Source organism: Erinaceus europaeus, chromosome 3, assembly GCF_950295315.1.
Source record: "Erinaceus europaeus chromosome 3, mEriEur2.1, whole genome shotgun sequence".
NCBI lineage: Eukaryota > Metazoa > Chordata > Mammalia > Eulipotyphla > Erinaceidae > Erinaceus > Erinaceus europaeus.
The window spans coordinates 173,007,838-173,079,926 of record NC_080164.1 but is presented as its reverse complement, the minus strand read 5'-3'; the positions used below and the strand labels follow the sequence as shown (position 1 = coordinate 173,079,926).

Here is a 72,089-nt window from a genome sequence, read left to right as displayed (position 1 = left end):
AGCCAGCAGAGGACCCGGAGGGAGCACTGTAGCTCGGGGGCTTTCTCTTGGGAGTCTCCAGGGACCACCGCGACCCTGAGGGCGGATCCAAAGACTTCTTAAGTATAGCTCTCATTGGATCAAAGGACTTGGAGCTAGTTTTCATTTTTGAGAAATCCTTTAAAAAAGTCTGGAGGGGGGGGTTTCCCAGAAGATGGCAGACTGAGAAGCTGCTAGCCGCTGAGCTCCGAACACATCTCCTGGAAACAGTAGGATTTTCTGCCTTTAGCAGGCCAGCCAATAAGGGGTCATAGCGGTGACACCAAGGAGGTGAATATAACTTAATTTGGGTTAAGAATTAGAGTAGGGGAAAAAATTCTTTTTTCTTCCTTTTAATTTTCAAGCATACCTCCTTCCCCCTCCCATAAGCAGTCCCTGGGGACCAGCTCCTAGCAGGATACCCCACACCACCAAACAGGGTGCTTTTTTGAATTCACTGATACACATTTGGGAAGTTCCTTGCACTGCTCTTTAATTACAACTCTTTTTCTTATCTTCTCCCTTTTCTCTCTCTTGTCTCTCTCTCTCTTTTTTTTTTTAATCTTGTCATACACTTCTTCCTTCTTCTTTGCCTTTCTGAATTTGTGAATTACTTTGGGGAAGAAATCTGACGCAGAGCGGACTCTCTATGTGTGTATATCTGCTCTAGTTCCCTTTCCCCTCTTGTTACCCCTAGAATATACGGTGGATAGTAGATTTGCATAACTGTCTATACTTGCTATCCTCTCTTTCTTTTCTCTTTCTTCACTGGGATTTGGTTACTATTTTTTCACGGACTGGAGAAATTGTTTGGCTAACTGGTAATGATTAAACTACTTCAATACTTACTTCAGTTGCTACTGTAATTCCGGAGGTTGGTGAGTGCAATTGTCATAAAGGTATTTAGTGCAGTGTTACTTGTACTCAAGACACAACAACTGAGGAACAACAGAGCATAAAAAAAAAGAAACACATAAATAAAAAAATGGGTAGATAAATAACAAATAAAACTGCTACTCCAATGAATGAAGACAGGAGCCCAGAAGAAACTACTAATCAGCCAGAAGTAACCATAGATAAGAAAAGTATGCAAGCAATAATAAACTTATTAATCATTGAAATGAAAACAACATTGGAGGAAAGGAATGGAAGTATTAGGGAAACAACAGTTGAGACCCCCAAGGAAAATACTGATTATCTTGAGGCAATTAGAGAACTGAAAGCTGAAATAGCTGTAATGAAGAAAGAAGCTGAGGCAAGGGAAAGCAGACTAACATAAGCAGAAAACAGAATTAGTCAGACAGAGGATGAGTTAGAGAAAACAAAGAAAGAGGTGAAAGAGCTTAAAAAGAGATTGAGAGACACTGAAAACAACAACAGAGAAATATGGGATGATCTCAAAAGAAGTAACATTCGCATAATTGGCCTGCCAGAGGAAGAAAGAGAGGAAGGGGAAGCAAATATTCTAGAGGAAATAATAGAAGAAAACTTCCCAGACCTGAATAACAGAAAGGATATCAAGGTTCAAGAGGCCCAGAGAGTACCAAACAGAATCAACCCAGACCTGAAGACACCAAGACACATCATAGTCACAATGAGAAGAAGTAAGGATAAAGAAAGGATCCTAAAGGCTGCAAGAGAGAAACAAAAAGTCACATATAAGGGAAAACCCATAAGATTATCTGCAGACTTCTCCACTCAAACTCTAAAAGCCAGAAGGGAGTGGCCCTATCGAGCCCTGAATGAAAGAGGGTTTCAACCAAGGATAATATATCCTGCGAGACTTTCATTCAAACTAGATGGAGGGATCAAAACCTTCTTAGATAAACAACAGTTAAAGGAGGCAACCATCACCAAGCCGGCCCTGAAAGAGGTTCTAAAAGACCTCTTATAAACAAGAACATCACTATAATACTTGCAATATATCAGAGTAAACAAATTGTTTTTTAGAACAATAGCACTACAATACATTAAATCCATAATATCAATAAATGTCAATGGCTTAAACTCACCCATCAAAAGGCACAGGGTGGGGGGATGGATCAGAAAACATAACCCAACCATATGCTGCTTGCAAGAATCCCATCTGTCACAACAAGATAAACACAGACTTAAAGTGAAAGGATGGAAAACTATCATACAGGCTAACGGACCACAAAAAAGGGCAGGAACAGCCATTCTCATCTCAGACACGATAGATTTTAAATTAAATAAAGTAATAAAAGATAGGCAAGGCGGCGTAAGGAACCCGGTTCGAGCCCCCGGCTCCCCACCTGCAGGGGAGTCGCTTCACGGGCGGTGAAGCAGGTCTGCAGGTGTCTATCTTTCTCTCCCCTCTCTCTCTGTCTTCCCCTCCTCTCTCCATTTCTCTCTGTCCTATCCAACAACAAAGCAACATCAACAATGGCAATAATAACCGCAACGAGGCTGCGACAACTAGGGCAAAAAAAGGGGAAAAAATGGCCTCCAGGAGTGGTGGATTCATGGTGCAGGCACCGAGTCCAGCAATAACCCTGGAGGGAAAAAAAAAAGATAGGCAAGGACATTACATAATGATTAGAGGATCAATCAGCCAAGAAGACTTAACAATTATTAACATCTATGCACCCAACGAGGGACCATCTAAATACATTAAGCATCTACTGAAAGAATTTCAAAAATACATCAATAGTAATACAATAATAATGGGAGATTTCAATATCCCACTCTCACACTTAGACAGATCAACAAAGCAGAGAACCAATAAAGATACAAGAGAATTGAATGAAGAGATCGACAGACTAGACCTCTTGGACATTTTCAGACTCCGCCACCCCAAAAAACTGGAATACACCTTCTTTTCAAATCCACGTAACACATACTCAAGGATAGAACACATGTTAGGCCACAAAGACAGCATCAATAAATTCAAGAGCATTGAAATAATCCCAAGTATCTTCTCAGACCACAGTGGAGTAAAACTAACATTTAACAACAAACGGAAAATTATTAAAAGAACACAGAATTCGGAAACTAAACAACATGCTCCTTAAGAACCACTGGGTCAGAGACTCATTCAAACAGGAAATTCAAATGTTCCTGGAAACTAATGAAAATGAAGACACAACATATCAAAATATTTGGGACACAGCTAAAGCAGTACTGAGAGGGAAACTTATAGCCATACAATCACATATTAAACACCAAGAAGAAGCTCAAATGAATGACCTTACTGCACACCTCAAGGACTTAGAGGAAGAGGAACAAAGGAACCCTAAAGCACCAGAAGGACAGAAATCACTAAAGTTCGAGCAGAAATAAACAACATCGAAAATAAAAGAACCATACAAAAGATCAATGAAGCCAAATGTTGGTTCTTTGAAAGATTAAACAAAATTGACAAACCCCAAGCCAGACTCACCAAACAAAAAAGAGAGAAGACTCAAATTGATAGAATTGTAAACGATGCAGGAGATATCACAACTGACACCACAGAAATCCAGAGAATCCTGCGAAACTTCTATAAAGAGCTATATGCCACCAAGCTAGAGAATCTGGAAGAAATGGAACAATTCCTAGAAACCTATGCACTTCCAAAACTGAACCAAGAAGAACTACAAAATCTAAATGCACCAATCACAGACAAAGAAATTGAAACCGTTATTAAGAATCTCCCCAACAACAAAAGTCCTGGACCAGATGGCTTCACAAACGAATTCTACAAAACTTTCAGGAAACAGTTAATACCCATACTTCTTAAGCTATTCCATAAGATTGAAGAAACAGGAATACTCCCTTCCACCTTTTATGAAGCCAACATCACCCTGATACCAAAAGCTGATAGGGACAGAACAAAAAAGGAAAACTACAGACCAATATCTCTGATGAACATAGATGCCAAAATATTAAACAAGATCTTGGCCAACCGGATACAGCAACACATCAAAAAGATTGTTCATCATGACCAAGTAGGATTCATCCCAGGAATGCAAGGCTGGTTCAACATCCATAAGTCAATCAATGTCATTCACCACATCAATAAAAGCAAAGCCAAAAACCACATGATTATCTCAATAGATGCAGAGAAAGCCTTTGACAAAATCCAACACCCGTTCATGCTCAAAACTCTACAAAAAATGGGAATAGATGGGAAATTCCTCAAGATAGTGGAGTCTATATATAGCAAACCTACAGACAACATCATACTCAATGGACAGAAGCTGAAAGCATTCCCCCTCAGATCGGGGACTAGACAGGGCTGTCCACTGTCACCGTTACTCTTCAACATAGTATTGGAAGTTCTTGCCATAGCAATCAGGCAAGAGAAAGAAATCAAAGGAATAAAGATTGGAAGGGAAGAAGTCAAGCTCTCACTATTTGCAGATGATATGATAGTATACATAGAAAGACCTAAAGAATCCAGTAGAAAATTACTGGAAGTTATTAGGCAATATAGGAAGGTATCAGGCTACAAAATCAATGTACAAAAATCAGTGGCATTTCTTTATGCAAACACTAAATCTGAAGAAGAAGACATCCAGAAATCACTCCCATTTACTGTTTCAGCAAAATCAATCAAATACCTAGGAATAAAGTTGACCAAAGGAGTTAAAGACATGTATGCTGAAAACTATGAGTCGCTACTCAAGGAAATAGAAACTGATACCAAGAAATGGAAAGATATCCCATGCTCATGGATTGGAAGAATAAATATCATCAAAATGAATATTCTCCCCAGAGCCATATACAAATTTAATGCAATACCCATCAAAGTTCCACCAAGCTTCTTTAAGAGAATAGAACAAACACTACAATCATTTATCTGGAACCTGAAAACACCTAGAATTGCCAAAACCATCTTGAGGAAAAGAAACAGAAATGGAGGCATCACACTCCCAGACCTTAAACTATATTATAAAGCCATCATCATCAAAACAGCATGGTACTGGAACAAAAATAGGCACAAAGACCAGTGGAACAGAATTGAAAGCCCAGAAGTAAATCCCAACACCTATGGGCATCTAATCTTTGATAAGGGGGACCAAAGGATTAAATGGAAACAGGAGGCTCTCTTCAATAAATGGTGCTGGGAAAACTGGGTCAAAACATGCAGAAGAATGAAATTGAACCACTTTATCTCACCAGAAACAAAAATCAACTCCAAATGGATCAAAGACCTAGATGTCAGACCAGAAACAATCAAATACTTAGAGGAAAACATTGGTAAAACACTTTCCCACATACACCTCAAGGACATCTTTGATGAATCAAACCCAATTGCAAGGAAGACCAAAGCAGAAACAAACCAATGGGACTACATCAAATTGAAAAGCTTCTGGACATCCAAAGAAACTATCAAACAAACGGAGAGACCGCTCACAGAATGGGAGAAGATCTTCACATGCCATACATCACACAAGAAACTAATCACCAAAATATATAAAGAGCTCAGCAAACTTAGCACCAAAAAAGCAAATGACCCCATCCAAAAATGGACAGAGGATATGAACAAAACATTCACCTTAGAGGAGATCCAAAAGGCTAAGAAACATATGAAAAACAGCTCTAGGTCACTGATTGTCAGAGAAATGCAAATTAAGACAACACTAAGATACCACCTCACTCCTGTAAGAATGGCATACATCAAAAAGGACAGCAGCAACAATTGCTGGAGAGGATGTGGGGACAGAGGAACCCTTTTACATTGCTGGTGGGAATGTAAATTGGTACAGCCTCTGTGGAGAGCAGTCTGGAAAACTCTCAGAAGGCTAGACATGGACCTTCCATATGATCCAGTAATTCCTCTCCTGGGGTTATACCCCAAGGACTCCATAACACCCAACCAAAAAGAGGTGTGTACTCCTATGTTCATAGCAGCACAATTCATAATAGCTAAAACCTGGAAGCTACCCAGGTGCCCAACAACAGATGAGTGGCTGAGAAAGCTGTGGTATATATACACAATGGAATACTATGCAGCTCTCAAGAACAATGAACCCACCTTCTCTGACCCATCTTGGACAGAGCTAGAAGGAATTATGTTAAGTGAACTAAGTCAGAAAGATAAAGATGAGTATGGGATGATCCCACTCATCAACAGAAGTTGAGTAAGAAGATCTGAAAGGGAAACTAAAAGCAGGACCTGATCAAATTGTAAGTAGGGCACCAAAGTAAAAACCCAGTGGTGAGGGGTAGACATGCAGCTTCCTGGGCCAGTGGGGGGTGGGAGTGGGCGGGAGGGATGGGTCACAGTCCTTTGGTGGTGGGAATGGTGTTTATGTACACTCCTAGCAAAATGTAGACATATAAATCAGTAGTTAATTAATATGATGGGGAAAATCAATTGTATGTCTCAAAGTTTCTCAAAACACAAACTGAATCTTTTTAATATAGGCTGTGTATTTGATATGCGGACTCTCTCAAAAGCCTAGACCAAGCAGATTAGAAGCATCCAATAGCACAGCTATATACAAGATACTGGATACTGTACAACAAACCATAACAAAGGGACTTTTCAAAGTTAACCCAATTACCAAATAATGTGATGATAACATTAACTATCGATTGTCTTTTTGAACCCTAAGACAGCAGGAACCTCACATCTCCACTATAGAGTCCCTACTTCCCCCAGTCCTGGAACCCTTGGATAGGGCCCACTTTCCCGTATGCATCTCCCAATCCAAACCAAATAATATTGCATCCGCTGAGCACAACCTAACCAATGCAATGATTGCCACCTCAACATGCTTCACCTCAGACTGTGTCCAGAGACTTCACATGTGGAATGACAACCCTTCAGCTTCATTACTCGGGTGAGACTTTTCCTTTTATAGTACACTCTAATTTCATCTCAGGTAGTTCACTTTCTAACAAAGTCCCATAACCTAGATATACACCAGTTTCTGTGAGAGAGAGAGCTTATGTGCACACGTATCCATAAACTACTGCAAAATATATACCTGAAAGCAGAAGTGCACTAGAGTTTGCAGTGAGTACCTCCCTAACACTTCCTCTCCACTATTCCAAGCTTGGGATCCATGATTGCTCAACAAATTGTTTGGCTTCGTATGTTAACTCTCTTTTCAATCACCAGGTTCCAAATGCCACCAGGATGCTGGCCAGGCTTCCCTGGATTGAAGACCCCACCAATGTGTCCTGGAGCTCAGCTTCCCCAGAGACACATCTTACTAGGGAAAGAGAGAGGCAGACTGGGACCGACCAGTCAATGCCCATGTTCAGCGGGGAAGCAATTACAGAAGCCAGACCTTCTACCTTCTGCAACCCTCAATGACCTTGGGTCCATGCTCCCAGAGGGCTAGAAAATGGGAAAGCTATCATGGGAGGGGGCGGATTATGGAGATTGGGTGGTGGGAATTGTGTGGAATTGTACCCCTCCTACCTTATGTTTTTGTTCATTAATCCTTTCTTAAATAAAAAATTTAAAAAAAAATGGAAGAGAAGGCAGGACCATAAAAAAAATGGGGAAAGATACAGAGGTAGATAAATAGACAGATAGTTAAATAATAGTCAACGTTTATGGATGTGTGACCTTGGGAGAATCACTGCAGTTCCCAGTGGAGGGACTGGAGACACAGAACTCTGGTTGTGGGAACAGTGTGGAATTATACCCCTGTTATTTTGTAAGTCACTAATAAAAAAAAACTTACCTTTCAAAAGCATTCACTAAAACAACAAGTTAGTATATTTAAGTAATAACGAAAATTACTATTATTGTTATGTATAATAACTTAAAATAGAGACTGAGAAACTATCCTGAAAAGCAAAAATTCTTTAAAAACACCCCCCAAAAAACAGCTATTAAAGCTTGTGCTTAGAGCTTTATTCATAACCACACATTGTTTTCTATGAAATGAGACCAACCACACAGAGACACACATGAAATGGTTTAACTTGAGCCCTGGGAACAGTATCAAAACTGCTCCCCACCTACATCTTGAAGCATTAGACTGTACAGCTTTGGCTTTGGCTTTGCCTTTTTTTTTTTAACGTTGACGTATATAGTAACTATGACAATGCAAACTTCTTTTTTTTTAATGGAAGTCATTTTTTTAAATACTTATTTATTTAATATTTTTTTATTTTCCCTTTGGCCCTGGTTGGTTTTTTTATTGTTGCTGTAGTTATTACTGTTGTTGTTATTGATGATGTCATTGTTAGATAGGACAGAGAAAGAAATGGAGAAAGTAGGGGAAGAAAGAGAGAAGGAGAGAAAGATAGACACCTGCAGACCTGCTTCACCGCCTGTGAAGTGACTCCCCTGCAGGTGGGGAGCCGGGAGCTGGAACCAGAATCCTTATGCCCTTCCTTGTGCTTGGTGCCACTTGCGCTTAACTCACTGCGCTACCGCCAGACTCCCATATTTATTTATTTTATTCCCTTTTGTTGCCCTTGTTGTTTTATTGTTGTACTTATTATTGTTGTTGTTATTTATGTCGTCGCTGTTGGATAAGATAGAGAGAAATGGAGAGAGGAGGGGAAGACAGAGGGGAGAGAAAGATAGACACCTGCAGACCTGCTTCACCGCTTGTAAAAGGACTCCCCTACAGGTGGGGAGCCAGGCTCGATGAGCTTCAATAACCCACTGTGTGTGTGTGTGTGTCTGTGTGTGTGTGTCTGTGTGTGTGTGTGTCTGTGTGTTGTCTGCAGTGTGTGTGTCTGTGTGTTGTCTGCAGGGTTTTCCCTGGGGCTGGGTGCCTTGCACTACGAATCTACTATTCCTGGTGGCCATTTTCCCGATGTTGTTGCTGCTGCTATTCTTATTGTTGTTGTTGTTGCTACTGTTGTTGTTGGATAGGACAGAGAGAAACTGAGAAGGGAGGGAAGTCAGAGGAGGAGAGAAAGATAGACACTTGCAGACCTGCTTCGCCCCTTGTGAAATGACCCCCCCCACAGGTGGGGAGCCAGGGACTCGAACCAGGATCTTTGAGTCAGTCTTGTGCGCTACTACTATGTGCCTTTAACCTGGTGAGTAACCAGGAGCACTACAACCCAGCCCCAGTTCACTCTATTTTTTTTTTCTTTGCCTCCAGGGTTATCGCTGGGGCTTGGCACCTGCACGATGAATCCACTGCTCCTGGAGGCCATTTGTTTTCCCTTTTGTTGCCCTTGTTGTTATATTGTTGTTATGGTTGTTATTATTATTGCTGTTATTGTTGTTGGATAGGACAAAGAGAAATCAAGGGAGGATGGGAAAACAGAGAGGAGGAAAGAAAGATAGACATCTGTAGATCTGATTCACTTGTGAAGCAACTCCCCTACAGGGGCGGAGCTGGGTGCTGGAACCTGGATCCTTATGCCTGTCCTTGGCGCTTTGTGCCATGTGTGCTTAACCCCCTCTGCTACTGTTGGACACCCCAGTTCACGCTGTTCACACTACTCCTTGAGGAGAAACGAGCACTGGGAAATGGCAAGGCAAGGAGATACATATCTGCTTGTAACTACCTGGTTTGGTTCTTTTTACTGTTTGATTTGAGTAGGAAGCAATAAAAGAGAGTGTTCTGTACTACTGCCCATGCAAATTAACAATGAATTTCACTTGAAAATTGGAAGATTGCTGTACCACCTTGAAGAAATCATTTGACTCCATTGTGCCTGTGACTCTCCCAATGTAAAATGGTATAAGAGTAAAGGAGCCTTTGCATGGGTTGGATGGAACGTAAAGTGGGAAGGCTTCCAAACATAGAACATGACATAGTCATGTTAGTTCATCATTAAAGACTCCTTTCAACACACCAGTCACTTGTTCAGTCTTCCATGACTTCCCAGAATCTTTAAGTCAATCTAAATCTTTTTGTCTGTCTGTCAAGGAAATCCATAATCAGTTCTTATCCTTCCTGGCTAATCCTTTACATTACACAGATATGAGCCACCCACTCTGAATGATTGTCTCTTATTTGACCTATAAGTGCCTTATACTCATTACACATGGTGGATCTCTAGATATTTCCTTACGCACTAATTAATTAGCACTCTCTGGTTCCTAATCCTCTGTTGGATACAAGATTTCTGGTTATTTCATTTTATTAATGGGCATGCTTATAGATAAATGAATATTTCAATTTCAACTACATTATTTCATAATTTTCCAGAAAACAGTAATAATCTGAAGCGTATCTTTAAGTTTAAACCATAGAGAATTATGATGAGTAGTTTGATGAAAAGGAAGTGGTGTTTATCTCCCAGACATTAAAGTGTCTTCAAATGTAATAACGATCCAAAAAGTATAGCACTGCTGAAGAACTGAATTTGAATCAGTGAAGGAAAGCAAACACAGAGATTCTTATCAAAATCTAGACCAAAGGCTAACTGCAATGTGGAAGTCGCATTGGACTCAAGAAGGATACCAAAAAGGTAAATGTTCTAATGAGTAAAGCATCCTACCTACAAGGTTGATAAGGAAAAAATTTCAAACACTAACTGGAAACCTAAAAATAAAACATTTGAACATTTCAAATTGGCAAGTTTGCCATGAAAAGTATTTCTATACATGGCCAGTGGGAATTAATTTACATTTGCAAACACTGTCTCCCCCAAAAATCACTCTGAAAGGAACTTTTACATTAAATATATCTATAAGCATGGGTGTCACATTACTAACAAAAATAAAAGACCTAATTCTTGTACCCATAAATAGCAGGTAAATTAAGCAGAATAGAGGTTTTTTCTTTCCAAATAATAGCTAGTGACAGGAGAAAATGCTTGCAAAATAACATTACAGGACAAAACCAAGTAACTTACCAAATATGACAACCTAAATGCCAGCTTAAAATGCTGTGCTGCCCTCTCCATAAGCCAAACAAAAGGACCAAAGACAGGAAAGGTGTGGGACATTTTAATCAGCAATGAAATGGAGAAACAGCATCAGACACAAATGTCAAGGAATTTTGACTAGTATATTACAGATGGAGACAGATTGAAAGACAGACTCAGATGACTCTGTCCAAGAAAATGATGCAGAATGGCAGGAAGTATTTAAAAAAAAAAAAAAAATCTGGCATAACATCACAGCCATCCCCACTGCAGAGAGACAAGGTTTACAGTCAAGAGTTTTCTGCATGAGTAATGAGGGCCTCTACTTGGGATTCTTTTATTTGCAGTGGATTAGATATAATCAGATGCAGCATCTGTGGCCTTTTTGAGATTCTTGTCTCTTGACTCATCTCTCAATAGAAGCCTGGCCTGGATGTAGTATGTGAAAATGAACAAGCTCTTTGGTGAGCTTTTCTTTCTCTTTGGTGAGCTTTGGCTTCTCGTTGGTGAAATGGGAAGGGTCAGAGTGCCTACGCTTGGTGTCGTGAAGAAAGAGTAATGTCAAGGAGACTCAAATACACAAAAATGCCTCAGCGGAATTCTAAGATGAGGATGAGGACAGCGAAAATTATTCTGAGAGGGTGACTTTTGATTTTTTAATTCTATTTTTGTAAAAATTAATTTTTATGGATTCTGTATGAGATAGAATGAGTTTTAGATAAGGGTGAGAATACCATTCCAGTATGAGATCTGACCAGCAGCCTTTTGCATGTAAGCCCTGTGCTTTCCACTGACAGATATTTTCCTGGCAGCTTAAGTGCTACTTTTGGTTTTGATTTTAAATTATACTTTAAAGAAATTTATTACTAGGCTGGGGAGATAGCATAATAGTTCTGCAAAAGACTTTCATGCCAGGTTCAACCCTCAGCACCACTATAAGCCAGAGCTGAGCAGTACTCTGGTTGGTGTGTGTGTGTGTGTCTCTCTCTCTCTCTCTCGATCTCTCTCTCACTCTTTTTCTCCCACTTTATATTTGTCTCATTAAATAAATAAAATATTAAAAATTAAATTCATTTTAAAACAAATTTTTTAGACTTTATAAAAATATTTATTTATTTTCCCTTTGTGTTGCCCTTGTTTTTAATTGTTGTTGTAGTTATTATTGTTGTTATTGATGTTGTCATTGTTAGAAAGGACAGAGAGAAATGGAGAAATGAGGGGAAGATAGAGTGGGGAGAGAAAGATAGAGTGGGGAGATAAAGATAGACACCTGGAGACCTGATTCACTGTCTGTGAAGGGACTCCCCTGCAGGTGGGGAGCTGGGGCTTGAACCGGGATTCTTAGGCCGGTCCTTGCGCTTTGTGCCACATGCGCTTAACCCACTCCGCTACTGCCAGACTCCCTTTAAAACAAATTTTAAGGAGAGAAATACAGAAGTTATATATTATACATACATACGTGTCTAATATATCAGAGATAGATAGATAGATAGATAGATAGATAGATAGATAGATAGATAGATAGATAGACATGTAGAGAGATTGAGGGCCTTACTCTGGCATATGACCATACTGAAGCTTCTAAACTTCACACTTGATGTCTTGTTTTCTCTAATTGTATCACCACTGGGGAAAGAAGTGTGAATTTTGAAAATGTAACGAACAGTCGATTGGAGAGATGGTGATAGGGTGATTGGCAGCAGAGATCCTACTCTGGTGTGAAGCAAGGACAGCTGGTCTGGGCTGGAGGAGATGAAATTCAGTGAGTTAACTTTCTCAACAATTTTTCAAAAACATTACTCCTTTAATATTTTAATAGTTCCAGAGACTTACAGTTCCAAGGAAGTTTGCCAGTTCTTTTAGAAAAGCCTCTCAAGCATCAAAGCTAATCTGCAAAATATAAAACAAAGATAAAAAGTTTTCATTGATTAGTGTAAATGCAATTTCATATTAAGCCTAGCAAACCCTATAAAGCAGTACATGAAAAGAATAATACACGCTTAATAACATGCTTTATGTCAGGACTGCAAAGATTATATATGCATATATAGAAATCATGGGCAGAGAAAATTATATTAATAGGACAAAGGAAAAACATGTGTAACCTTAAATGGCAATCATTACTAGTACTTGGGAAATAAAAGTACTGTTTAAATATAATAGAACTTCTTATCTGTGAAAACAGTAACACATTTGATGATAAAATGTTTTAACTTTTCTATGTGAAAGCAAAAAAAAAAAAGCCCAATATCCTGTGAGATAGGGCATATGTTCACACATATCCATAAACTAGGGCAATATATATACCTGAAATCAAAAGTACACAATAGTCTGCAGTGAGTACCCCCCCCCCAACACTTCATCTGCACTATTCCAGCCTTTAGATCCATGATTGTTCAACAATTTGTTTGGCTTTGTATGTTAACTCTCTTTTCAGCCACCAGGTTCCAGATGCCAGCATGATGCCGACCAGTCTTCCCTGGACAGACAATCCCAACAATGTGTCCTGGAGCTCTGATTCCCCAGAACCCCACCCTACTAGGGAAAGAGAGAGGCAGGCTGGGAGTATGGACCGACCTGTCAACGCCCATGTTCAGCGGGGAAGCAATTACAGTATCCAGACCTTCCATCTTCTGCAACCCACAATGACCTTGGGTCCATACTCCCAGAGGGATAAAGAATAGGAAAGCTATCAGGGGAGGGGATGGGTTATGGATATCAGGTGGTGGGAATTGTGTGGAGTTGTACCCCTCTTATCCTATGTTTTTGTTAATGTCTCCTTTTTAAAATAAATTTAAAAAATTTTTTTAAAAAAGCTCAGTATGCCAATTCTCCCAACATAAAATTTCTATCAAGAAAGCCAGATCAATCACTGTCAGTTTATCTTCTTGTGGTTACTGATTTACCACTGGCTTACCATATTGTAGAATTGCAGGGTATAGTTTTAAACCTGGCTGTGTGTATAGCCACACCCACAGCCGAAGCTCCAATGCCCTTGTACAACAAAAAAGATCACTCTGGCTATTCTGCCCAGCTCCCCTTCTCATTTTCTATAAACATCATAATTGTCTCAGAGTCGGTATCACTTTTGTTATTTCTTGCCAGTTCATTTGATATATATAGTCCACACATGAGTAAAACCAGTTGACAATTGTATTTTGTTTCCTTAGTGTGCAGAATCACATAGAGTTCCATCCATTTTGTCCCCAAAAGCATGAAAAAATTCTTTTAATATTGTGACAAATCTTAATGTATGAAATATTTTTAAGCTCCAACAGAAAAATGATACCAAAAATTAAGAGTACATTTAAGGCCACATTCACTGTTACCAGTACAAAGAAGGCTTACAAATCAGTACAAAGACCAATGCCCATGTCCAGCAAAGAAGCCATTACAAAAGCCAAAACTCCTTTCTTCTGCACTCCCCAAAACGGGAGAGAAGTGATAGGAGGAAGAAGGTAAGAGGGCTCTGAACTTCAGCTCCATCAAGACTGAGAGAGAGAGAAAGAGAGAGAAGAAGAAGAAGAAGAAGAAGAAGAAGAAGAAGAAGAAGAAGAAGAAGAGGAAGAGGAAGAGGAAGAGGAAGAGGAAGAAGAAGAAGAAGAAGAAGAGGAAGAAGAGGAAGAGGAAGAAGAAGAAGAAGAAGAAGAAGAAGAAGAAGGAAGGATAAGAAAGAAGAAGAGAGGAGGAGGAGGAGAAGGAGGAGGAGGAAAAAGGGAGGGACATTTGGATGTAGGTTATGTGTAGGTTATTTGTGGCTTGGAGGGGAAGAGAGGACAGGACCTGGAAGGAAAAGGGGACAATTATGTACAAACGTAGACAGATTCTGATGGCGATGATGGTTGTCTCATGTCTGCAAATTTGGAGAACTCCTGAAAGGATTGCAATGAAGGGACTGGAGATTCAGAACACTGGTGATGGGAATGGTACAGATTTGTACCCCTCTTGACAAGTAGTTTTGTAAATCAATATTAAATCACTAATAAAAAAATTCAATACAAAATGAAAAGGAAATGTTCACCTCAAGTATTTGTCTTCAAGTATTTAGTTGATCGAAATAACATGAGATTCATTCATATTTATGCTAGAATAGGTAACATAGCTTGTAGCACGCCTTTTTGAAATTACAGATAATGGGACTGAGTCTCTTCTACATGTTTCCTGGCTGATACACAGGAATTCTGTAAATTCTATCTTCAAGGATGTCATAATTCTTGAACCATATATCATACAACCATTTTCTGTGCACTACACACTAGTACCAGTTTTGATTCCAGTGTGTTTGTAACAGTATATGCACCCACAGGGTGTATGCAAAGACTCACTACCTCCCCCTAAACACTTGTGCTATCAGACTTTTTAAAGGTTATTAATCAGTTGGGTTTTTTTTAAAGCATCTCGTGGTCTGGGAGGTGGATAAAATGTTGATATCTCAAGCATGAGGTCCTCAGTTCAATTCCTGGCAGCACATGTACCAGAGTGATGTTTGTTTCTTTCTCTCTCTCCCATCCCTCTCATTAATAAATAAATAAAATACTTAAAAATATCTCATTTGGGGACTTCACTTGTATTAGATAATTCCAATAATGTTATAAATTTTATTTAATTTATTTATTATTTTGTTGTTGTTGTTTTTGAGAATTCTTGTTATTTTATTTTTACTTATTTGTTCATTTGGCCACTAGAGTTATTGCTGGGGATCAGTTTCTTACTTGTATTTGATAAGACAGAGAGAAATTGAGAGGGAAAAAAGAAACAGAGCAAGACAGCAAGAGACAGAGACTCAGACACCTGCATATCTGCTTCACTGCTTGTGATGCTTTCCCACTAAACTGGGGACCAGGGACCTGATCTTGGATCCTTAAGCATGGTAATGTATGCACTCTATTGGGTATGCCACCCTCCAACCCTCCTATTTTTTTTTTACTAAATTCCATTTTTATCTCTGTTTTTTAACATTAGTTTAAATATTTTTATATTTATCTATTCCCTTTTGTTGCCCTTATTATTTTACTGTTGTAGTTATTATAGTTGTTATTGATGTTGTGGCAAACGCTAGAAGAAGAAGAATTGATGTTGTCATTGTTGGATAGGACAGAGAGAAATGGAGAGAGGAGAGGAAGACAGAGAGGGGGAGAGAAAGACAGACACCTGCAGACCTGCTTCACCACCTGTGAAGCGACTCCCCTGCAGGTGGGGAGCCGGGGGCTTGAACAGGGATCCTTACACTGGTCTTTGTGCTTCATGCCACATGCGCTTAACCCACTGCACTACTTCCCGATTCCCTTTTATCTGTTTTAACAGTGGTTTTTAATTTCCAAATGGACAACAGTTTTGTGTTTTATTTTAGCTAGTGTTTGGTTTTTTTTTTTTTTAATTATGAAGACTAGGAATAGAGAATTTGGTCTAAATGATACTGGTTCTTTGAAATTTTTCAAGACCTACTTATGACTTGTGGCTTAATGACACTGCTGAAATTCAAAAAGACTCAAGTGAGCTTGGAAAAAATAAGTTTTTTTTTTCAGTAGTTCTGTGCTAAATCAAACTTCACACTGCATCCTATGCACATCCATTAGATCAAGTGCATGTACTGCACTGCCTGTTGGGTATATGCACAAGATCTGATACTAATGTGCAAGTATACAATTCTGTGTGTGTGTGTCATCTGTTCCTTCTTGTAGCTATTGGCAACATTTGTTTTGATACATATGAAGCCATAACAATGTGTATAAATTTAGAATTGTGTATTTCCAGTGACTTGATTATCTAGCCACAATAGTTTTATCTGATTTTTGTTGTATCATTTTTTTTTTTTTGCCTCCAGGGTTATTGCCTGCTCTTGGAGGCCATTTTTCCCATTTTGTTGCCCTTGTTGGAGTTGTTATTGTTGCCATAGCTGTTGCTGTTGTTGGATAGGACAGAGAAAGATCAAGAGAGGAGGGGAAGACAAACAGAGGAGAGAAAGATAAACACCTACAGACCTGTTTCACGCCCTGCAGGTGGGGAACTGGGGCCTCGAACCAGAATCCTTAACACGGGTCCCTGTGCTTTGCGCCATGTGCGCTTAACCTGTTACACTACTGCCCAGCCCCTGCTGTATCTTTTTTTTTTTTCCTCCAGGGTTATTGCTGGGCTCGGTGCCTGCACCATGAATCCACCGCTCCTGGAGGCCATTTTCCCCCCTTTTTGTTGCCCTAGTTGTTGCAGCCTGGTTTTGGTTATTATTGCCATTGTTGACGTTACTTTGTTGTTGGATAGGACAGAGAGAAATGGAGAGAGGAGGGGAAGACAGAGAGAGAGGGGAGAGAAAGATAGACACCTGCAGACCTGCTTCACTGCCCGGAAGCGACTCCCCTGCAGGTGGGGAGCCGGGGGCTCGAACCGGGATCCTTATGCCGGTCCTTGCGCTTTTCTCCATGTGCGCTTAACCCACTGCGCCACCGCCCGACCGCCGCTGTATCTTTTTTTTATCCTTATTCTTAGACCTCTACACAGAAAATAGTAGATTGCTGTGCATGATACACTGAGAAGTCCACAATAGTAGTGGATATGTGGAAATGTAATGAAATTATTCTTTCTTTAGCAGGATTGATTCTTTTAGTTTTTCTTTTGGCGACTACTGGTATGTGTGGACTTATTTTTAACATTTTTGTGCCTGTCTGGTCTCTCATTTGTGTGCTCTCTTCTGCATTTGTCTTTTCTTCTTTAGCACTTAATGATTTTTCTCTTTCTATCTTTGTGCAGTTTGGAAGTTAGAACTTCATTTTCCTCTGTAAATGATATTTTTTTAATCTTTCCTATTTCTCTTACAAGGATTAAAGCAAATCAATATATTCACCCTTTTCTTAAATAATAACAAAGACTGGAGAAAATCGATATATTTGTCACTTTTCATAGCAATTCAAAGAACTTAAAACACTCAAACTCAAATCATACAAACACATAAACCCATCCCCATCTTGTTTTCCTCAATATAGATATTATTATAAAACATTTATTATTGCCTTTGCTTACCAACTTAAAATGTATATAACTTTATTTTGGAGTCCTTTCCTTAATTCCAAAACATTTCTATTCTTCTAGTAATTTCATTTTATTTGCCTGATGTGAAACATGAGTTTAGAAGATATACAGTTCTGAATAAATGGTTATTTTCCCTCAATATTTAAAATACATGATTTCTTCACAGTCTTCTGTATAATTTCCTTTATTATTTCTATACATTACTTTATTAAAGAAATGAGAACTTACAAGATTACGGCTGCCTCACAGGGATATAGTTCTACCTCTCCCCAAGATAGGTGTTAGCATAGATTATCCTCCACCATCAGACCTCAGTCCACCCCCTTAACCTTCCATGCTGTCTGCCTCATCGAATCCCCAGATCTGATACACAGGCTTCAGGCAACTAGAGTTTTATGCCTCCATACATGCCCCTGCTTGGCTCCCTAGGCCCCACCTATGAGCGAGATCCTCAGGGACTCATCCTCTCCTTTTCCTTGGTAGATAGTAGTTTCACTTCGGTGCCTTTCATTTTAGAGACTTTTCTCTGTTATCTTTTTTTTTTTTTTCCAAAACTGAAGATACTTGACTTTTGCCTTTTGTCAGTTTTTAGAAAAATCATAGTCCAAGTTTTTTTTTTTTTTTTTTTAAGATAGACTTATTTTTATAAGAGAGACCAGAGCACCACTCAATTCTGCCATACGGGAGTACAGGGAGCTGATCCTGGCATTTCTGGGGTGTCTGGAATGCTAGTCCTATGCTCTGACACTAAACTATCCTCCTGGTGTTTGCTGCTTTTCATTTAAATGCTAATTGCTAAACGCATACTTTTTACTATTAGACTAACTCATATGCAACCAGTAGCATTAGAATATTTTCTGGACTTTACTACATGCAAATTTAAAATGCTATTTTTAGTATTTGTTATTATTACAGTAATGATGATGCTTATTTTTACCATCTGAAAATCTTACCAAACACTTGACAGAATCTGTAATTCCATATATTATCTTACTTATTCTTCTTTAAATAGTTTTTCTTATGACTACAGACCGACAGGGATGCAGAGGTCACACAGACTCCTGTGGTGAATATGAATAGACAGGGGTCTCATGTCAGATCAGTGGACTTTACAGTTAATGGGACTTATATACTTTTCTCATATTTGGGAGCTATTCTCTACCCTGATCCCGCTTTCTAGATTTTCATGCCTAAGGCTCCAAAGTCCTAGGTTCAATAGATTGTACCACTTTCAGATACAACTGAGCAGTCCTTTCTCTATATCTTTCTCTCTGTATCTCTCTCTCATTAAAATAAAACAAGTAAAAAAAAATATTTTTAAAAGAGAGAGAAGGAATGAAACCATAGCACTCAAACTTTCTCCAGTGTGGTGGAGGCCTGGCTTGAAACTTGGTCACATCAATGGCAAAAGATGCACCCTATCTAGTTGAGTTATTTTACTGGCACCAGAAAACCTTTTAAACTTTTTCACTGAATTCTGGATAGGATAATTCTAGCAATCTACATATTTCTGAACCTGATTGTGCTTTTTCTCCCTTTCCTTTTATTTAATTAATTAATTTTATTTTTATTATTGCATAGAGACAGAGAAATTGAGAGGGAAGAGGGAGACAAAGAGGGAGAGAGACAGAGAGACAACTGCAGCCCTGCTTCATCACTTGTAAAGCTTTCCCCCTGCAGGTGGGGATCTGGGGCTTGAACCCGGGTCCTCGTGCACTGTGATCTGTGCGCTTAACCAGGTGATCCAGCACCTGGCCCCTCTCTTATTCTGCTTTTACTAACTTCTCTGTTTATACTAATTTTATGTATTACATATGTAGAAAGTTTCACATGAGGCAGAGAGAGGAGGGATCCAAGAGTACGTCTTTCATACATGCAACATCAAGGATTGAACTAGCAACCTCAAGTACTCAAGTCTTCAAACTCTACTGTTTGAGTTATTTCCTCAACCTGCACTCATTTTTGATGCCTTTTTCCTTTTGTGTACAGTGTGTGTCTCCTAACTTTCTGTTTCTAAATACCATCATTCTTGAGTACAGAGTTGTAGGAACAATGTCCCCTCAGTGAAATCACTAACCATCTCTATATTTATTTATTTATTTATTTATTTTGCCACCAAAGTTATTGCTAGGCTCAGTGCCAGCACTACAAATCCACCACTCCAAGTGGCCATGTTTTCCTTATTTTCTTTCTTCACTTATTTCTATTTTATGTGACAGGACAGAAAAAAAGTTAAGAGAAGAGGGGGAGATAGAGAGGGAGAGAGAGTGACAACTGCAGACCTACTTCACTTCTTAAAAAGCTTCTCCTCTGGAGCTGGGTGGCTGGGGCTCAAACCTGAGTCTTTTTACATGGTAATGTATTTGCTCAACTGGGTTCACTATGGCCCGGCCCCAAATGCAGAACCCTCTCAGTTCTGTTCTCAAGCTGAGTAATGAAAATATGATTGTCTCACTGACTAGAGCAATGTCTTCTCAGAATTTCAAGGACAACCACTGCCCAGCTGACTGAGAGTCACTGCAGTTGTCAGTTTCTTCAGCTTTGAAGCCCTTCTCACTCTACCTATTCTCCAGAGCCCTAACCCTGTCCAATAACTCAAAAGTAAAAAACTAAGAACTGTTGCCTTCTTTAGTGATCAGATACTCAGTTCTTTGAATTAAAGTATATATACATATATATATATATGTGTGTGTGTTTTTCTTGTCATGTAGGCTTTTTTAAGTATTTATTTATTTATTGGAAAGAGGCATCCAGAAATTGAGAGGGAAGGGGTGGTAGAGAGGAAGAGAGACAGAGACACCTGCAGTACTGCTTCACCACTTGTGAAGCTTTCCCCCTGCAGGTGAGGACCGGGCCTGGAACCCGGGTCCTTGTGCATTGTAACGTGCACTCAGCCAGGTGTACCAGCACCAGGCCCCTAATCTTATACTTTTTATTTTGTTTTATTTTCTTATTTTTTCTGCCTTTCTTCTCCCCAGATTGTCCTTTAATTTATGAGTGCACATATTAAAATATTTCTTTATTTACTGAATAGAGACAGAGAAAGTTGAGAGGGGACAAGAAAATATTGAGGGAGAGAGAAAGAGACACCTCCTGAACTTGGGACTCAAATCAGGATCCTTGCCTGTATCCTTGTAACATGTGTACTCAATGTACTCAGCCAGGAGAGCCATGCCCTGACCTCCGGAATGCATGTTCAAGTATTTCTTCTTTAGCAGTTTATTAAATGTAATTGTTACTGTTGTTGAAGATTTAAAAGTATTTCATCTACTACGTTGTCAGGATGAGAATTTGAAGATTAATCTCATAATAATGAACTATAGGAATACCCCTCCACCCCCACCCCACCAACTCCTATGTCAGGATATCAGACATAGATAGCTAAGCTGTTTGTAGAGAAGCTAAGTATGGGGCTCACTTACCTGCACGCTTCCCTCAGTTCATACCAATTGCTACTGCATCCGCCGATCCCAACATAATCAATGCAAGGAGTACCACCTCAGCGTACTTCACTTCAGACTGTGTCCAGAGACGTCAGGCATGGAATGTCAACCCTTCAACCTCATTACTCCGGTGAGACCTTTCCTTTCATAGTGTTCTCTAATTCCATGCCAAGATGTTCACTTCCTAAAAAAGTCCCAAAACCTAGATACAGACCAGGTCTCATAAGATAGAGCATATGTTGACATGTATCCATAAATTAGGGCAAAACATATACCTGAAAACAAAAGTACACAATAGTCTGCAGTGAGTCAGTATAAAGTTCCTCATGAAATAGTATCTAATTAGACTTAGATACCTTCCTCACCTACTTCCTATTAGAGTTCTCTCACTCACTCCAAAGCTAACCTTATCAAAGCAAGGACTGCAAAAGCTGAATAAGGGCAAGAAAGAGACTGGCATACTTCAATGATGACTCTTTAGTCACTATTAGGCCACCCCATCAGTTGGGACCCTACTTGGAGAGTCTTGAGATTCCCAAACAGACATGATGGGCTTAGACCTCAAATAAATCCCTCTCTCCATTATTATCGGTCATCTCTATCAGGAACAACTAAAAAGACTCCTTTGTGGGCCACCCATAGGACCTTGCCTTCAGCTTGGATCAACAATGGTAGAGAATGTTCCATACTCCAAAGGGAGGATGGACAACATACTTTGTGCTACACCTGAGGAAGATGGGTAAACATTGGGGCAGCTTGGGATGTTCCTACTCATGACCACAGAATGTGAGCTTAGATCTACAGGGATGCAAAGGTCACATAGGCTCCTAAGCTGAATATGGGCCCCAGACCAAATCAAATTTATGAGGTTTATAGTCAACAATATTTGTACCCTTTTACCATATTAGGGAGCTACTCTCTTCCCTGATCCAGCTTTCTGTTCCTTTTCCAGCCATGACATCATCTCCCCAGACAATAACTTGGATCCACCTGCATATCAGATTTCAGGCTCATGGGAAAAAAAAAAAAACTAGTATAGCCACAGGCCCTTTGGAATATAACTAAAATATGCCTATTTGCTATCTACAAAATGGAGGCCACTCCCCCCCCACCCACACACACACACTCACAACTCTTCATCTGCACTATTCCAGCCTTTAGGTCCATGATTGTTCAACAGTTTGTTTGGCTTTGTATGTTAACTCGCTTTCAGCCACCAGTTTCCAGACACTAGCATGATGCCAACCAGACTTCCCTGGATAGACAACCCCACCAATATGTCCTGGAGCTCTTTCCCAGAGCCCCACCCTACTAGGGAAAGAGAGAGGCAGGCTGGGAGTATGGATCGACCTGTCAACGCTCATGTTCAGTGGGGAAGAAATTACAGAAGCCAGACCTTCTACCTTCTGCATCCCACAATGACTTTGTGTTCATACTCCCAGAGGGATAAAGAATAGGAAAGCTATCAAGGGAGTGGATGGGATACAGAGTTCTGGTGGTGGGAATTGTGTGGAGTTGTACCCCTCTTATCCTATGGTTTTGTCAATGCTTCCCTTTTATAAATTCTTCTTCTTCTAGCATTTGCCCTTCTTCCGTAGCCAGTCAACAGCATCAGGTTGAGCCAGATGTAAATAAATATATGAAAAGGTAAGTAAATGTGTGGATCTACAGACTGGGCAGTAGTGCACCAGGGTAAACGCACAGAGTACAAAGCGCAAGGACCTGTAAGGATCCAGGTTTGAGCCCCGGCTCCCCACCTGCAGGGGGCTCCATTTGCAGGTGATGAAGCAGGTCTGCAGGTGTCTATCTTCCTCTACCCCTCTCTGTCTTCCCCTCCTCTCTGGATTTCTCTCTGTCCTATCCAACAACAACAAGATGGAGAAAATGGCCCCCAGGAGCCGTGTATTGGTAATGCAGGCACTGAGCCCCAGTGATAGATAACCTTGGAGGCAAAAAAAAAAAAAAAAGTGGATCTATACACAGAGAACAAGATCCTGTCGGGTGCCAGGCAGTAACCTGGAGGGTTAAGCACAAATGGTGCAAAGAGTTAGGACTGGTACAAGGATCCCGGTTCAAACAACTGGCTCCCCACCTGCAGGGCGTTTGCTTCACAGGCAGTGAAGCAGGTCTGCAGGTGTCTATCTTTCTCTCCCCATCTCTGTCTTCCCCTCCTCTCTCCATTTCTTTCTGTCCTAGCCAATGACAACAATAACGACAACAACAATAAACAACAGGGGCAACAAAAGGAGAAAAGTAGCCTCCAGGAGCAGTGGATTTGTAGTGCAAGCACCAAGCCCCAGCAATAACCCTGGAGGCAAAAATAAAGAAAAAAAAAAAAGAAAAATATCTTGTCTTATTTTTTATTTGATACTATCACATACACATTCAAAAAGGCTAGATGAATTTTCCTCAGCTTTGTTGGAAGAGGTCAGGATGACTGTAAGTAGGATCACATGGGAGAGGAGGACACAGTGATTTCCAAGAAATCTCTGGCAAGTAACAAGGGCCACTGACTGCAAAAGGCAATAAGCAAATGAACTGTTCGTCCTACTTGGATGATCATTAGTAACAGTGATTTATTTGCCTAATGATATGTGGTGGAGCTATTTGTTCAGTGTTTCCGTAATCAGGATAAGCAATCTTCAATAGAAGAGCTTTGTCTCTTGGATGTTATGTAAGATTTCCCCTAAGCAAAAATTCAGTATAATTTACCAAAGCCATTCTGGCTAAGTTAACACAACTTTCAGCCAGTATTACTTACATCTAAATTTCATTGATAGTGCTCTTTTTTTTTCCCCACAAAAGGAATATTTATGTGAAGGAGAAGAGTGTAGACTTTTTCCAAAGTTTTCCGAATACCAAATTTTCTTATTTATCTATTTATTTATTGCCTCCAGGGTTATCGCTGGGGCTTGGTAACTGCACTACAAATCCACTGCTCCTGTAGCTATTTTTTCAATTTTTTTTTTGATAGAACATAGAGAAATTGAGAAGAGGCAGAAGAAGGTGGTAGATAGGGAGAGAGAAAGATAAGACACCTGCAGACCTGCTTAATCATTTGTGAAGCACCCCCCCCACACACAGGTGGGGAGCAGGGGATTCAAACCGTGATCCTTACATGGGTTCTTGTGCATTGTAATATGTGTGCCTAACCCAGTGCACCACCTCCCAGCCCCCCGAATATCAAACTTTAAATAGAGACAAGGGCATATATTGCAAACATAGAGACTGTGAGGGTGATTATGCAAATAATGGTTTCAGTGGTTTTATGAAATTGCAAAAACATCACTAATCCTCATACATAGAGCTGATCTGATCTGTGGATGGAGCAAAGACAGTAAAATTACCTACTCCACCTGTCTACATAGAGTCAGAAACTCTGACTTTAACCAAGGAGAATCTTTTACTTTCTGGAAAGGTCAACCAGCTTCTACATTTTATATTTACAGATAGCAGGACAATGTATTTGGAGGACCCACTGCATAGAACATACTGTGATAACTGCTTTTGTGTTGGTGCCTATCATTACTGACCCCTCACGGAAACAGTAGAGTATGAACATGCTACAAATTACTTGCATGTTTAGGATCCTGGAGCATGCCAAAATTCAGACAGATATGTAGTATCAGTCAGCTGGGGTGGAGGGATGGTCTGTGACAATTACATAGCAATTGGTCAGATACACAAGAAGACATGAGCGATTTTCCAGAGAAATCCTTGTAGAATTATGACATCCAATTTTACTTTTGAGAGTGAGTCACCATTTGAGCATTGATTCTATGGATGCACCCTGATGAGAAGACAGTTTAGTCTTTATTAAGTCAAAACCCTGTAACGTACCACTGAAGTTAGATGAAAAGAGGTTGTCAAATGACCCAAATGCACACAAGGAAAAATTGCAATGCCTCAAACTCTGCACCAAGAAAATGTGCAAATAGAAAAAAAAATCACTTGAATCCAAAAATATAGCAATTTATCTCACTAATCAAATATACAAATTCCAACTTAGTTGACAATAAGGAAAGAGAGAGAGAGAAAGAACAAAAGACATGAAAGAGAAAAGAAGGGAGGGAGGGATGGAGGAGGGAAGGAAGGAAGGAAGGAAGGAAGGAAGGAAGGAAGGAAGGAAGGAAAAGAGTCAATTTCTCTGAATGATTTTTATTCTAAAACATGCGTGGGGAGCACCTTTTCTGCCGAGGCCATTTGGATATTTATAACATCTTTCACAGGCCATACAAAATGATGAACTTCAAAATTAGTACTTAATGCTGCTATTTAAAAAGCTGAATTAGTCTCAACATAAGAAAAAAGATTTACCATCTGGAGAAGATAAGGGTGCTGTAAACATAGGAAGCCATAAATATGGGGAGCCTTTATCTTAGACAAATAGCAACTCAGTGTCCCAGACAACCATAACTAAGTTTTTTGCACAGAGTGTCCTCTGACAAGGAGAAACTGTCTTATCACCTCTCTCTCTCTCTCTCTTTATCTCTCTCTCTCAATTTTATTTATTATTGGGTAGAGACACAGAGAAATTGAGAGGAGTAGGAAAACAGAGAGGGAGAGAGATATCTGCAGCCTTGCTTCACCACTTATGAATCTTTCCCTGCAAATATGAGGACCAGAGTTTGAACCCAGGTCCTTGGTCAAGGTAGTGTGTGCATTTAACCAGATGCCACCTAGACCCTCATTTCTTTTTCATCAGCATCATACTTGACTTGCCCTTGAAGACAAACCAAGCACTTGTAACATGGGATTTGAATTGCTTTTTTTTGGATTCTACTTCATAAACAATTTATTCATTATTTAATTCAGTATAGATTTACTGAATGGATACCATCTTCCAGGCACTATTCTTTTTCCTCTTCCCCCTTCCTACTGCTTTCTCTTTTGTAGTATACCTTTCAAGGAGGTTCTGGAATATCAGGGGTTGATGAACAAAATAGTCAGAGCAGCTCCTATTTCATTTCCCTGCTCAAAAACCGATGTAATATATTGTTCTCAGATAAAGGGCATATCATCATTAAAATGATAAGAACTAATACTGCATTTAATCTTAGCTAAAATTACAAGAAGCAAGACAAGGCATTCTTGTAAGTGTTGAAGCATAGAATAAAAATAAATTTGAAGTCCAGGCTCTATGAAGCTTACATTCCAGTGTACTGGATGTGTAATAAGCAAATAAGTTGACAGTATGTCTGATGACAAGAGCTGTGGAGAAAAGTCAAGCCATAAAGTGTGTGGAAGGGAAGTTACAGGAAGAAGTGTGCAGAATTAAAGGTAGAGAGAACACTTTAGGAATGGGGTAGTATTTGAACAGAAGTTGAGTAGAACTAAAGGAGACAGTTCATACAAGTCTTCTAAAGAAGTGGTTTCTACAAACAGGAAACTCTCAGTAAAGATCAGAAGGTATGCACCTGGCTTGCTCAGGAAGAGCAGAAAGTGTTCAGCTAAGGGGCTGGACAGTGGCTTGCTAGATTAAGCACACCTAGTACAGAGTGCAAGGATCTGTGTTCCATCCCACACCTCCCCACACCCCACCTCCCGCCTTCAGGGGAGTCGCTTCAAAAGCTATTAAGCAGGTCTGCAGGTGGCTACCTTTCTCTCCCCCTCTCTATCTTCCCCTTCCCTCTCAATTTCTCTCTGTCCTATCCACAAAAATGAAAAAGAAAATGGCCACAGGAGCAGTGGATTTGTAGTGCAGGCACTGAGCCCCGGCAATAACCCTGGAGGTGGAAGAAAGAGGAAGAAAGAAAGAAAGAAAGGAAAGAAAGGAAGGAAGGAAGAGAGAGAAAGAAAGAGAAAAGAAAATGTTCAGCCCCTGTAACTTGGATAGGTTTTCTAGAATTATGGATTGGTTCCCCCCGTCCGTTATTCTAGAAAAGTAATTGTATTGGGAAGAGAAGGCTGTGATCAGGGAAGCAGAGGTTTCCACTTAGTTGTTAATGTTCTGTTTCATCTCCTAGATGGAGCTGACATGGGTCTGCACTGTGATGCATTACTGAACTGTGCATCTTGTTTTTGACTTTCTCTAGAGGTGTAAATTACAATAATCATATCACCCTGGGATACAATTCTATGATGTTAAGACCATGGAAATAATTGCATGAGGAGAAGAGAGAATGGTTTCTAATTGCCTGATACTACAGGAAGCCAATTTACATACTTTGAGATAGATTAAGGTATGTACCAATTTTCAAATGTGTTTAGAAACTAGGAGTCAATAGTAATCTTATGACAAAACTTCTGGGAGAGTCCTAGGGAAAAAAGCTAACTGAGTTGTGTGCCAAAGGAATAGAACAACTCTAAGCACAGACTAATCATTCTTTTTTTTCTTTTCTTTTTTTCTTTCTCCTCCTCTTCCTTCATTTTCTTCTTTTTCTATAGAAATAAGAGGCAGAGAGTCAGAGCAAGAGTGAAAGTGACCACACACACTCAGAAACACACACACACACACACACACACATACACGCACATACACAGAGAGAGAGAGAAAGAAAGAGAGACAGAGAGATGGAAAGAACCTGAGTTCCAGCCACCCCCCCCCACATTGCAGGGGGGTTGCTTCACAAGCAGTGAAGCAGGTCTGCAGGTGTCTATCCAGCTTCAAGCCTGGTCCTCAATGCATTGAAGGAAGCTTGTGTGTGTGTGTGTGTGTGTGTGTGTGTGTATCTCCCCCTCCTCTCTTAATTTCTTTCTGCCCCATCCAATTAAAAAGAAAAGATCAAACAAACAACAAAGATGAACAGACCATGTTCCCTGCCTTGAACCAACTCACCATGCTGTGAAGACTGAAAGAACTGGGTAGGTTGCTCTAGAATATAGAGGGAAGAAAATGCCTTACAGATTCTGAACTTGGCCACATGGGGTTTGTTTGCACAGGACAAGAAGAGTGCAGCCCAGGAGGTGGTATAAGGGACGAAGTATTGGACTATCAAGAATGAGATCCTGAGTTTGATCCCTAACATGGCATGTACCAGACTAAAGCTCTGGTTCATTCTTTCTCCCCCACCCCATAAACAAATTATAAAAAAAAGGTCAAGAATGCCATACCTGGTAGCCATAAGGATGGCATTTAAATGAATAATTCTTTAAACAGTAAGACTGAAAAGCTCATCAATTTATACCACAGGTGTCTCCTTTTTTCCCCTTCTGTATTTCCCATTATCTTTATCAAAAAGAAAAGAAAAAATGAAAAGAAACAAAAAGTCCACTGTGAGTGGTAGATTTGGTCTGCAGGCATGAAGCCCCACAGATAAACATGGTGACAATAAAAAGAAAGAAAAAATAATTATTTATTTCTGATCACCAAATTATGTGTGTAGTGGGCTCAGGATGGGATTCTACAAGAAAACTATTCTCACACACAAACTGGATGTTCTACAATTCAGTTCGATTATGACACCACTAATAAACCCAGAGTCAACATGTTAGAGACAACAGGTTAAATCAGGATTCAGTTCTATGAGACTGTGCCCACCTAGGATGGCAGTCACAAACCCACTGTCACATGTTTTATGGACTTCAGATGTCAGGTTGCTTCCTTTACTTCTGATCTCTTGACTATAGTGTGGGAGAGGAAGTATAATGATTATGCAAAAGGCTTTCATGTTTGAGGCTACAAAGAAGTAGAGTCAATCCCCTATACCACTGTAAGTCAGAGCTGAATAGTGCTCTTGAAAAACAAAACAAAACAAAACGCCTGATCTCTTAGCAATAAATCAGGGGTGCCCAGAACCACATTAGGTTCAATTAATTTGCTAGAGTGGTTCAAAGAACTCAAAGAGGCATTTTACTTGCTGGATGACAAAAGATAGAAATAAGCATCCGGGTGGCTCACCTGGTTAAGCGCACACATTACGGTGAACAAGGACCCAGGTTCAAGCCCTGGTCTTCACCTGCAGGGGGAAAGCTTCACGAGTGGTGATGCAGGGCTGCAGGGGTCTCTCTGTCTCTCTCTTTCTTCCCTTTTAATTTCTTTTTATTTATTTATTTATTTATTCCCTTTTGTTGCCCTTGTTGTTTTGTTGTTGTAGTTATTATTGTTGTTGTCATCGTTGTTGGATAGGACAGAGAGAAATGGAGAGAGGAGGGGAAGACAGAGAGGAGGAGAGAAAGATAGACACCTGCAGACCTGCTTCAGCACCTGTCAAGCGACTCCCCTGCAGGTGGGGAGCCGGGGTTTGAACCGGGCTCCTTACGCCGGTCCTTGTGCTTTGCGCCACCTGCGCTTAACCCGCTGCGCTACAGCCGGACTCCCGACTCCCCCCTTTTAATTTCTGACTGTCTCTATCCAATACATAAAGATAATAAAAATTTAAGAAAAAAAAGAAAGAAAGAAAGAAGCATCCAGGGCCTGAGGGGTATACCCGATAGCATAATGGTTATGCAAAGAGTCTCACATGCCTGAGGCTCCAAAGTCCCAGGTTCAACCCCCTGTACCACTGCCAGCCAGAGCTGAGCAGTCCTCTGGATTTAAAAAAAAAAAAAATCATTAAATAAACAGAAAGAAAATGGAAATAAGCAGGAAGTCAGGTGGTAACACAGCGGGTTAAGTGCAAGTGGCACAAAGCACAAGGACCAACATAAGGATTCCGGTTTTAGCCACCGGCTCCCTACATGCAGGTGTCTATCTTTCTCTCCTCCTCTCTGTCTTCCCCTCCTCTCTCTATTTCTCTCTTTCCTATCCAACAATGACAACATCAACAACAACAATAATAACTAAAACAATAAAACAAGTGCAACAAAAGGCAGTAAATAAATATTAAAAAAACATTAAAAAAATAAAAAAGAAGTAAGCATCCAGGGCACACCTGGCTGAGTGCACATGTCACAAAATCACAAAATGCAAGGACCCAGTTTCAAGCCCCTAGCCCCTACCTGCAGGAGGAAAACTTCATGCATGGTGAAACAGTATTGTAGGTGTCCATATCTCCCCTTCTCAATTTCTCTCTGACCTTATCAAATATATATATATATGTATATGAAAAGGAAGGAGTCAGGCAGTAGTGCAGCTGGTTAAGCGCACATAGCACGAAGCTCAAGGGCCCGGTGTAAAGATCCCAGTTTGAGCCCCCAGCTCCCCACCTGCATCCAAATGGGAGAGATGAGAAGCAAAGCATGAAGAAAGGATGCCGAGGCCCAGTATGTCTCCAATCATGTCATTCACACTAGACTCAATTTATCTGTGGCCCTGAAGGTTGCACCACAGATAGAGTGTCGGACTTGCATGCCGAAGGTCCTAAATTTGATCCCCAGCATCATATATGCCAGAGTGATGTCCTGGTTCTTTCTCTGTAATAAACACTTTTAAAAAATGTTTCTATGTAAATTGGTCTAACCCCTAAGGAGAGCAGTCTGGGTGGAGAACTGTCAGAATGCTAGAAGTGGACCTACCCTATAACTCTGCAATTCCTCTCTTGGGGATATAGCCTAAGGAATCAAATACACCCATCCATAAAGATCTGTGTAGACCTATGTTCATAGCAGCACAATTTGCAATAGACAATACCTGGAAGCAACCCAGGTGTCCAACAACAGATGAGTGGCTGAGTTAGTAGTGGTCTACATACACAATGGAATACTACTCAGCTTCTAAAAATGGTGACTTCACCTTCTTCACCTCATCTTGGATAGAGCTTGAAGGAATCATGTTAAGTGAGATAAGTCAGAAGGAGAAGGAAGAATATGGGATGACCTTACTCACAGACAGAATTTGAAAAATAAGAACAGAAGGGAAAACACAAATCAGAACTTAGACTGGAGTTGGCGTATTGTACCAAGTAAAAGACTCTGAGGTGACGGGGAGTGTTCAGGTGTTGGAACAGGATGGCAGAGGAGGACTTAGGGGGCTTCCATTGTTATGTGGGAAACTGAGAAATGTTACGCATGTACAAACGATTGTATTTTATTGTGGATTGTAAACCATCAATCCTCCCAATAAAGAAAACAAAAATAAAGAGGAAAAATTTTTCTGTGTACTCTTCAGCATGGCAGAGAACATCTGCATTCCATCATTTTGATTTTTACAGAGGCTTTCTTGCATGGGTGTGATTAATTAACTCATTGGTCGTGGATGATTGATTTAGCCTCCATGCCCAATCCCCAATCAGGTCAGGGGGTGGGAACTGAAAGTTCCATTGCTCTCAACAAGTGGTTTGCTCCCCAGGCAACCACTCCCATCCTTAGGTGCTTTCCAAAAGTTACCTCATTAACATAATAAAGGACATCTTTATAACTCTCATTACTTAGGAAATTCACAGGGTTTTAGGAGGTCTGTGTCAGAAGCAGGCACAAAGGACAAATATATATCTTCATTTAAATCACAATGTCACACATATTGCAAAACTTGCCAGATTTACATACAATTCAGGTCCACTAGCAATCTATTGAGTAAGTTATTAAACGACTATGTGTTTTTGCAATCTATCCTCAAAGAATTTTCTGAAGTACTTTACCTTGGCATTACATTAAGTAATTTGGTTTCTAGGGCATGCCTAAAAAAGTATCAGAGCTTTTATTACACGCATATACAACATTAAAAAAAATAATAAATTCAGGAAAATGTCATTTATTATTAATGGATCAGAGTGCTACCTATTTGGTGGTGATATTCCTCTGCTACTTTTCTTGTAGATGTGTATTGGTTGGACTTTATGAATATCATAAAGTTTTGTTGCAAGCCTCCAGCCAATTCTATAGTGTATATAAATGTATATTTATATGTTTGGGAAATGTGCTTTTCAAATAATTAAATTCTAGTAACTTTAAACATTTTTTTAAATTTTAATTATCTTTATTTACTTATCAGGTAGAGACAGCCAAAAATCAAGAGGGAAGAGGGTGATAGAAAGGGAGAGAGACAGACACATGCAGCCCTGCTTCACCACTTGTGAAGCTTTCCCCCTGCAGGTGGGGACTGGGGTCTGGAACCCATGCATTATAGCATGTACATTCGACCAGATGCATCACCACCCAGGCCCCAAATAACTAAATTCTAGAAGAAATGCAATCATCTTTACAACTTGGTTTCAGGACTTCTGACCTCCAGAATACAAAAAAGTAATGCTGGTGGGTTTTTTATTTGTTTGTTGCTATTGTTTTTTGTCTTGGGGAGTGTGAAGAGTCAAAGAGTGTATGTTTCCTTGAAAAGAAACTGCCACCAAAACAAACAAACAAACAAACTTCAGTTAACTTTTATCAAATAGAATATATAGCCAGTGTTCTCATTAGCATGACTTTTCTTTTTTTAAGGGTTTTCTCTTTCTTTCTTTGGCTATTGTGAATAATACAGTTCTGAACATATGGGTGCAGCTGTCCCTTCAAATTAGTGTTTACATATCTTTTGGATAAATGCCTAAGACTAGTATTGCTGAATCATAAGATATTTCCATTTTTATTTTTTAGGCACTCTCTGTAGAATCTCCCAAAAGGATTGCACCAGTATACATTCCCACCAGCAGTGTAACAGAGTCCCTTTTTCTCCACAACCTTGCCAATGCCTGTCATTTCCTGTTTTGTTGACGTAAGCCATTCTCACACGTGTAAGGTAGAAGCTCATATAGTTTTAATTTGCGTTCCTCTAATAATAAGTGCAGGGGAGTATTCCTTCACATGTCTGTGGGTCATGTGTATCTCTTCTTTAGAAAACTATTAAGTTCTTTGGCCCATTTTTATGGGGTTATTTTTCTTCCTTTATTCAGCTATAGAGCATATTCTCTAGTAGAGAATATTAGATCCAGTTGTGTATTTTGAGTCTTCAAATACACTAAACATATAACTAGAGAATATAGGATTGTGAGCTAATAAATCTCATTTTAATCATCCTCCCCGCCCCCCTAGAACTACCTGAGTCCCTCCCACTGCCGTCTTTAGTCAACATAAACCTGGAGTAGCTACAGTCACATGTATATGGGAACCTTTTGTCCAACTACATGAACTCTAAAGCCAAATACAAACAATTAATCGAATTGCATTATTCATGCCTTTTAGCCTCTTCTAAAACTGAGTAACATAGAGTTACTGCCTTTCCCTTAGAGTACATGAACAAGAAATGCAAGTGGAGTGCTATGAAGTAGGTTATTCCAGGAGAAGGCCATAAAACACACTCTGTCAAAAACTATAAGGGATATCCTTGGTAATATAGAGTAAATATCATTAGTTATAGTATGAATTTCCTCTAGGACAGTCTTATATTCTTGAGTGGTATGATCTATGCAAATATACATGTCCTTAACAAATTGTTGAACTTCTTCCCCTCTGTAAGGAATGTCCCTTTGGTTTGAAACTTTAATAGTGTAGAGAGAGGTTAAGAAAGATCTAAAAATGGGAAGTAGCTTAACCATCACTCCACTGAGCATGTAGTAATGGATATAGCATCTGATTACCTGCCCCAAATGCTTCCATAAAGAGTCTCTTCTAGCTGAATTTTCCAACCTGAATATTTTAAAAGTGCACGATAATAATACATTTTACCTAAGAAGATAGGTCTAAATGTGCTTCTAGTGTAGAACTATCTGGATGTGGCATTACTTTTATATCAGTTTTACATTTACCATGCACAACAAGAAGACATCTTCTGAGATGAGCTGTTATAAACTTTATTGCTCAATCAAAAGTACAAGGTAACCATCTTCCTAGATGTTAACCACACAATAAGTGTACTGCCACACAGGAAGTTAAGATTTGGACGCAGATTCAGCTCATAGCCGGGACTGGAGCTGAATCTTTCAGTGAGACTTATACCTTTTTTCATCCTTTTGCAATGCAAATGGTTATGCAGAAAGAAAAAAAAAAAGGACCCTACCAGGAGTTGCAAGTAACATAAAATTATATGTTACATGTTACCACTATAAGAAAGTTTATCAAACCATCCTCCCCAAAGGATAATTATTTATTCATGTTCATACATCTATTGACTAGCTAAGAGTCTGGCTGACCTATGCTGGGTTTGACTAGACTTGGTTCCATTGGCCAAACCAACTCTTTTAGCCAAGATCAATCTCAATAGAATGAAGAAAAATACAATAGGCATAATGGGAGGGAAAGGAAAGAGAATAATTGCTAAATAATCATGTAGAGTACTAAAGACTAACTGAAGCCAAAAATTAATGAAATGTTGCAAAGAAATAACACAGCTACAAATATAAAGATGTGTCAGATGATCATCCTCGTGAAGGAAAGAATAAAGCCAGGGATCTTTATAGCAGGAACCAAATATTAGTCTCTTTAAGACTATTCTTCCAAATGAATGAGTCATCCATTTTTACTGTTGGTGTCGCTCCAAGTCTTTGAAAATTCAAGGTGAGCACATCTGTTTGGCCTCGGTCACTTCATGTGCCTGCTCCTTGTGTTGGCTGGTCAGACTCAGTAATCCAAACCTCAGCTCATTTTCATTCTGCTTCTCCGACCTGCCATGTAAAATGAAGTGTCAGTTTCATTTGAAGGAGGGTGCCCCTGGAGTTGGGAAGACTGACTGCCAGCTTTGTTAGGAGTTACATAGGTAATTAGATCTCAGCTGTTAAAATCCAGAGGGAGAGAGAAAACTTCTGTCCTCCCATTCTAGGCATGAGTCTGAAATTAATTCTGAATGGTTGTGTGGCCATGGCATTGGAAAATGATGATTTATGTGAGGTAATTAGAGATTGTCCCTCGAGTTGGTGGAAATGGTCATCTTTTCTCCATTTCTGTATGCTGCAACCAACTCCCCAAATGAATATCTGAGTATGTTTAGGAGAGGTGTAAGGAAGACTAGATGAAAATAAGAATAAATTACTGTCAAACAGACACAGCAAATAACACTTTAAATTTGAAATTTACTGCAATCCCTCGTCTTTCAGAGACATATACAACAATGTGTGCTTCAAGAAATAGTACAAAAAGTGCAGAATAAAAAATTATATATGGAGAGAGGATCATAGAGGATGACTTTGAATACATCATATCTAGACTCAACTTGCTGAGTTTCTACTAGTTGAAAATACTTTCCCAATATTAAAAATGCACATCATCTTAAACATGGTTGTCCACATGACTATACCTTCCTCTATTTTACTGTATATGAAAATATATATACTTACCATGTATAGCATGATATTGATCCATTTTTGTTGTTTACAATTAAATGGGTGCTGAGTGCTTGAATTGATTTTAGTTTTGCTTTAAATAATTTTAACTTAGAAATTCTATTTTAAGACATCATGTATATAGCAAAATAATAAATTTGTAAGTCTCAAATACCTTTTTACTTAGTTTTACAAGAACAAAACCATACTGTAGTTAAATGACCTTATCTCAACCTCCACCAAAATCCTGTTATATAGGAACACCCACTCATGAAACCCCCCACCCCACCCTGCAGGTGGGGACCAGGGGCTTTAGCCAGGGTCTCTGTCCTTGGTAATGTGTACACTCTACAAAATGCACCATTGCCTGGCCCTAGAAAATGCAATTTTCTGGGGTCCTTCCCTTCCCTTCCCTTCCCTTCCCTTCCCTTCCCTTCCCTTCCCTTCCCTTCCCTTCCCTTCCCTTCCCTTCCCCTCCCCTCTCCTCCCCTCTCTTCTCCTCTCTTCTCCTCACCTCTCCTCCATTTCCTTTCCTTTCCTTTCCTTTCCTTTCCTTTCCTTTCCTTTCCTTTCCTTTCCTCCTTTCTTTCTTTCTTACTGATCAAAGCAATTAAAATGAACAAAAAGATTCCCAGCTCATTAACAATTTATACAGGCCAGATGAAATCTAAAGTTTTTGTGTTCTTTGATAACTGAAAATGTAAAAATGATCTCAAAACGATGGAGAAGAAGATTTTTTTTTTCACATCTAATTCGCAACTAAGAATAAACAAATACTTCTCTGGTCTCCATGTTAGAGAAAAGAAAAGTACATTTATAAAATGTGCAAATTGAAAGACAAAAACAGAAATATTGGGAGTGTCACTATGCTTTTGAGAATGTTATTCTGGAAAATGGCTGTCGCATCCTTCTGACTATGTGAGAGTGTTTTTAGCAAAACACAATCTGACTCAAAGTAATGATTATGGTTTTCCATGGGATATACGTGGCTGACAACTCAATATTTAATTTCACATTAAAATTGTTTTAAGTGGAGAGAAATTATAGGCACTGTCTTTTCTATTCTAAATCAATGGCTAAGAATATTGTTATTGCATTCACATTTACCTTCAAATTCTCCTTTGATAAATGCAGGTGCTTATGACTGGAGACACTTAAATTTTTGGCAAAAGAATCACAAGATACTACTTTCCACTAAATAAAAAAAATCTGAGAACAACAGTCACATCAATAAATAACATCCAACAGATAAACAAATGTCACTATATTAATATCAATGCAGAAAGCAAATATCATATGTTCAATACTACCTCAGCACAATAATGCCAACTATAACACTAAACAAAAACAAAGAAAAAGAAACTAAAACTTGGTTAATTCAAAATTATTTAAAAGTTGTTGCAAAATCACTGACTATGCAAAAATAGAATTTTTTTAAATAGTGGGTTTTAGTCATTAGGATGAAGAAATAGAAATTAAGATCAGTAGTTTAATCACTAATAAAGAAAAACAATAAATCATGCATAAATGATATGCAGCAAAGAAATGACATTAAGAAACTAAGAGTTTAGAATTGGGAAACAAAAATGTTTGTAGGACTGTGGAGGAGTAATTGATGACTACTTGAAGTATCCATAAACAATACTTTGACACAGGAAGAAAAACCCACCTTGTTGAATAGTGTTTTTGTATTCACAGAATTATGCAGCCATCATCATAATATAACTTTGTCTTATTTTTAGTGATAACTTCTTATTTCCTCACTCAGAAGGAAGTCCCTCCCCAATTCGCATATTACTTTAAATTCTTTCTTCCATCCCCTGTCCACCAACTTGCCTCCATCACTAGAAACCACTAATCCAGGGCTGGGTGGTGGCACACCTGGTTGGGCGCATGTATTGCAATGTGCAAGGACCCAGGTTTGAGCCCCCGGTCCTCACCTGCAGGGGGAAAGCTTTACGAGTGGTGAAGCAGGGCTGCAGGTGTCTCTCTATCTCTCTCCCTACCTATCACCCCCCCTCCCTCTTGATTTCTGGCTGTCTCTATCCAATAAATAAAGATAATAATAAATAAGTAAATAAATAAAACTGTTGAAAAATAAAAAGAAACCACTAATCCACTTTCACGCAATGTGTCTTCAATTTACACCTATCAGAGTTTCTTCTTTTTAGCAGCTGATATTATTCGTATATGTATGGAGTACGTTATAGTATTATTTCATATATGTATACATTATTCCATATATGTATGGAGTACGTCATAGTATTTTACAAATCCACTCAGCAGTTATTAAAGATTAGGGTTCCTTCCTTCCACTCTTTAGATATTATGAATAATGCAGGCATAAATATTTGTGCGCTAGTGTTTGTGGGGATTTATGTTTTTGTAGTCTTAGATCTACATACCTAGGTATGGATTGCTGTATCTGCTAACAAGGAGTGGATTATTAGACAGTATTTTCTATTAGTGATTTAATAATGACTGACAAGATTATGGGATAAGAGGAGGAGAATTCCATACAGTTCACACCACCAGAGTTCTGAATCCCATCCCCTCCACTGGAAGATTCTCTATTCTTTTCTTTTTAAATTTTTTATTATCTTTATTATTTGATTGGCTAGAGACAGAAATTGAGAGGGAAGGGAAGGATAGAAAGGGTGAGAGACAGAGAGACACCTGCAGCACTGCTTCACCATTTGTGAAGCTTTCCCCCTGCAGGTGGGGACTGGGGGCTCAAACCCAGGTCCTTGCACATTGTAACATGTGTGCTCAACCAGGTGGGCTACCACCCAGCCCTGGTTCCCTATTCTTTATCCCTCTGGGAGTATGGTCCAAAGATCTTTATGAGGTGTAGAAGGTGGGAGGTCTGGCTTCTGTAATTGCTTCTTTGCTGGACATGTGTGTTGACAGGTCTATCCATATCCCCAGCTTATTTCTCTCTTTCCTTAGTGAGGCAGGGTTCTGGAGAGGTGAGGTTCCAGAACACATTGGTGCGGTTGTCTGTCCAGGGAAGTCAGGTTGGTGTCATGGTAACAGCTGCAAATTGGTGACTGAAAAGCATTAAGATATAAAGCAGAACAAATTGTTTAATAATCAGGAACCCAAAGGTAAGAGTAGAGCAGATGAGATTTGGGGTCTTCATGTTGGAAGAAGCTAGGAAGTCTGTTTTAGGTTTATTTTACGGGGCTCAGGACTTTACTAATTTACTGATTTTTACCTAAGCCAGACAGTTAACATGCAGATGGGCTAAAAGTATTGTCTGGGAAGATGGTGTCAGAGTTGGGAATAGGACTAGAATGTTGGGTCAGGGCAGAGAGAAGTTCCCAAATATGGGAAAATTATATAAATCCTGTTTACTGTAAACCCCGTCGAGCTGACCTGGGCCCATGTATATTCATATTTAGCACAGGAGCCTGTGTAATCTCTGCCTCCCTACAGGTTTGAGCGAGGGGAGTTAGAGAAGGAGACCTCTGCAGTACTGTTTACTGCTCATGAAGCTTCCCCGATGCAGGTGGGGGACCTGAACACAGAATTTTGCTCCCTGTAATATGTATACGCACCCAAGTGCGTCACTGCCCGGACAACCTATAACTTTAAATTTTCAAAAGGGGATTGGAGGAGTTTAACCAGCGGCTGACCCAGAAGGTCACATTTATCACCATTTATAAGTACTCAGTCTCAAGCTTCCTGCCACCACATAGGAACTCTTGTAGAGAGACAACTTCACAAGTGGTAGAGTATTGTTGTGTTATCTCTCTTCTCTCTGCCTCTCTCCTTCCCCCCTCCCCCTCTCAACTTCTGTCGAGAGGAAAGAAAAGGAAAAAAGTGGCATTCCAGAACAATGGAATTATATAGAGACTGATCCCCAGCCAAAACCTCGTAACAGAAAGAGAGTTTGGAGTGATGCAAGTAGCTTTCTGTTGTTATCACAAAGGCTACACTGCACTGGATTATTATTTTTTTTTTTCTTTTCAAATAGAAAGAGAAAGAGTGTGGTCCAGGAAGTGGCGCAGTGGATGGAGCATTGGATTCTCAAGCATGGGGTCCCCAGGAGCACATGTACCAGAGTGATGTCTCCTTCTTTTTCTTTCCTCCAATCTTTCTCATAAATAAATAAATTCTTTTAAAAAAGAAAAAAAAGAAAGATAAAGACAGAGGGAAAGAGGGAGCTAGTTAAGCCGCAGCACCAAAACTTTCCACTTTCCACCATGGGGAAACCTGAATCATGAATATTCTTGTGATAGTTTAAAAGTCTGTTTAGGATGGGACTGGCAGTGATTATGACGGTGAAGTAAATTGGGAATTGAGGGACAACTATAGGGTGATTTCACTCATATGTGGAATATATTGAAGTACATGAACTTGAAAAATGTCTCAGTATCTACGGCATTGGAAGAGAAATGGTGGTTGTCATTGGTGGTAGGCAGGGCACATTACTTTGGTGCTGGGAGTGATGAGGAACTATACTCCATACTTAGGCTACTTCTCTACAAATAAAACAGCAGTATCTAAATATCACATCAGAAGATGGCAAAAGTTCAGCAAAATGTGAGATTCAATAAGCAAAAGTGTTTTTAGTAATTTCATTATCTAATAATTTTTCAGTGATATCCTTTTATTGTGTGAACAGAATATATAAAATTCATAGCCCATTCCTAAATATATGTGCTGCCTTATGAAATTTATTGACAATTTTAGTTACAACTGTCTCTACGAAGCATTTTTTTTCCCCTGCAGGGTTATCGCTGGAGTTCTGTGCCTGCACTATGAATCCACTACTCCTGGAGGCCAGTTTTTCTATTGGATAGGACAGAGATAAATTGAAAGGGGGAGAGAAAGCTAGACACCTGCAGACCTGCTTCACTGCTTGAGAAGTGACCCCCCTTACAGGTGAGGAACGGGGAGTTTAAACTGGGATCCTTGTGCAAGCCCTTGCACTGTGTACTATGTATGCTTAACCCCATGCACCACTGTTGGGCCCCAGAAAATGTTATTTTAACAGAAAAAAAGAGAGATCTAACAGTATACATAGTTAAATTTATCATTATTGTCAGTAAGAAACAAGTTGCATGAAAATGATTGATTATAAAGGAAATTATTAATTAAGGAAAAATAATTTTCTCGCTCTTTATAGTAATTGGTAAACCATGTTTATCCACTCAAATATTTTATTAAGTTTATTAGATTTATTAGATTTTTTAAACTTTTCTTTTTTTAATATTTATTTGTTTTCCCTTTTGTTACCCTTGTTTTGTTGTTGTAGTTATTGATGTTGTCATTGTTGGATAGGATAGAGAGAAATGGAGAGAGAAGGGAAGACAGAGGGGGAGAGAAAGACACCTGCAGACCCGCTTCACCACTTGTGAATCAACTTCTCTGCGGGTGGCGAGGCAGGGGCTCGAACCAGGATCCTTACGCAGGTCCTTGCGCTTGGCGCCACGTGTGCTTAACGCGCTGCGCTACTGCCCCACTCCCTTTTTAGATTTTCTTATAGCACCACTATTCCTCTGTAGTTCATTTCATTCTATCAATATCAAAAAATAATAAAGTAGCATAAGCTAGAGAGTATTGATGAACACTGTAAAAACAATAGTTTACAAATTATACATATCTTATTACAAGTAGAAATATCTTCAATACATTAACAACATATTCAACCGTGACCCTAATAATTAATAGAGTTACTTTTGCTGCAATTTCCTGCTTTCAATCAAATGAAAACCACAGTTCTTTACAAGTTTTTTAGTTTTGCGAAATTAGTGTTGAGGTCAAGTTCTGAGACTACAGTATGCTTATTAACAGTTTGTTGCCTGTATGTATTTTAAAATAGTTACACATGCCTATTTGTTCTCTTACTCTGGGCAGGTCTAACTATGCCTACTATGAGAAATATGTACAGAATTAAGATGACACACATGTTACAATTGTATAAAGTGAACCAGTGAAGACTACTTAGCTGTCTTCTAATGTCAGAATCCTCGAACTCACTATTTCAATTATGGTGAGAGGATGACTGAGAGGAAACAAGAAAGATAAATCTGGTCGGGAGCCGGGTGGTAGCTCAGCGGGTTAAGCGCAAAGCGCATGTGGCAGAAAGCTCAAGTATCAGCTTAAAAATCCGGTTGGAACCCCTGGCTCCCCACCTACAGGGAGTCGCTTCACAGGCGGTGAAGCAGGACTTCAGGTGTCTATCTTTCTCTCCCCTTCTCTGTCTTCCTCTCCTCTCTCCATTGCTCTCTGTACTATCCAACACCAACAACAGCAATAACAACAACAATACCAACAACAACAATGATAAACAACAAAGGCAACAAAAGGGAAAAAAATAAAATAAATTAAGCTAGTCTAAATTGTCCATTTGGCTAGGCCACATGGTTGAACGCACCCATGATACCATGCTCAAAGACCTAGTTTGAGCCCCCACTCCTCACCTGTAGGGGTAGAGGGAAATACTTCATGGATGGTTAAACAATACTGTAGGTCTCTCTCTCTCTCTCTCTCTCTCTCTGTGTCTTTCTTTCTTTCTTTCTCTCTTTCTTCTTCTTCTTCTTCTCCTCCTCCTCCTCCTCCTCCTCCTCCTCCTCCTTCTCCTCCTCCTCCTCCTCCTCCTTCTTCTTCTTCTCCTCCTCTTTCTTCTTCTTCTTCTCTCTCTCCCCTCTCCTCTCAATTTATATCTATTCTATATAATAAAATAGAAAAACATGGATTCATAGTGCTGGAACTGAACTATAGCATTAAAGGAAAAAGTATCTATCTAGAAGAGAGGTGTAGACAGCTATAGCACATGTTGCCAACTAAATCATATAGATTAAATACTCTAGAGTGTTAGCAAGGCAATTATGTAACCCAGGTTCTTTTCACATTCAAGCTATGTTTAGGATTATTGATGAAACAAAGTAACTCTCAGTTCACTCCTCTTCCTCCTTTTTTTTTCTTTTAAAGATTTTATTTATTTACTAATGAGAAACATAGGAGAGAGAAAGAGCCAGACATCACTCTGGTACATGTGTTGCTGGGGATTGAACTCAGGGCCTCATGCTTGAGAGTCCGATGCTTCATCCACTGAACCACCTTCTGAACCACGTCTCCTTTATTCTATAGGGTATTGTTGTATGCATTTTACTGGGGGAGTCAATGATTTTTCAATATGTGTGTTGACACACAAGTACAATTTCTCATCTCCCCATGATAGGTATGTCTGCAAAGTGTGTCTATTCCCAACCTGGGTCCTTTTTCACCATCATTCTATAGGACTGCAGAACCCCTGCATCCATCTCTTTCCTCTTCTTCCTCTATTCACTCTTCTTATAATCACACAACAGAATGAGAAAGCTACTCCATCCATAGGGAAGACATATTCCCATCTAATTCCCACTGTAGTTGTGATATGTAAGGAAGAAAAAGAGGACACGGAGAAAAGGAATGAACTTGGAACTTTGCTAGCAGGAAGTAAAATCAAGGTGTAGTCAAATACTATCTCTATCCTATTCTCACCTCCAGAAGTGGAGAATCCTCATCTTCTCTACCAGGTAGGATTTCAATATGTCTGTGGATCCCATGAGGATCTGCCATTTACCTCTTATCCTTCCTCTTTCCAAATCTGAGTGTTGGATACAGTTATACTGTCATTGTTCTGCTATTGTGTATCCCATGGATTATAGAAAACTGACTTTTTAATTCATAAATACACACAGCAATAAGAATCACACTAAGATTTGATGGATAATGGCCAACAGGTACAGACTGATATCAGTGTCATAACCAAACAGAACAGGTTGGTTAATTTTGTTATTTATTTATTTGTTGGATAGAGATAGAGAGGAACTGAGAGAGAAGAATGAAATAGAGAGGGAGAGAGAGACTTGCAGCCCTGCTTCACTGTTTGTGAAGATCCTTCTCCCCCCCTCGCCCATGCAGGTGGTGACCAGGGACTTGAACCAGGGGCTTTGTGCATCGCAACATGTGCACTGTACCAAATGCATCACCACCTGGTCCCTGGATTAATTTCTTCTGGGAAGGACTGAGTTTATTTTCCCAGTGGGAAGTGGAATCTACTGAATACTTAGAGACCTGAAGGGTGAAAATGATAGTCTGTAATGCTTTTCATCGGCCCTTTCCTGCTTTTAGTCTCCTAGGCTCCTGACTGAACATATATACTGTTTCATTTGTTAAGTAAGTAGTTCCTGTGACCACATCTGGCCTGTAGGTTACAATGAAGTAGGATGTGACTTTCAGATGGGCGTTATTTTGTGACAGAAGACTACATGATGATCATCAATTGAATGAGTAACTGCTCCTTCAAGCTGAGCTTAAAGAGAGTAACCATGACGCAAAGCCCACAGCCAAGCCCCAACAGACAGTCGGTGGGTGAGAGCGACAACCAGCTTTTTGTTGTCAGGTGCCATAAAGAGACAGGAGTTGCTTCTTTTTTTTTTAATATTTATTTATTTATTTATTTATTCCCTTTTGTTGCCCTTGTTGAGGAGTTACTTCTTAAATTCTAATAGTATAAGGTAGACTTTCCTGATGGCTAAACTGGTATTAAACATGTCAGTTTCTTTTTTTTTAAATAATTTATTTATTTATTCATGAGAAAGATAGGAGGAGAGAAAGAACCAGACATCACACTGGTACATGTGCTGCCAGGGATCGGACTCAGGACCTCATGGTTGAGAATCCAATGCTTTTTCCACTGCACTACTACCCACACCACAAACATGTCAGTTTCTTAAAGAAAAAGGAAGCATTCTCCAAATCAAAATCTTACGTTATTTTAATGACTAGATTGTGAATGAAACAAAAATCTTCATCATCATTTCAAATTTAATTTTGGAGTTCCTAAGTGCTTAGTGACACTGGAGTTGGAAAAATACAAGTTACTTTCCCTGTGAGGAGCAGGTTAACTTTTTAATAGAAAGACTCCTACTCTTTTTACAGTACTTTCAGTTACTGCTAGTAGCACAATGATTTTCAAATAATGGAAGTTAATGTGTCTCTTTACTCTCCATTTCTCCCCAGGATACCTGGTAGTTTCTCTCAATCTTCTGCTTTTTCAAAACAGCTGGAACTTAATTCTGGAAGTACACAGAGACAACATTGTCCTCGAGCTTTTAACTGCCAATTAAACAGGTTCCGGCATATGAATCCATCTTGTATGTGATTTAAAGGGAATGTTTTGTTTTTCGGGTTTTTTTTTTAAAGGTTTTTAACCACTATGAATACTTTTTCACAATATTTACCTGCGCAGATAGTATTAATATGTTCAGCCTAAACCCATAAATACAAATAAGCATTCTTATATAGCAGTGAGAGAAATGTAAAATATCTGTGCTATAGTATTTCACATCTGTCTACATTTAATGATACTGGATTACTAAATATAGATCTGATGACTACATGAAAAAAAAAACCCTTCATTGTAAACTAATAAAAAAGATACAGGTGAGGCAAAAAGCACAAATATCAAAATCCCGATATTCATACATCAGAAAAGCATTTATAAAGGATATATATGCATCATATGTTTATACAAATACCAGTTGCTTTTATCCAGTATAAATTTACACATGAAGCCCCCCCCAAAGTATTCTTTTTTATTTTAGATTTTTTTTTTCTTTATTGATAGGAAAGGGGAGATGGGAAGAGAGAAAGAAAGATACCAGCAACACTGCTTCACCACTGGTGAAAGTCTTCCCTTGCATGTGGAGACCAAGGGATTGACCCTGGGTCCTTGTGAATGGTAGCATGTACACTCAAAAAGTGCTAGGCTAGTGTGGGGGTGCCTCTCCTTGGGCACGGACTTTCTGGGTTGGAAATAACGTGACTGGAGGCAGCCAGGGCTGCTACTCACTCAGAGACGCAAGAGAGATGACTCAGGAACTGAGCTGGTGGTGTCAAGGTGATTGGAATCTTTAGTCATCCAGTGCCCAAGCTCTTAAAAGTTGGAAAACTGAAGTGGCAAGTTGGAAACGGAAGTGGCTTGACAATACCATACATGGTTAGGAAAGGAGCAGAGAAAGGCAAAAGGGAGCTGGGAAAGGTAGGAACTTCGTTAGCAACTGTTGCAAGGGCTTTAACTGGTAGGATTAATAATACCCTGCAGGCAGGGAGAGTCTTGAGGGTAGGAAAAGAATATATCAAATGAGCAGAATGGGGGGGGAATAGGAAGAAAACCTTAAGTCATTTGTTAGACAAAGCACAACATTGAAATGTAGATAATAAGAGAGCAGGCCATTGTATCAAGGAATACAGGGTGAGGCAGGGGAGCTAGCTGGCTTAATGTTTTAAGGAATGCCAAGCCCCTGGAGGCAGAAAAATGCAAGATCTCTGGAGACAGGGAGTAAGCTGACAGGGAGGCAGAAAACTGAGGTCCCTTCTTCTCCCAAGCTCAACCTCAGAAAGTAAGAGTCTGACAGGGGATTCGTTTCCTCAGCTCCCCATTTTTCAATGGGAAAAACCTTGCCACATTCAACCTGGTTCTCACAGTATTCCCAGCAGAAAAGGTGTGCCTCTGTCCAGTCACCTGGAAATATTCTTAAATCAAAAAGGTATACGTATTTGAGTACAAAATAATATTTTCAAAATAGTCACATAAAATGCTTTTGACATGTTTTATATTATATTACCTAGCTTAAGTAAATCCAGTGATTTTACTGTCTCTATTTTTTTCTTTAAGGGCAGGAATAACAAGCCTTTACTCATTTCAGTGGGTTCTAAAGTAAAAAATTCTTTATTTGGCTCCTGCTCTACTTGTAAATTTAAATCACGTACTACATTAAAAGATAGAGTGTCAGTGTTTTGTTATGCAAATGACCCTGATTGGAGCCCAACCTCCATCATTTTGGAGGGTGCTTTGGTGATATCGCTATGGTGCCTCTCATTCTCTGTCTCTCTCTCTCTTTCTATCCAGAGATATGACTCCAAAAAAGTCTGAATAAATAAATACTATGCATAAATAAGGTACTACTAATTATTAATGGTAAATTGATAGACTTCTCTACAGAATTACTTTTGTCTTTACATGGAATGTTGGAAGTAGCAACTATTAATTCTAAGATATCAGGAAGTTGAGAGGCAGGAAAGACCTTGCTTAGACTAGAAAGCCCCACAATCCCTGTTCTCCTCTTGGAATATCTCTCATAGGCATAAGTGGTTCTTGTCTAGATAGTCATCCTCTCATATATATATAGTGGTTCTCTTTTATATAGTGGCTCTCAGTCTTGGCTATATGTTCATTCATGTGGAAGCTTTAAAAAAATCTGATGCCTAAGCACACACACCCTGAATCAATTTAGTATGAATATTTTTGGGATTTTGTTAATTACTTTTATGTGTAAACTTCACTGGAACATGAGGTGCCCAGATACTTGGTCCAATATTATTCCTTGTGTTTCTAAGAGAATAGATGTCTCTGTTTTTTTTTTTTTGTTGTTGTTGTTGTTTGATTAAATTAACTTTTAACTTGATAAACTTAAAGCAAAACAAAGCTGAGTCCTTTGGAATATGGATGAGTCTCACTCAGTGAGTTGAAGGCCTAACTAGAACAAAAGGGTTGACCCTCCATTGAATACATGGGAATTCCTCCTGTCTGACTGCTTTGAGCTGAAACTTTTTTTTTTCCCTCCTGTCTTCATACTTGAACTGAAACATCTGCTTTTACTGGGTCTTAAGTATGCTGGCCTTCAGATTGGAATTTACACCATCAGCTCTCATGGGTTTCCAGTTGCAGTCTATGTATCTTGGGACTTGTCAGTCTCTGTAATCATCTGAGCCCTTTCCTTCTGCTGAATCTAGACAGAGAGAGATGATAGGTAGGTAGATAGATAAGTAGGTAGGTAGATGAATAATAGGTAGATTAGCTTATTATAATATTTATATGTATATATTGTAAAAATGCATACTATATAAAACATACACAGATGTAAATGCATAGATAGATAGATAGATAGATAGATAGATAGATAGATAGATGATAGATAGATGCACATTAACTTTAGTGGCCATAGAAATGGGAAAAAGTCATGTATATTACATAGAGGGTGAGAGATCAAGTTGTAGCATACCTTGTTGAATGTACCTGTCACCACACACTACAACAGCAGAAGGAAGGCTTCAGGAGTGGTGAAGCAGTACTGCCAGTGTCTCTCTTTGTTTCCTTCTCTTTCTCCCTCTCCTTTCTCCATTTCTCTCTGTCTTATCTAAATAAAGAAATACTTTTTAAAAGCTTAAAAAAGAAAGAAAAAAGAATCAGAGAGTGAATTTCCATCCTTCTTTCCCTCCTACTATGATGATCACAAGATTTTTCTTTTTTTTTTTTCTTTTTTTTTATTTAAGAAAGGATTAATTAACAAAACCATAGGGTAGGAGGGGTACAACTCCACACAATTCCCACCGCCCAATCTCCATATCCCACCCCCTCCCCCGATAGCTTTCCCATTCTCTATCCCTCTGGGAGCATGGACCCAGTGTCATTGAGGGTTGCAGAAGGTAGAAGGTCTGGCTTCTGTAATTGCTTCCTCGCTGAACATGGGCGTTGACTGGTCGATCCATACTCCCAGTCTGCCTCTCTCTTTCCCTAGTAGGATGGGTCTCTGGGGAAGCTGAGCTCCAGGACACATTGGTGGTGTCTTCAATCCAGGGAAGTCTGGCCGGCATCCTGATGATACCTGGATCCTGGTGACTGAAAAGAGAGTTAACATACAAAGCCAAACAAATTGTTGAGCAATCATGGACCCAAAGCTTGGAAAAGTGGAGAGGAAGTATTAGGGAGGTACTCACTGTAAACTCTAGTATACTTCTGCTTTCTCACTTTGGTGCCATACTCCAAACTCAGTCAATTTCTGCTTTGCGTTTCTACTTCTTTTTTTTTTTTTTTTTTACATGCATAACATTCCCCAGATTCCCATTTAGCAATAAAACCCCCACTATTTCATTCATCATTTTTCATGGACCTGTATTCTCCCCACCCACCCACCCACCCCAGAGTCTTTTACTTTGGTGTAATACTCCAATTCCATTTCAGGTTCGACTTGTGATTTCTTTTCTAATCTTGTTTTTCAACTTCGGCCTGAGAGTGAGATCATCCCATATTCATCCTTCTGTTTCTGACTTATTTCACTCAACATGATTTTTTCAAGGTCCATCCAAGATCGGCTGAAAACGGTGAAGTCACCATTTTTTACAGCTGAGTAGTATTCCATTGTGTATATATACCACAACTTGCTCTGAATGACTCTGAAAATGTCCAATAGTTCTAGGTTATCTATCTCTTCATTTAGCTCCCTTATGTCTTTACTGATTTTCTTCCTGGATGATCTGTCAAGTTGAGATAGTGGGGTGTTGAAGTCCCCTACTATGATTGTGTTACTGTTAATATATTGCTGTAGCTCTTTCAGTAGAAGTTTGATGTATTTAGATGGCTTCTCATTGGGTGCATAGATATTAATAATTGTTAAGTCCTCTTGATTGACTGATCCTCTGAGCATTAAGTAGTGTCCATTCCTATCTTTTTTAATCTTATGTATTTTAAAGTCTATCATGTCAGATATGAGAATAGCTGTTCCTGCCCTTTTTTGTGGGCCATTGGCTTGAATGATAGTTTTCCATCCTTTCACTTTAAGTCTGTGTTTGTCTTGTTGCATTAGGTGAGTTTCCTGTAGACAACATATTGTTGGGTTGTGTTTTCTGATCCATCTTCCTACTCTGTGTCTTTTAATAGGTGAATTCAGGCCATTCACATTTATTGATATCAAAGATTGAAGATATTTTAACGCCATTCTTGTAGAGTTTTAGAGTGTTTTGATATATGTTCTATTTGTGGTGGTCTGGTTGTTTATAGGAAACCTTTCAGAACTTCTTTCAAGGCAGGCTTGGTGATGGTTGCTTCCTTCAACTGTTGCTTGTCTGAGAAGGTTTTGATGCTTCCATCTAGTCTGAATGACAATCTAGCAGGATATAGTATTCTTGGCTGAAAGCCTTTCTCTTTGAGCACTCGATAGATATCTTGCCATTCTCTTCTGGCCTGTAGTGTTTGTATGGAGAAGTCTGCTGCTAATTTTATGGGTTTTCCTTTGTAGGTGACTCTTTGTTTTTCTCTTGCAGCCTTGAGGATCCTTTCTTTATCCTTATTCCTTTCCAATCTAAGTATGACATGTCTTGGTGTCTTTAGGTCTGGGTTAATTCTGTTTGGGACCCTCTGGGCTTCTTGAATCTTTATGTCTTTGGTGTTGTCTAGACTAGAGAAATTTTCAGCTATTATGGCCTGGAGAACGCTTTCTTCCTCCCCTTCTCTTTCTTCCTCTGGTAAGCCAATAATGCGTATATTGTTTCTTTTGAAGTCATCCCATAGGACTCTGTTGTTGTTTTCAGCATCTCTTAATCTCTTTTTGAGATCTCTTACTTCTTCTTTAGTTGTCTCTAATTCATCCTCAATCTTGCTAATTCTGTCTTCAGCCTCATTGATTCTATTCTCTCTGCCCTCTACTGCTTTCTGGAGTTCATCTATTTTGTTGCCCTGCTCTGATACTGTTTTAGCTTGTTCAGCTAGTTGCCTTCTTAGCTCAGCAATTTCAGCTTTCAGCTCTCTAATAACCATGAGATTATTAGAATTTTCTTCCATATTCTCATTTGTTGTTCCTGCAGTTCTGATTACAATTTTTTCAAATTCTTTACTCACTCCTGTTATTATTTCCTTAGCTAATGTTTGGATGTTGAACTCGTTGTTTTGTGCTTCACCCTCTGGAGGACTTTTAGCTGGACTCTTGTCCTGGTTCGAGTCTCCATTATTTTTTCTTGTTGTTTTAACCATTTTATATAAGTTAAGAGGTTTTTCAATCCCTGAGTTGGAGTTCAGTGGTGTAAAAGCCTTTTTTTTTTCCCCTGTAGGCTATGGTAGCCTGAGGGCTTTTAAACTATCAATAGGCTTCTTGGCTTAATCAATGACTCCTGACCAAGAGATAAAGCAGGGTGTGGCAGAGATAATCCAGTGGTTATGCAAAGAGACTTTCACAGCCCTTCAGCTATGCCACCGAGGTATAGGTCTTCTCCTGAGTTTCCTGGTTAGATCTCTGTGCCCTGGTGTCCCTCCCTGTTGCTGCTCCAGATTCTGAGGGTAGTAGCAATGGAGACTCAGAGTTGTACTTGGTGAGTCTCTGGGGAGTCCTTTCCTCCCTTCAGCTGTCCCCTTGTTGGTGGAGCAGACTGGAGGTGGTGTCTCCACTGACAAACTGTCGAACTGTTAGCGGTCACTTAATCTCTCCTTAGGCCCCTCTCTCCTCTCTGTCACCAGCCACGCGTGTTTGTACTCACAGGTGATTTACTGGGTTTCTGTGGTCATTCTAGTCCTGTCTTGTTTCGGTCCGGGTGGTCTCCTTTGGTATTCCTAGTTGATCCGGGAGAGGAGAGGAGAGGAGAGAAACTAGGAAAGGTTTCTCAGTGGGTCTGGTTCTTGGAGTGAGGGTCATGTGGAAAAGTTGTGAAGATGACAGAGACAGGCTGCAACTGACCCAGAATGAGGAGAAATAAAACATCACTACTGTGGGTTTTCAATAAGAACATTTGAATTTTATTCACATATATTTATACTGCCTGATACACTAACTCCAGACTATTGTGCCTCTGGGCCCATTGGCATGTGAGTATGTGGGATAATATATTTTCGTATGAACTCAAGCATTTGAGCTTTATGTTGTTTGTATCTACAATTTCTTTAAAACTATGCACCAAGGACACTTTTCTCAGTCTTCCAAACCATATTTTTGGTCTTGTCTTCCTTGGCTCTTCCCCACTATTACAGCACAGTATCATTTTCAGACTGGACATGCTACTATACATATATTTTTTTCATTACATGTATCAGAGTGGTTTCTGATGTCTTAGTTTTATATTGTATGCCTTTTAGCCAACAAGTTCTCCAACAGAAAGATTTATGTCTCTTCTAAATTTGATTTGCTAGCATCTACACCATTACGACGTAGCTAGTAAGTTTCAATGACTGTGTTTTCTGAAGGAAATCAAGTCATCCCCATATGAGGATGTGGTTATGTGACTTTTGCAAATCTTGCCTGTTATTGTAGCAGGTGTATAAGCAATTGTACTTTTTTTTTTTTTAACCGGAGCACTGCTCAGCTCTGGCTTAGGGTGGTGCAGGGAATTGAACCTGGGACTTTGTAGCCTCAGGCTGTAGACTCTCTTTGCATAACCATTATGCTATCTACCCCTGCCCTAGAAATTGTACTTTTAATGAATACATTTTTTTTTAAATTCCCATTTTACTTTTTAATATAAGGACCTGGGTTTGAGTCCCCTGTCCCTACCTGCAGGGTGAAAGCTTCACAAGTGGTGAAGCAATGCTGCAGGTATCTCTTTGTCTCTCACCCTCAGATCCTTCCCTTTCCTCTTGATTTCTGACTGTCTCTATCCAATAAATAAATAAAGGTAATAAGACACACACACACAACACACACACACACACACACACACACACACACACACACACACACACACACACACGGCAGTCACCTTGTAGCTACTGCACTATTTGGTTTTAGATTTTTTATTTTGAAATAAAAACAGACTGAAAGGAATTTTCAAAGATGGTAAGAAGAAATTCTGTGAAATATTCACCCATTTCCCCCTGATTGCTGAGTTTTTATTGTTCTGTAGTATCAAAGTCAATATGGTACAAATCAAAGCATAAGTACACACCCTAGTACAGAGTTTGTGTGAGTTTTATGCTGTGTGAGCACATTTGCAATAAAGATACAAAACTGTTGGCCTGTGAGACAGTTCAACAGGGACCAGGCCTGCCTCACCATGTACATAGCAGACTTGAGCCTGGTCCCCAAGGCACTATCTGGGGGAATATTCAGTGCTGTGATATCTCTCGCTCTCTCTCTTTGAAAACAAAAAACAGCCTGGTGCAGTGAAGTCAGAGATACAGCACTATCGCATTACCATGAAGCTATCCCTTGAGTTATTTCTTTATTTTCTTGTCTACTTTCCTCCCACTAGTAATCCTAACACTTGGTAACCACTAATTTGATCTCCACCTCTATAATTCTGTAATGTTGAGAATGTTTTTCAAATGGAACCACACTGAACTGAATCAAACCATTCTTTTAAAATGCATCTATTTTTCCATGAGTGAGAGAAAGGAGAGAGAGATAAGAGCACTGCTCAGCACTGGCAGAAGGGGATCAAACAGTTCTCAGGACTGAACTTGGTTCTTTAGGCATGTAAATCCGGTGTGCTAACACACAGGGCTACCTCCAATTCCTTAATGTAGAAGAGGTACTATGCTATCTATAAATGCAAATACAGTTTTACTGGATAAATTGTTTTCCTTTAAATGTCTGTATTTCTTTTTCCTCTAAAGATGTTGGCTTATTTCAAAGAGCAATTTAGAATAACCCCGGAGGCAAAAAAAAATAGAGTAATTTAGAAAAATGAGTTAAGGAACCAGATAGACAGTGCACTGGATAGAGTGAACACAACACCTTTCCTGAGATCTGGGTTCTAAGCACTGATCCCTACCTGCTGAGGTGGGAGGTGGGAAGTGGGAGGTAGGAGGCGGGCTTATAAGCAGTAGAGCAATGCTGCAAATGTCTCTTTCTCCCTCCCTAGCTCTTCCTCTCCCTCTCTATTTCTCTCTGTCTCTTTCATATACAAGAAAGAAGAAAAAAGAAACTGGAAAAATAAAGATTTATTGTTGGTATGCTTCTAAAAACCCCTTCTGTTTCATTTGGTTTAAATCCCCCCTGCTTAACACTATTCTATTTACATAACAACTTCATTCTATTTACATAACCGCTGTTAACAAGCACCACCCTCCCTCCAGGGCATTGGTGGTTCAGTGGTAGAATTCTTGCCTGCTCCGCCCCCTCTCCTTGTCACACCCTGATTTTCACCAGTCACTTTTCTCTCCACCCTCTCTGCATCGCATCCTGTTCCCACCCTACTGGGCTAGTATATTTATAAGGACAAGATTGTTTGTAGTTTTAGTTTTAGCTTAGCCTGGTATAGATTGCGCTGCGTCCTGCATGAATAAAGAGATACTGCGTACAGCTCAACCATGAGTCCCTGGTTGTCTGTTACCCGCCCGTGAAGCCAGCCCGTCTAAAACAACAATTTATCTAAAAGAAGAAAAGTGAGTTCAAATTTATACAAACAACTTTTTGAGATAAGCTTTGTACACTTGCCCAAGAACTTTTAAGATCCATCTCCATAGTTTTGTCATTCGTCCCTGTCTTGTTATTACTAAGTAGTAGTCCATGATATAACTACTCCATACGATGTTTAACCCTTCCCCAGTTGTACTGCATTTGGGCTGTTTATAGTTTTCATTCTATCATACAAATAAAACTGCTATAAAAATTGTGTACAGACTTCTATGTAGACATATGTTTTCATTTTTCTGCTATAAATTTCTAGGAATGTGATGGTTGGATTGTGTGGTTAGTGTATAGTTTTTCTTTTTCTTTTCAGAAAAGAAAAGAAAAAAAAACCTATAAGAAAATTCTGAACTATTTTCCAGATTATCTTTTCCATTCCCACAGCAGGGCATGTATTCAGTTTATCTGCATTCCTGCCACATTTTGGCATTATCATCCCCCCCGCCCGTTTTAGTTCTTCTAATGTGCATACCGTGATATTTCATCATAGACTGGTATTGTTTTGTGTATGCAAATCTGTTTAATGGTGGTTCAAACCCATTAATTCCCCTAGGCCCAATTCCAATATGAGTGTGTACTGGCTTACCTATTCCACTCAGCAATCCTCTGGCCTCAGCAAAGTGTCTGAGAAAGCAACTCAACTCTGATTTAGTTTACCTGGAGATTCTGTGGCAGAGTCCACAGAATAAGTATGCAAACTTGTCCAGCACCCTCTTGCATTTCAGATGCTGGTTCCAAGCCCACCCAGGCTGTCACTTGTATACCTGACCACCCAACAAACCAACCAACCAACAACCAACTAACCAACCAAACAACCACTAAAGAGGAGAGATTCCTAAGGCTCTCTCCTCTGGTCTAATTAGCTGGCTGGTATTGCACTCAAACTCCAGAAGCCTGTTTACTCACTAGCTCACCAATTTGTTAGAAAGGACACTAAGATAGCAGCCAAATGACGAAAACCTGGGCAAAGTCTTGGGACAAAAGAATTTGTCATAGAACTTAGGGTCAGACATGCTGGGATATAGAAATGGAGAGGAACTGGAAGATAGTTCATTAATTATAGCGCACACTCAACCATGCATGAGGACCCGGGTTTGAGCCCATCACTACAGAGAAGCACCTTACAGAGGTGGTGAGTGATGGAAAAGTGTTGCAATTTCAATGTCCTCTTTACTTCTCTCTGTCTCTCGTCATCTAACAAAAACAAAGGGGAAAAAATGGCCTCCAGGAATGGTGGTGTTGTGTAAAACCAAGTCCCAGTGATAATCCTGGTGGCAAAGAGAGAGATTGGAGTGGCAGGGGGAGGGGAGAAGGGAGAGAGAAAGAAGGAGGTGGGAGGAAAATTACTGTGACTAGTGGGGTTATGCAGACATGAAGCCTCAGTAAAGCCCTGGCTGGAGAAAAGAAATGTATTTTGATTTCTCAACTTGGAAAATGTTTAAATCTTCTCTTCTTGTCTTTTCTTGTTGCCTTCCTTTTTCCTTTCTTCCTCCCTCCCTTCCTTCCTTCCTTCCTTTCTTCCTTCCTTCCTGGGCTTCTGTTCATTTCTGCTCTGTTTCTTTTTGCTTTGACCATTTTATTTGGTGACTTTTGAGACTTATGTCCTGGGGGCTGCTTTCCAGGTATTGTGTGAGGTAGCCTCTGGTATTTGGTTCCTGGACCCCTGAAGTCAGTTACCTTTGGTGTGTCTCAGGAGTGAGTGGAGCTGTTACTCTAATGGTGGCATCACTGCCTTTGGAAGATGAGAGGTAAGGTCAAATTGATGAGAGAAGTAGACAACTGTAACAGCAAGATAGTCCCTCTTATGCTGTTTCTTGAGTCTTGAAATGTCCCCTGTCACCTATTTTCAATCCACTGATCATACTTGCAAGGATTGACTTGTGTCTAAGTGTGTTACTTAAGAGTTCCCAGTTGTAAATTTTAACAGTTTTTTTTCTTCACCTTGGCCTCTGGGGTGAAGCAGGTAGCTGGTGCTCCCTTATTATGCCAAAGGGAATTTGGCTATGATTTATATTCCTCGAAAGCCTTAAGGGCTTTTTAACTATATGTAGATTTTTTCATTTAATCACTCATTTATGTGATAGAGAAGACAGAGATAAGAGAGAAATAAGAGAAGAGAGAAAACCCTGATTCAGAAAGGAAAATGTTTTAGTCACACAAAAGGAAGCCACAGACTGGGGTTAGAGCCTAAATTCTCTCCCCTCTTGTCTGGTAGCTACGCCTAGATTCTGCTAAGCACTGGATTGACAGCCAGTTGTCTCAGAGACATGAGCTCTGATGAGGAGCCAAAGCGCTGTCCTTGGTGTTCTGACCCAGGGAATGTTCTCAGCCACTTCAATTCCAGTTCAGAGCTAAGTATGGCTTTTGAGTTCCGAGAATTTCTTCTGTACCTCTTTTCTACCCACTGACCACATGTGTCTGTACATACCTGTGGTTTAGTATCTGGAGAGATCCTGGTTGTATTTTGTTGAGTTTTCAGGTGATTTTTCATAGTTTATTTTTAGTTCATCAGGCATGTGACCTGAAATGGCTCCTCCTTTATAGCCAGGCCTCCGGAAGTCCCTGAGCACAACCTGTGAAGTCTTTTCCCTCCTTCCTTCCTTTCCTCCTCTATCTACTCCTATCCTCCTCTTCATCCATCTCTTTCTCTTTTTCTCTCCCCTCCTCCTTCTTTTCTTCTTCTTCTCCTTCTTCTTCTTCTAACTAATGAGGGTTTCATGATATAAGCATGACTGATTAAGTCACTGGCAACTGAACTGAACCTCTATTCTCTCACTCATCCCTGAAAATCCTCAGCTCTCTAGCTAGTTTACCTTCTTTCCTGCTCTCTGAGTCCTTTCTTTCTTGTCTGCTCAGTCATCTATAGTACGTTTAGTTGTTCTTAGAGGGAACGAGCAAGGAAATGCTAGCTTTGCCATCCTGTCTCAGAACTGAAGGTATTATTATTTATTAATTCACTTGTATTTAACAAGTTCTGGTTTCTTGGCTAAATTCCTAACTCTGCTTTCTAGCAGAATGACCTTGGACCGGCTTTTTATTCCTCCTTGCTATAATTTTCTTCATTCCAAACATTACATGGACAAGCTACTCAATATTTCTGTTCCTCAACTCCCCCCCCCCCAAAGTAATACAGCTCTCAAGGAGGATTATGTGAGGAAGTAAAGGAAAACACTTGGAAGAATGCCTGCACATAGTAAATAGTTAATAAATGTTACTTATTGTTAGCTCTGTTTTTTTTTTACATGAAGATCATCTGTTGCAATAGATAAGCCCAGCTCACATGCAAGAAATGGATATGAAGCATATCTTGTACTAATTTATTTTATATTAAATGGAAATGAATTTAAATTTTCTCTCTCTATATATATATTTTTAGAATTGCATTTCAGAACTAAGGAAACAGAAAGAGGCAGTGGATAGTACCAATGGAGACATTTATAGCATGTCACAGAATGGAATGGCCACTTTGGAGCTCCTAGTCCTTATCTTTGTAACATCCCTTTGAATGGAAACATACCCTTCTAGGGTACTATGACTTCTCTTTTTTAAAAAAAAACATTTTATTTATTTACTTATTTATTCCTTTTTGTTGCCCTTGTTATTTTATTGTTGTAGTTGTTGTTGGATAGGACAGAGAGAAATGGAGAGAGGAGGGGAAGACAGAGATGGGGAGAGAAAGACACCTACAGACCTGCTTCACCATTTGTGAAGCGACTCCCCTGCAGGTGGGGAGCTGGGGGCTCGAACCAGGATCCTTAAGCTGGTCCTTGCTCTTAAAAAAGAGAGATAATACAGAGAGAGTGAGAGAGAGGGAGAGACAGAGAGAGAGAGAAAGAGAGAGACCAAAGCACTAATCAGCTTCATCTTTTTTTAAAAATAATTTTATTAGTGATTTAATACTGACTTACAATATTGTAAGACCACAGGTATAATTTCACGTAGTTCCCACCACCAGAGTTCTGTGTCCCATCATCTCCACTGGAAAATTCCCGATTCTTTATCCCTCTGGGATAATGGACCAAAATTCTTTTTGAAGTGCAGAAGGTGGAAGGTTTGTTTTCTGTAGTTGCTTCTCAGCTGGCTATGGAAGTCTATTTATACCTCTATCTCAGGGGCCACCATGATTTTAGTAATTTTTGCCTGAGCTTGATAGCTAGCATGCAGGTGCACTAAAAATATTGTCAGTGAAGATGGTGTCAGAGTTGAGAATAAGGCTAGAAAACTGGATTAGGGCAGAGAGTAGTTTCCAAACATGAGGAAAGTATGTAAGCATCATTAACTGTTGACCCCATTGATAGGACTGACTTAGGGCATATATATATTCATATTTAGCCTGTATTACCTCTGAGTCCCTGTCAATCTGAGCTTGTAGTCCATGGACACAGCTGGGAGCATTCTAATCTGCACTCATTTCAAACCACTCTTCCTTGAGTGGTAGAGTAAACTGACCCAGCCTCCCTTTGGAGAGTGAGACAGTCCTTACTATGGCAATTTCATAGTGAAGGCAAGGTCCTAGAGAGGCCCACAAGAGGGCTTATGATAACATTCTTGTTGAAAGTGGCCAGTGATGGAAAGCGGGATCTAGGGGCTGGGCGGTGGCACACCTGGTTAACTGCACATTTTAGTGCATAAAGATCCAGGTTCAAGCCCCTGTCCTCACCTGCTGGGGGAAAGCTTAACAAGTAGTGAAGCAATGCTGTAGTCATCTCTCTGTCTCTGTCCCTCTCCATTCCTCTTCCCTTTAAATTTCTCTCTTCTATCAAATAAAATAAAGTTTTAAAAAAGACCTTTAAAAATAAAAATAAAAAATAAATCTTAGAAAGAAAGGAAGGACGGAAGGACAGAAGGAAGGAAGGAAGAAACCTAATAGAAGTTTAGGTCTATCATGTCTATGTGGGAATCCAAGGATTCCCAGTTTAGAGCTCCAGGTGATGGGGTGGTCTGGTATTGACCAAAAAGGCCTTCATTAAGTGAACCGGTCTCTTACTCTTAGCCAGGTTTTGTAGTCCTTTCTTTATCTGAGGAGGTTAGACTTTCTTGCAGTAGTTAAGTCATTGTGTGTCATCTGATGCCTCTAATCATTATGGGGTCTGGCCTTAAGTTAGGGAAGAACTAGACCTAGGGTGTAAGTGGGTTTTAAGTTAACCTTAAGTTTTACTGCATTTTCCTTGTTTGGTGATTTTAATAGAGGTTGTCACAGGGGACAATAATTGTCTTTTAGTTAATATATATATATATATATATTTAATATTTATTTTATTTATTTATTCCCTTTTGTTGCCCTTGTTGTAGTTATTATTGTTGAAGTCGTCGTTGTTGGATAGGACAGAGAGAAATGGAGAGAGGAGGGGAAGACAGAGAGGGAGAGAGAAAGATAGACACCTGCAGACCTGCTTCACCGCCTGTGAAGCGACTCCCCTGCAGGTGGGGAGCCGGGGATCAAACCGGGATCCTTATGCCGGTCCTTGTGCTTTGCGCCACCTGCGCTTAACCTGCTGCGCTATAGCCCAACTCCCATATATATATATATATATATATATATATATATATATATATATATATATTTTTTTTTTTTGCCAGTATATCTCTTGACTATATACAGCATTTTTTTTTAAGATTATTAAGGGGGTGACATTAATACTGTTGCTGTTAGAAGAGATTAGGAGATACTTCTTATTTTCTTCTTTGTAGTTAAATTGAGTAGATAAAGTGATTGAGGGAAGTGAAGTAGATGGTATGAAGGGAGGGTGTGTAGGCTAAGTAGTAAATATTTGACTAGACACTTCATGGTGTCTTCTTTAGGTCCTTATACTTGCGTGCTGAGTTTATTAAGTCTAAGTGTAATCACATCAGACTACTGAGCACTCTTACTTTGAGGTGTACAGTCGCTCCTAACTTATGGATACTTGTGTACATGCACCCTGTCCCCCTAGGCCCTGGCCTTTATCTAGGATCTGTAACTTTGTTAGGGAGGACACCTACTGGAACTAGGCCACCCCCTGTGTTAGAAAAAGTCTCACCAGATTATTGAAGTTGGAAGGTTAACATCTCTGGCTTTGTGCTTCTGGATATAGTCCGATATGTAACATGGCCTGGTGGCACTGGTTGCACTGGTTTAGTGGAGGTTGGCAGAGACAGTATCACAGGGCAGGGAATCAAGAGGAGAAACATCAAGAAATACAAGCAAAGCCCCAGAGGTTCCAGGACTGGGAGAAATAAGAATTTTAAAGAGAATGGGATCGTTGTCTCACAGTTTTAGAGTTTAAGAAGGCAATAGATGATGATGATGATGATGATTATTATCATTATTATTATTATTATTACCAAGTTATCTGGGAGCTTGGTTTACTTAGAAAATATGATGGTTAGGATTTACTGTACCATACTTGATCTTACCATGACCTGTGTCATTTAAAAATAACTGTGTCTTAGATAAAGTAAGGACCAGTTGATTCTGATCTACCTGGTCTAAAAATTACAGGTTAACTTAGTATTTGGAAAAAAAAATTTTTTAGAAATGCTTTAAAAATTTAAGCCCAGTGTCAGAATTATTCTTCTTCTAGCGTTTGCCCTTCTTCCGTAGCCAGTCAACAGCGTCAGGTTGAGCCTGATGTAAAGTTTCGAGACCTCCTTTGAATCTGGAGAGGTGGCAGTCGTTGACTATGTGGGTCATAGTCTGTCTGTAGCCGCAGGGGCAGTTCGGGTCATCTCTGGCTCCCCAGCGATGGAACATAGCGGCGCACCGGCCATGGCCTGTTCGATAGCGATTGAGGAGGGCCCAATCATAACGTGCTAGGTCAAAGCCGGGTTGACGCTCGCAGGGGTCTGTGATGAGGTGTTTCTTCTTGACCTCAGCTGACTGCCAACTCTGTTTCCAAGAGACTGGAACAGAGAAGTTCAGTGTAGGCATAGGGGACCAGATTGGGTGACGAGACGTCAAGCGTTGGACAGGGTGGGTGGGCGAAGATATCCGCGTATATTGGCAGGTCCGGTCGAGCGTAGACGTGGGAAATGAACTTAGATGATGCCGCATCCCGACGAATATCTGGCGGGGCGATGTTGCTAAGAACTGGCAGCCATGGAACCGGGGTGGAACGGATGGTTCCAGAAATTATCCTCATGGAGGAATATAATTTGGAGTCGACCAAGTGGACATGGGGGCTACGGAACCATACTGGGGCACAGTATTCTGCAGTGGAATAGCATAATGCCAGAGATGATGATCATAGTGTGGAAGCGCTCGCGCCCCATGAGGAGCTGGCCAGTTTGCAATGATGTGATTCCTTGCACCCACCTTTGCTGCAGTTTTTGTGAGATGTTCGTGAAATGACAGAGTGCGATCGAGAGTAACGCCAAGATAGACTGGCTGGGCTTCATGCCGGATTCTCGTATCGTGTCAGAATTCAATCAGTTTACAAAATTTAAACATTATGTGCTTAGATTAAAGGAATAGTCAGAACTTCCAGAATTGAAATCTAGGCATTTAAAGAATTCAAGAAATTCAATTTATTCTTCCCCTGATATACTGAGTAAATAGTGATTTATAAGATTACAAGTTAATAGAAGTATAATTTAACACCATACCCATTACCGAATATCTGTCTCCCTACCCACACAGTCTCCTTCAGTGTACCTGAAAATCTATCCTTCCTCACAGATTCTTTTACTTTGGTGCAATACTCAAACCCAGTCCAAATTCTGCTTTCCCTTTCTTCTTCTTTCTCAACTCTGTCTATGAGTAGGATCATCTCATATTCATCATCTTTCTAGCTTATCTCACTTAACATGATTCCTTCAAACTCCATCCAAGATGAGGTGAAGAAGGTGAATTCACCATTTGTAATAGCTGAGTAGTATTCCATTGTGTATATATGCCACAACTTACTCAGCCATTCATCTGTTGTTGGACACCTGGGTTGCAGGTAGAAAAAAAATACATCGCCACTAAAGGGAAAAAACATGAGAAGGTGTAATATTTTATGAGTTAAAAATAAATGCATTAAGAATTTAATCATGGAGGGTAGGAAAACCACTTGTAAAGAGTTATTTAATTGCCCAGTCTATTGGCTGTGCCAAGTCTAAGAAGGTGACATAAGAAGAAAAAAATCTGTGTTACTAGAAAAAGAAGGAACTGGAGTCCTCATACCTTTTGTAAGCTCCTGCTGCTATTTTGAAAAATATTGGTCTTTCTGCTACAGGATCAGAACATCAGATTAAAATCAAAAAGAAAATCTTTCTGTCCTAACAAACTCAAAAAAAAAAAAAATTCAAATCCTAAGGTGGAAGTGTAGATTCTTGATTAAAAAAAAAAAACAAAAAAACAACTCTTTGATAGTTGTTCATAACCATAATTGGAAAAAATATAGGGTTTGGGGACTGGGTGGGGGCGGTACAACAGGATAAGTGCACATAGTAACAAGCACAAGGACCAGCACAAGGGTCCCTGTTAGAGCCCCGGGTTCCCAACCTGCAGGAGCGAGGGGTCGCTTCATAAGCAGCAAAAAAGATCTGCAGATGTCTCACTTTCTCCCTCCCTATCTTTTCCTCTCCTTTCTCAATTTCTTTCTGTCTTATCCAAAAAAAAAAATTAATAATAATAAAATAAAGGAAAAAAATGGCCACAGGGAAGAAAGAGAAAAAGAAAGAAAAAGAAAAAAATATATAGGGTTCAATGTAAATACCCGATAGACAAAAGCCATTTTCTCTTCCAGAGTCTCATTAATATTTTACTTTAAGCATCAACAGACATGTTCTGTATGTGGTCAGATGATATGCATTACAGACCTTTCAGACCAATAGGCTGAATCAAGAACGTTGCTGCAGATACTATTATAAGAAGAGGGAAATAAATGTCCACAAATGTCTTACTGACAATTAAAAATGTAGTAAGTGACTATATATATAATATAGTGTAATATATATTACATAATACATATTATATGTTATATGCCATATATTATATAGTATATGTTATATGGATAATATATAATGGATATTGTATTCTATATTGCAATGTAAGTCAATTAATAAGATTTTTAAAATCTCTTGAGGGAATTAATGTTTCATTTAGTTGGGATCCAGCCTAGGAGATCTAGAACCATACCTGAAACTCTGGATTCAATCCCTAGCACCACTTGGAGCAACAAGGATACCACCAAAGAAACTCTATGAACTGTGGAGTGGTGCTCTCTCTTCCCTTTCACTCACACACTCTTTCTCTCATTCTCTTAAAAAAAAAGAAAGGAAAGGAAAGGAAAGAAAAAAGAAAAGAAAAGAGAGGAGGAGAGCTAAAGATATAGTTATTGGTTATGCAAAAGACTATCCTGGGGTTCATACTGGGTTAAGCACCTATAGTATGAAGGGCAAGGACGTTTTTGCAATTACAAAATGTCCTGCAGGTGGGGAGCCGGGGGCTCAAACCAGGATCCTTGTTCTGGTCCTTGCGCTTTGTACTATGTGCGTTTAACCCAGTTCACTACTGCCCAGCCCCTGGACCAGGATTCTTTATGGGATGAAGAAGATGGAAGGTCTGGCTTCTATAATCTCGTCTACCCTGGACATGGACTTTGGCAGGTCGATCCATATTCTCAGCCCAATAGAGATTTTCTTAATCATCACAGTAATCATAAAAGTAGGTCTTATTACTGCCATTTATAGACAATATGAAATCAGAAGAAAAAAGATGTAATGGTGTTTTAGCTAGGTGAGATGTAATAATTAGAACAACTGGATGTAATGGAAGATCTTTCCATATTCCAAGGCCATTTCCTTGGGAAATAAGCCTAAACTCAAGTTGCCTCTTTTGAGCTGCACATGAAAATATTTTGGCGCCCCCTAGAGGTAATCAAGTAATCAGAAAAGTGCAATTGTCCAATTCTGGGGAATAAGAAGGTGAAATTAATTTAGCAAGTGTCATCCATCATCCTTGCTTGCGTGATCCAACATTTCACTGTTTAATTCTCCAAACTTAGAAGGCTCTGATACAACATCATACCGCACGAAGGGCTTGTTGGAACTCAGATTTCTGACTTCTACACCCACAGATTCTGACCTCTTGGTTTGAGGTAGGGCCTGAAAATGAACACTTGTTGCTACAACCTTTGGTGTTTGACTTCTGATGGTCCAAGAACCACACTCTGAGAATCACTGGCCTAAAGAGTCATCTCAATATTTAAGCTAGCTCCAGAAGCAGTATTTTCCTACATCCTTGGAATGCTGGCATCATGGCTTCTAGCTTTCAACCTTCCTTCCTTTAAAGGACTATAAAAAGTGTACAGAAAGGTGGGCATATCTGGCTAGGGTGCAACGACCTATAGATTCCTCAATTCCCAAGAGTTCCTGAGGATTTATAGATAGAGTTGAGTGTAAGAGAACTAGTTCAGGTTCAATGTCAAGTTCTGGTTTCTGCTCTGCTATTTACACACACACAGCTGAGGACCATGCACTCAGCTGAACACACAGAAAACAGCAACTGTCTAGGATTACACTGTGGTTTTTCACTCTGCCGAAGAGCTTGGCACCAAGGAGGCATGAAATACATTTCACTCAAATCTTAACTTGTATCACGTTAGGGTTCCAGGTCTTATAATTCCACTACAAATACACCATGAGGGACTAGTAAAAGTAGCCCACTTAGTATGCTCTTTGCCATATGCCTGACCCAGGTTCAATCTTGGCCCCTACCAAAGTGAAGGAAGCTTTGTCTCTTTTATTCTCTTTTCACCTCTCTGGCTCTACCCTTAAAAGAAACCACATACACTCTGAGAAGCATTAAGCAATCCACACGAACATATTTTGCAACAATGGACAAAAACAGCAGGGAGGCAGTTAAATTAAAAATTCTTCTGTAGGTTTCATGAATGTGGTTAATACCACTATTGCTGTCTACCTTTAGTTTTTAAAAGAGAGTTGTATTTTTACTCATGTTTACCTCTTTTCATTGCTTGTTCCTCCCCCCCACACCATATATCTCAGTCTCACCTAATTCTTTTTCCAAAGAAATTCCAAATTAGGAGGAAGCTGCTTCTTCTCCTTCTCCTCCTCCTCCTCCTCCTTCTTCTTCTTCTCCTTCCTCCTCCTCCTCCTCCTCCTCTGCTTCCCTCTCCTTTAAAAAACTGTTTGGGTTTTTAATTGTTTGCATTGTTAGCCATTGTCATCTAAGTTATTCTAGTAACTGGTTTTGTTTTGTTTTTCTTTTTGGTCAGACTTGTTGACTCTAGTGAACTCTACTTTCTTTAATCCAGGTCAGGATTTATGGAGACCTCATGTGGTGACAAGAGGCACCACAGAAGACATTCTTCAGGGTGGGAGTAAAAGTCAAAAGAAGCTCAGGACTCATTTGAGAACTACTACATCAGAAAGAATTAAGACCTAAAGCTAAGACTGCGAAAGAGACAAGACCTCCCAAAGCATTCTGTTATTCTGAAGGAATAACAAGACTTTTTATTTTATTTTTTTTATTTAACAAATTGAGACATCTGTCCCTTTAGTAGTTGAAAAGTTAATGTGCTACATTTTGGGGGAAATTAATAGTAATGTCAAAATGAAAGTCATTGAACTTATCTTATCATTAAAATTTACATCAGATTAGAAATATATTTCTACAGGCGAGTTGCTCTGAATAGTATTTCAGCTCTTAATTTTACACAGAAAGGAACGTGAATCAAACTTGAAGGAGACTTTGAGAAGGAATCCAACCTGAGTTCATTTTTATGCATTTCACTATTTATGAATATTTGGAACGCAGAATATATTCTCATACTTGAAATATAGAACAAGGGTTCGGTTTGTTATGGTATCTAAGTTGGGCATGCAAACCAGGTATCGCAGGCACCAAATTAAATTAATTCCTGAGGATTTTAAATAAATCTGTGAACATTTCAACTATGTCATTTACAGACAAAAGCTAAATAAAATTCACCAGGGTGAAGGAGAGGAAAGAATACTTCATCAGTGATAGGTACTTGTATTTGTCTCTTTCTCCTTAGGAAAGTTACATAAGAGAACTTAAGCTAAAATCTAAAGGACAAATCAGTTAATAAATGTTAAATGTTCTGAAGTCTTTAAACGGAACAGAGCAACATAAATCCCATGGCATAAAAATCAGTGATCCTAACAGTTCCAGCTCAGTTATCTAATGGGTACTCTATCTTTAAAATATCCTCAAAATGTCTTGGAGTTTTCCAGGGAAGGATGGCATAGGTGGAGGCAGTCATTATATGAAGTCATTTAAGACACCTCGAATAGGAGAAAATTCAGTGACACGCTGTAACATTTCATATTGAATGCTGTCCTGTGTTAAAGATATTGGTTAATTTTCAGAGTACCTGCTATGTGCCAGACACAATGTTAGATGCCAGAAATGCACAATTGAATCAGGCAGGTCTTCTTTCTTTCCAGGGTGGTGATAGATGATGGCACAAATAATTAGCACACTGAGACAGACATTAGGCTAGGGGCTAGCACTAATTCCTGCAAAAGTCCTGGAAGGTGCAAAGGGAAAAGGGAAATGAGGATGAGGTGAGGCATTCCACATTTAAGGGCAGCAGCTGCCTCCTTTGGATGTCATTTCAAACCAACAGTGACATTGGTTTTTTTTGGCTGGGAGGTGGGGAGCGGGAGAATGGTAGCAGCTGCCAGACACACATCACACCAAAAGAGACAAGAAGAAACAAGGAAATTCTCTTTCAAAACAGAGTGGAGGAAAAAAAAAAACACCCCAGAAGTTCCTTGAAATAAAGGCAACCTTCTGGCACAGCTTGCGTTGCCAGGGGATTTATTTTTTCTCTCCTTTCCCTAAGAGAGTAACACCATACGGACACATGCAAGCCCTTAGAGTTTTGTGAGCAAGCGTCTCAGAGCTCAGTGTGCAGTGTGTAACTCTGAAGAAAGGGTTAACCAAGGATTTCTCTCTCTCCCTCCCTCTCTCTCTCTCTCTCTCTCTCTCTCTCTCTCTCTCTCTCTCTCTGTGTGTGTGTGTCTGTGTGTTGGGGGGTTCAAGAGGAGAAGCTCCGAGCCAGAAGGATGAAAAAACAGTTTCCCAACTTGCAAAGACTCTGAACTTTTCAGCTCTTCCAAATAGATACGCGCGCGCATATTGTGTGTGTGTGTGTGTGTATGTATGTGTGTGAGAGATCTATTTCAGGAGGATTTAAAAATACAGATATTTATATTAAATCATAATCTCTCTGTGTGTTGCCGCGCTGAAAACCCCAAGCATCCCCCTCCACACAGCCCCCGCCTTAGGATCGCGTGGCGGGGGCTGCAGCCAAAGGACTAGCAAGCGCGATTTATTTATGAGCCTCATTCAAAGGCCAGCTCGCCGGATTCCCCTGGGGCGATCGACCGTCTCCCAGCAGGGTCACCTCCAGGGCCCTGGATCTGGGGGTGGCGGGTGCGGGGGGCCGGGCAGCTCCTTCTCGCTCCGCCCCGCCCCGGGCAAACTTCGGCGGAGCGTGGGAGCGAGCGCGCGAGCCAGGGCGCACGGGGACGCGCCGCCGCCTTCGTCGCCGCCTCCGCCCGGCGCGGGCCGCCCGGGCCTCACCTCTCCCAGGCGGCGAGGTGCGGGCTCCCCGCGCGCAGCCGGCCGGTGGGCGGCGCCGGGCGGAGCGGGGCGGGGCGCGAGGGCGGGGCCTCCGCCGGGTATATGAAGCTGGCGCCGGCTTAACTTCTGATTTGGGGTTATTTATTTGGGGGAAGTCGCGGACGGCGGAGGCTGGTGGCGGCAGCGGCGGCGGAGGAGGCGGAGGAGGCGGTGGAGGCGGTGGAGGTGGTGGAGGCGGTGGCTGCCGCAGACGGTGGATCCCCAAAGGCGGCGGCGTTGGCGACGAGTGATGGGAGCGCGGTGGCTCCAGGGCGCGGGCGGGAGCTGCCGAGCCTGCCGGGCACGGCGGGAGTGCTGAGGCGAGAGGGGGGCGCCCGGGGGCCCTCTGGAGGCTCCGGAGGCGCGGCCCGGGGTTCCGCGGGGCTGCGCTCAGCGCCAGGCGGCCGCAGCCGACGACTCCGGCTCCGGCCACGACCCACCTCCCCGCGGCAGCGCGAGTCCGGGGGCGCCTGCGTCCGTCCTATTGTTTAGACACTTGCTGGGAGCCCGCGGAGCCACCGAGTCCCCGCGCACTGTCGCCGCCTTCCCTCCCCTCCAGCGCTCTCCCCGGAGGAGGCGGCGGCGCGCAGAGCGGCCCGGAGAGGGGCCGGGGCCGCGCGGAGGAGAGCGGCGGCCCGGGGATCAGGTGCAGCGCCCAGAGGCGGGCGGCGGCGCGACGTCGGCGGGAGGGCTCCCGCGGTGGCCGCGGGGGACGGGAGCCGGCGTCTGGGAAAAGTTCCTGCACTTGGAGGAAGAGGACAGAGAAGACCGACTTGTGGGCGGCTGTTGCGGGGCTGCGTCCGCCCGGGGAGCCCCGTGCCGGTGTCTGTTCGGTGCCACCTTTGCCATCAGGTGTCTGCAGCGGAGCTGCGGCGTATCCGGGAGACCGGAGGGGCGACACGCGCTCTCACGCAGGACTGTCACCCGGGCGCCTCGGAGCAGCGGAGCCCGGCGGCCACCTCGCCGTCCCCCCCCCCCCGCTCCCCGCCAAGACACTCGGGCGGGACCCGGGACGTGGACACCTCCACCTTGGCCTCTGCACTCCTTCCAGCCTGCCGCCACCTCTCCCCTCCAAAGCTCGTCCCCACCCCCACTCCTCTAGCAAAGGAGCTCTCCTCCTCAGCTTGGCCTCCGGGATCTGCCCCGCGGGGGGTCGTGGCTTAGTGGATCGCGGCGGCCCCGCTGCCCTTTTGTCTTTCCAGCGTGACCTCGGGGAAGGCCCCTGTGCGGAGCGTCGCCAAGGACGCCGGGCGGGAGGCGGCATTGCGGAGCCAGCCCTCGGCGAGGTGCATGAGTGTTTGCAAACCGCGCTCGGCTGTCGGGAGGCGGCGGCGAAGAGCGGTCCCGCCTGCCGCGGCGCTGCAGGCCGTGCGGGAGGCCGCGTGAGAGAGCCGCGTGGGGAGCCCCGCAGCGCCGCCCCGCGCCCCCCAGGCTGTGCGCCCGCCCCGTGCGCCTCCGCGTGCCATGCCCCGCGCTGCCTGCCCGCGGGACTCCGGCGTCTTCTAGCATAGGGGAAGCCCACTTGGATCGGGGCCACCGTTCCTTCTGAGCCCCTCTCTTCTGCCTCGTGTCTCAACCCCCCTCCCGCCACTGGACCCGATTTTGCAGAAGGGGGCGCGTGGACCCGGAGGCATCCGCATTCCCGGCGCAAGCAGCCCCTGCACCTCGGCGGCCACTGGGTGTCCCAGACCCTTTAGCGCCAACTTGATCTCGGCCAGACAGAAGGCGCGTGATCTGCTCCCCGCAGCTTTCGGGGTTTCCTTGGGGCCTTGGCCAGGCCGACTGAAAGGCAGGAACTAAAGTTGCCCTCGGAGCGCCCGCCCTTCTGGAGGAGGGAGGCTTGCACCTGAATACGACCCGCCGCTAGGCGCCTTATCACTGTCACGTCCCTGTCAACCGGGGGCGCGTTTCCCAGCAGGACACTTGGGGTTGCCAGCCCCGTGCCAGGCACTGGACCGCAGCGAGCCGGAGAGGAGCCCCCCGCGGCGGCGAGAGAGGGGGCGGCTGGGGAAGATGCGCCGCGCTGGCTGGCAGACGCTGCCCCTGTCGCTGGGGCTGGTGCTGGCGCTCCTGAGCGAGGTGTCGCCGCAGGCGTGCCCGGCGCAGTGCTCCTGTTCGGGCAGCACTGTGGACTGTCACGGGCTGGCGCTGCGCAGTGTGCCCAGGAACATCCCCCGCAACACCGAGAGGCTGTAAGTAGGAGCCCTGCCCGCGGGCCTTCCCTGCCCCCTGCCCCCCCACCTCCATCAGGGTCAGATATTCCCCTGCCTGGAGATGGGAGGGTCCTGGTTTTTTTTTTTTTTTTTTTGGCGGGGGGAGAGAACTCTCTGGGAGGGCGCTTCCCGGGGAGGGCACTGCAGGGGGGGGTCACAGTTGGGGGGCTTCTGGCCACCAGCGCCTGGCCCCTTCGAGGGTTCCCGCCTTCGCCCCGCCACACGCCGCCCCGTGGGGTTGGGGAGGTGGGGAGCTGAGTACTTGTGAGTCCCCGGGGGTCAGGGAGACGCAATTTTGGCCGGCCCCCCCGCCCCGACTTAAGGGAGTCACCTTGTGGTTGCCACCACTCGAGGGTCGGTTTCTGGGCCTGAGTCACAGCTTCTGTGACACCCCCTCCACCCTACCTCGGGGTGTTGGGGTTGGGGGCGAGGATTCAAATGAGAGAAAGCTCCGCACTCTGGCTTTGTGTCGCCTTCTTGGGTGCACAGAGGGGACAAGGGGACTCCCGAGGGGACATCCCACGGACCGCAGAGGAAAGGGGGTCCCAGGATAGGAAAGTCTTTCTGGGTGACCGCGCCACCCATCCCCCTTTCTTCTTTCTCCGCCCCCCATCAACTCTCCCTAGAGGTGGTGGCGGCGGTGACGGGTCCCCAAGGGTCCCCAAGGGACCCGTCAGAGCGGGTGACTGCGGAGGACAATCAAGTCCCATCCACAGCCTGGGCGAAGTTAGGGGTGACTGCTCAGTCGCCTGCAGCCCCGTGTGGCCCGATGGCCAAGGCGACCCCGCAGCCCTGCGTCGCCCCCCTCTGCCTACCCCCCACCCCCCTTCCGCGCCCTGGTGCCCGGTCCTCCTTCTGGCAGTTTCCTCGCTCACTCGCTCACGTGGCTGCCTCCCCCTTCTCTGCGCTTGGCTGACCGCAGACGTCCCCGCCTCCCTCATAGTCTGATGAAGAAGTAATCGCAGAGCCGGCGGAACGCCCTCCCGCCTGGCCCCCAGCTCCTCGTGGGGCTCTCCCCGAGTTCGGGGAAGTGGAGCGGGGAGGCCATTCCCTTTGTGCGCTCGGAGGTCTCGGCTCGAAGCGTCCCAGGTGCGCTCGCCCCCTGGCCTTGGCTCAGGGCGAGGGCCGCGGGGGCCAGCCACGGCACCTGGACTCACCCCCCCCTTCCCCCAAAGTGAAAGTCTGCGGATCACCGAGACAATCCGCTCTAACCCAGTCTTCACCTGTCCGCCCACAGTACCTCCTGCTTTTGAACTAGTTTGACTTAAAGGCCAGAGTAGAGCCCTTTCTAAAACCATTGCAAAGGATTAGCACTCCCCACCCTAGCTGCTCAACCCTACTCCCCTTCCCTTTTCTTGAGATCCTCCCCAGCTTCGGGGAAGTTGCTGGGTGGGGTAGGGTGGTAGGAGGGGGGTTATTTAATTTGTCAGGTCAAATGTAATGCCGCCCCCGTTCATTTGTTGGGGGAGTGAGGGGGGGTGGTTCTAGTCAAGACCATTGCAAGGACAACTTGGTGGTTCTCTTTTGCAGTGTGGGTTAGGGAGAGAGAGAAGCAATATAGAATCCGATTTCTTTTTTTTTTTGGAAGGTCCTCTGAAACAGTTTAAAGTTTAAGCACTGACATGTGTTACTCAACAAAAACCATAAAGCACTCGATTAAAAAAATTATATATATATAGCAATCTGCTCTCAGGTTCTTGGGAAGAAAAAACAAAAACAAAAACATGAATCCCCTGTAAGAGATCCAAATTGAGCTTTCAGGAAATTGTTCCCTCCGTGGTGGTTTAGACATTTCTCTCATTGAGAAAATAAACACACGAACACGTCGATTTCATAGGTAAAGGAGAAACTTCACTTTCTGGGAGGAGACTGTTGAAACCGCAGTGAAGCCTGGTTTTATTTGAAATGATTGGAACCAGGGCAAGTTTAGATCTTGACCTAAGATGCCAGAAAAGGGGATTGTGACTCTTGAAAGAAACTTGGTGCTGAAATCTGAACAGAAATGTCAGGGCCTGATGACTATTTCTATGACTGCCTCCGCTCCTAGTTTTCATTTTTACAGTCACAGCGGGGTGCTCAGAGCTGCAAATGAAGGGTTTAGTTTTCATACAAACATGGGATTGTTGGAACATAGATGCCTACAAACGCAGGTCTTTGAAGTGCAGTCCTTTTGATGGCATTTCCTTTACCTTAGGAAGTTTTGCCAGGGTGACAGGGATAGGTTTCTGAATTTTAGAAATTCTTCATGAAAAATATTAGAATATTGTTACTTTATTTTCCAAAAGGGAACTGTTGGGGATATGTAGTAATAGTAAACTAGTTGAATACCTGTGAAATTAATGTCCACATCCTTATAAAAACAAAAATTGAAAACATTCCCATATATACAAAAAGAGAATTTTTTTCCTGATAAGCATATTCACGTCATTTTTTCTGTCATGTGTCATTGAGCATGAACTCTGTATGCTGAGTTAGGATCATTGAAACTTTTTTTATTTAAAAAGTTACTTACCTCTGTTTTTTGCTGTGTAAATGACTTTTGTCATGGGAACTGATGCTTAATCTCAAAGTTTCTACTTAGTTTAGAGCTTTCTTTGTTTAGCTAGGTTTTGGCTGAAATCAAATAGGACTTTCTTTCTTTTTTCTCTTAAGAGATTTGAATGGAAATAACATCACAAGAATTACCAAAACAGATTTTGCTGGCCTCAGACACCTCAGAGTTCTGTAAGTACACTCTTGTGTTTTAAAGAAATGCCTTTTGCTTTTAAAGGTGCATATTTTTGAATCATTATTGGTCTCAGGTTTTAAAACCATCCCAATGACAGAAA

At 41.3% G+C, this 72,089-nt stretch overlaps 1 protein-coding gene and 1 non-coding gene across 2 annotated transcripts in view; one reads left to right on the top strand and one right to left on the bottom strand.

The window, feature by feature from the left end:
- Positions 1-26,123: 26,123 nt before the first annotated feature.
- On the bottom strand, positions 26,124-26,313 carry LOC132537778 (U2 spliceosomal RNA). The gene has a single exon (XR_009549223.1). It is a non-coding gene; the product is annotated as a U2 spliceosomal RNA (small nuclear RNA).
- A 42,748-nt stretch (positions 26,314-69,061) lies between these two features.
- Positions 69,062-72,089, top strand: part of SLIT2 (slit guidance ligand 2) — a 349,772-nt gene continuing 346,744 nt past the window's right edge. The window contains exons 1-2 of the mRNA XM_060187732.1: positions 69,062-69,240; positions 71,914-71,985. Coding sequence (XP_060043715.1) covers positions 69,062-69,240; positions 71,914-71,985 — 251 coding nt within the window. The remainder of the gene's footprint in view (positions 69,241-71,913; positions 71,986-72,089) is intronic.